Source organism: Salvelinus alpinus, chromosome 26 (assembly GCF_045679555.1).
Source record: "Salvelinus alpinus chromosome 26, SLU_Salpinus.1, whole genome shotgun sequence".
In the NCBI taxonomy this organism is placed as follows: domain Eukaryota; kingdom Metazoa; phylum Chordata; class Actinopteri; order Salmoniformes; family Salmonidae; genus Salvelinus; species Salvelinus alpinus.
Window position 1 is genome coordinate 32,859,494 of NC_092111.1, and position 50,589 is coordinate 32,910,082.

At 42.8% G+C, this 50,589-nt stretch overlaps 1 protein-coding gene across 3 annotated transcripts; it reads left to right on the forward strand.

Moving 5' to 3' along the window:
- The first annotated feature begins 13,858 nt into the window (after positions 1-13,858).
- LOC139555209 (polypeptide N-acetylgalactosaminyltransferase 4-like) lies at positions 13,859-48,922 on the forward strand. 3 transcript variants are annotated; one of them, XM_071368818.1, is made up of 11 exons: positions 13,859-13,947; positions 25,886-26,333; positions 31,050-31,219; positions 32,407-32,596; positions 32,879-33,064; positions 33,536-33,653; positions 41,113-41,289; positions 43,581-43,712; positions 44,618-44,728; positions 46,768-46,920; positions 47,143-48,922. In XM_071368818.1, the coding sequence occupies exons 2-11, from the start codon at positions 25,945-25,947 to the stop codon at positions 47,281-47,283; spliced, it is 1,767 nt and encodes a 588-aa protein (XP_071224919.1). In that variant the 5' UTR covers positions 13,859-13,947; positions 25,886-25,944; the 3' UTR covers positions 47,284-48,922. The 3 variants fall into 3 exon arrangements, with proteins under 3 accessions (XP_071224919.1, XP_071224918.1, XP_071224920.1); XM_071368817.1 differs by lacking the exon at positions 13,859-13,947 and adding an exon at positions 14,198-14,577; XM_071368819.1 differs by lacking the exon at positions 13,859-13,947 and adding an exon at positions 14,611-14,827.
- Positions 48,923-50,589: the final 1,667 nt, after the last annotated feature.

A 50,589-nucleotide genomic window follows, 5' to 3' on the forward strand; every position in this document is an offset into this window, starting at 1 on the left:
AGTTATTTCCCCTTGCCAATGTGTACATTGTAGCAAATAGACTTGAATAACCTTGAGCAGTTCCACTTTAAGAAAAGTAATCAAGGATAGCTGCTATGACAGATCTGCCAGATTGCTCATCTCCTGACAGACAGTGCTGCCTATCCTGCATGTTTAGGTGTTTAGGAGGACACTTGCCTCCATCTGCAATGTGCACTTACATATTGGAGTGAGCTGCACTACATAAAGCCATTCAGATCTGTGTTCATTTCAGGTCTTTAAAGGGGCAATCTGCGATTGGTAGGTCACTTTTTGGATATTTAAATGGATGATATATACCCATTGATTCTTGAACTGCACATTGTCCCATTAAATGCCTCAGACAAAATGGTAATGTTGGATAAAATTCATTAGCCAGGGCATGTATTTTTCTCAGCTCAAGACAGAATGTCCCTAGATTGGCCAGACAATAGTTTCCCAGATGAAACATTGCCAAGCAGTTCCATTAACTACCTATCGTATTATTCGTTTTACTATACAAACACCCAGTCTCATAGAATTACACTCAAACATGCCAAATTCATATTTAATAGAGACACCAATCTGTTTGAAGCTTAATTACGAGTTGGTTTATAATCAATCCGCCCGTCTGCAGCGCACTTTGTATTAATTTACACACACAAGGTCAGAAGAGAGAGAGAGAGAGCGAGAGAGAAGGAGGGAGGGAGGGAGGTAGGGAGAGAGAGAGAGGGGCATACGAAGAGAGAAAGAAAAAAAGAAAAAGGGGGAAGAAGAGAGAGAGAAAAAGAGAGAGATGGAGAGATAGAAAGCAACGGAGAGAGAGTTTCTCTTCCCATAGTAGCTTAGTTCATTATACCCTCGGCTGTGTTCACTTTACAGAGCAAGGAGGACCCTGTAGGACCAGAGAGTGGCACCATCCAAGGACTCTCAGGCTTTAAATTCAGGCTCCATACACCTCAGCTCTCTCCGGAGAGGAACAATGGCTCTTTATGAGAAACTCTGAGAGATGAGAGAGAGGAGGCAGAGAGAGAAAGAGGAGACAGAGAGAGATGATTCATTAAAATGGAGCCCAAGCCGGCATGCGCTCCAGCGACAGCTGTGACTTGTCACAGTGTTTAAGACCAACCGTGTGGGTTGGACAGATTATTCAGAAAGGGGGAAAAATGCCTACAAATATTAAGTGAAAAAGTATTGAATAAAATGTATGAGGGACCTGCTAGGATGTGACTGCCCTTGAAGAAAGACTCCAAGAGTACATCCCAAATGGCACCCTATTCCCTATATAGTGTATTACTTGCACTGTATAGAAAATAATGCACTGTATAGAAAATAATGCACTATATAGAAAATAATGCACTGTATAGAAAATAATGCACTATATAGAAAATAATGCACTATATAGAAAATAATGCACTATATAGAAAATAATGTCCTATATAGAAAATAATGCACTATATAGAAAATAATGTCCTATATAGAAAATAATGCACTATATAGAAAATAATGCACTATATAGAAAATAATGCACTATATAGAAAATAATGCACTGTATAGAAAATAATGTCCTATATAGAAAATAATGCACTATATAGAAAATAATGCACTATATAGAAAATAGGGTGCCATTTGGGACGCACCCCTGGTGTTGATGTGAAAGAGTCTCAGAGATCCTGTGATACCGCTCAGCCATGTCCGAAAACAAGGACATACAGACGTTTCTCAGACGCCCCCTGGAAGCAGTCCGTCTTCGTGGAGTCGGGGAATGTGACTTTGATCATGTAAACGTCTACATATGCTATGCTCCATGAAGCTGGCGTCTACAGTTTGGGGAAAGGATGCTCCAAGATTTGAATGAAACCTCCTGCCATTATGAGGTTCAGTGATATATATTTAAGATAGACATAAATTCTATTTTACATCATTAAAGATAATGCAAAATGCTTAGAAAAATTTATAAAATGGATTCTCAATAGGGCAAAGAGCAAATCTGTTTTGGTATTTTGGGGGGTACATTTGATATTGCACAAACAAAATGTATGTGCGTAGGAACTTATCTTTTAAATATCATGTTTGAACAACTGTCAGCATCTCTTAACAGAGAGGAAAACCACTACCACTAGAATCCAAATAAATGTCCTTACTCATCTCCCAGCAGATACTGTGGTCCCTCACGCTCTCATACAAGGTTTCACTTCCAATCATCGCCACTTTTCTGGTGGAGCGGCCCAGGGGAGAGAGGGTATGGCAGGGGATGACAGTGGCCCCTCAGCCTCCCTCCACCGGAGGAGTTGAGCTGAGTGCTGAGTTATGAGGGCAAGTCACTAAGACACAAGGTGACCCTTTGTAACGGTTGCTACTGCTACACTGCAGACTTTACTGCTGACAGTGACAGGTTTTCACATTCAGACTCCGGGGCCAGATTGGGCCCCTGACCCCACTGTCACTAGCATGGTTTATCCATATTCATCTGCATCCCAAAAGGCACGCTATTCCTTATCATAGTGCACTACGTTTGACCAGAGCCCTGTGGTCAAAAGTAGTACACTATATTGCAAATAGGGTGCCATTTTGGACGCAGGCAACACTGACATGTCGACTGACAGTGCTGAGAGGAGAAGAAGATGCTGAAATACTAATGCTGCCAAATGCCCGGGGTAATGTAGGATATTTTCTGTAAGGCTTCTTCTACGATGACATGGAAGAGACAGTAGAATGGTGTCACATTAATAGATCAGTGATTGTGAAATGAATGGGTTGTTTTTCTTGTCAAAGAGAGGGAATGTTGAGAGAAGATAAGATAATAATTTGACACGTTGTCAAATGTGGCACTTTGGTGTTGCATACTTTCTTCAATGAAGCCACATGCCCATCTGTCAGGAACCAAATGAGAGGCTCATAATATATTCAGCAGTAGGGATTTGGATCGTCATCTTCCAACTATACCCAAATGCTGGCACAGCCTGCCTCACAAATGAGGGGGAAATAGTAAGAAAAACTGGAAAGATTTAGAGACACTGTAAAATTGTAATTTGTTGTGCCGTTTCAGTGTTCTGGGTTTCAGTCATGCACTGGAAGACAGATCAGTTGCCTGGTCGAGGGAGTGAAAATCGCAGTGAACACAGATATTTGCCAGTGGGCCGAGGATGTAGACCTATTTAGGAGGCCAGCGACTATGAAAGCACTTCAGTGAGCGATTTCTCTGAACTATCTTATTGTCCCCGCGTTTTGAGAAATGCGACGAGGGAGGGTAGCGGTAGCAACAATTCCAGCAGTGTTATCAGGTGCAAACAGATGGAGCCAGGAGGCTCCGGCTCCACAGGGTCAGAGATCAGAGCACATGGGCTTCAGGCCATGACTCATCCAGCTGGCTTTTTGACTGTGCTCCCCGGTGTGCGAGGACGAGAGAGAGAAACGGCACTTGATTTCAGATAGAATGTTCCTCTAGTCTAGTACTATACGTTTATATTTCAAATGGAATGTTCCTCTAGTCTAGTACTATACGTTTATATTTCAGATGGAATGTTCCTCTAGTCTAGTACTATACGTTTATATTTCAGATGGAATGTTCCTCTAGTCTAGTACTATACGTTTATATTTCAGACGGAATGTTCCTCTAGTCTAGTACTATACGTTTATATTTCAGATGGAATGTTCCTCTAGTCTAGTACTATACGTTTATATTTCAGATGGAATGTTCCTCTAGTCTAGTACTATACGTTTATATTTCAGATGGAATGTTCCTCTAGTCTAGTACTATACGTTTATATTTCAGATAGAATGTTCCTCTAGTCTAGTACTATACGTTTATATTTCAGATAGAATGTTCCTCTAGTCTAGTACTATACGTTTATATTTCAGATGGAATGTTCCTCTAGTCTAGTACTATACGTTTATATTTCAGATAGAATGTTCCTCTAGTCTAGTACTATACGTTTATATTTCAGATAGAATGTTCCTCTAGTCTAGTACTATACGTTTATATTTCAGATGGAATGTTCCTCTAGTCTAGTACTATACGTTTATATTTCAGATAGAATGTTCCTCTAGTCTAGTACTATACGTTTATATTTCAGATAGAATGTTCCTCTAGTCTAGTACTATACGTTTATATTTCAGATGGAATGTTCCTCTAGTCTAGTACTATACGTTTATATTTCAGATAGAATGTTCCTCTAGTCTAGTACTATACGTTTATATTTCAGATAGAATGTTCCTCTAGTCTAGTACTATACGTTTATATTTCAGATGGAATGTTCCTCTAGTCTAGTACTATACGTTTATATTTCAGATGGAATGTTCCTCTAGTCTAGTACTATACGTTTATATTTCAGATGGAATGTTCCTCTAGTCTAGTACTATACGCTTATATTTCAGATAGAATGTTCCTCTAGTCTAGTACTATACGTTTATATTTCAGATAGAATGTTCCTCTAGTCTAGTACTATACGTTTATATTTCAGATGGAATGTTCCTCTAGTCTAGTACTATACGTTTATATTTCAGATAGAATGTTCCTCTAGTCTAGTACTATACGTTTATATTTCAGATAGAATGTTCCTCTAGTCTAGTACTATACGTTTATATTTCAGATGGAATGTTCCTCTAGTCTAGTACTATACGTTTATATTTCAGATAGAATGTTCCTCTAGTCTAGTACTATACGCTTATATTTCCAACACAATCTCACATTCAATTCGTGCAATGTACAAAAAGTATTTGAGCAGATTTTGTGCGTTTTTGTGTGGCTTCATTTATTTTTTATTTATTTTAATTTTATGAAATACGTATTCATTATCTTTAACTGGTTAAATGTTTGTAGTTTGCATGTTTCAGTAATGATTAAAATGGTTGTACATCTCTGCTTGATTTAGCATTTTGTATAATTTGGCATTTTTACACATTCTTTTACACATTCTACACATAATTAATCAACACACTACTGTAAATAAAGCTACAGTACCTGTTATAAAATGGAAATTGCTCTCCGTAAATAAATGGTGAGAAATGCTCAGTCTGAAGCCATTCGGCTCTGGGTTTCACAGCCCTGAAATAACGATACAAGTTGTATCACCTTAAAAAAGGGTTTGTTTACAACCTCTGGGGTATAACATGTTGGGAAAAGTGGTATAGGAGAGTCTGACATATAAAACCTAACTTGAGTTCAGTCTTCGCCAATGAGAAGCAAGAGCTTCGTCCTTCATGACTGGGAAAGGCCTTGATTCTAGGCTGTAGAAAATCCTCCATCCATCTCGTTAGATCAGAACAGGAAAGGCCTTGATTCTAGACCGTAGTAAATCCTCCATCCATCTCGTTAGATCAGAACAGGAAAGGTCTTGATTCTAGGCTGTAGAAAATCCTCCCTCCATCTCATGAGATCAGAACAGGAAAGGCCTTGATTCTAGGCTGTAGAAAATCCTCCCTCCATCTCATGAGATCAGAACAGGAAAGGCCTTGATTCTAGACCGTAGTAAATCCTCCATCCATCTCGTTAGATCAGAACAGGAAAGGTCTTGATTCTAGGCTGTAGAAAATCCTCCCTCCATCTCATGAGATCAGAACAGGAAAGGTCTTGATTCTAGGCTGTAGAAAATCCTCCCTCCATCTCATGAGATCAGAACAGGAAAGGCCTTGATTCTAGGCTGTAGAAAATCCTCCCTCCATCTCATTAGATCAGAACAGGAAAGGCCTTGATTCTAGGCTGTAGAAAATCCTCCCTCCATCTCATTAGATCAGAACAGGAAAGGCCTTGATTCTAGGCTGTAGAAAATCCTCCCTCCATCTCATTAGATCAGAACAGGAAAGGCCTTGATTCTAGACCGTAGTAAATCCTCCATCCATCTCGTTAGATCAGAACAGGAAAGGTCTTGATTCTAGGCTGTAGAAAATCCTCCCTCCATCTCATGAGATCAGAACAGGAAAGGCCTTGATTCTAGACCGTAGTAAATCCTCCATCCATCTCGTTAGATCAGAACAGGAAAGGTCTTGATTCTAGGCTGTAGAAAATCCTCCCTCCATCTCATGAGATCAGAACAGGAAAGGCCTTGATTCTAGACCGTAGTAAATCCTCCATCCATCTCATTAGATCAGAACAGGAAAGGCCTTGATCCTAGGCTATAGAAAATCCTCCCTCCATCTCATGAGATCAGAACAGGAAAGGCCTTGATTCTAGACCGTAGAAAATTCTCCCTCCATCTCGTTAGATCAGAACAGGAAAGGCCTTGATTCTAGGCCGTAGAAAATTCTCCCTCCATCTCATGAGATCAGAACAGGAAAGGCTTTGATTCTAGGCCGTAGAAAATTCTCCCTCCATCTCATGAGATCAGAACAGGAAAGGCCTTGATTCTAGGCCGTAGAAAATCCTCCCTCCATCTCGTTAGATCAGAACAGGATGGATCAACAGTGATTCGTATGACTGGTTTACATCCTAAAAAAAAGGATAGTTGTGTTTTGCTGCATAACACACATTATTTGTCTACCCATATGATGTGGATCATTATCAGATTATTAGACGTATAAGCTTCCTTAACAACAAAACACCATGCTTTTAATAACACTTTAAACAGATTGTTTGTAAATGTGTAGAATGTTTGTTTTGGGTCCACACTGATAAGTTAACTTATGTAAATTAGACAGTCAGAGGATTTTATTCTGAATAACTGGTCAGAGCATAACACTTTCCATTCAGCTTCAGGCAACTTTGATGTAAGGCTTGATCACACCTGTAGTGACTACTTCTATCCGTCACGCCTAGTGTTGCTTATCCATTGTTCACTAGATATATCAATGTAATTACACCCAACACAATGTTGAAAAACAGACTGCTTCCCACCACTAAGTCACGTAACTAGACGTGAGCTGGATGTTATCTCAACGCTGCCATCAATGTGATACTTTTTGTACATATTTGCACCAATTGAGTGTGAGTTATATCTGATTGGCTTGATCCTTCCAACCTCCATAATTCCCTCAGAAGCTTTTCTGTTTCTACAGAAGCTGTAACTATAAAAGAGAAACTGCATTCCATGAATACAGTTAGTGAATAAGTCCATCCTACTGCCTCACCAATGCCTTAATGCGTACAGATCTACAACAAGCAAACAGATAAATAGTTCTCTATATATCTCAATTTGTATTCAGAATCATTTTGAAGGATGACCAAACACATGTAGGCCTACAGTATCATCATTATGTAATTATTTTTCAAGCCGTGTCTAACTGATGGACAATAAATGACACATTTTTATCTGCAGCATCTGTGCAATTCCCAATTGGATATCCTTTGTGATGAGACCTCACTGTGATATGATAGGAGTGTAGTTTAACCAAAATGCACTAATGCCTCTTTACCTTATGTGTGCCAGTTCTAAGATCCATAAATAGTCAAACAAATACCACTTCAAAAGCTCTCAAGTCCGCCAGCAGAATCTGTCAAATTCAAATGAGAAAGAGCCAGTTGTGGGCAGCAATACAACTGGCTCTCACATATCTGCATAGATCCTACCAGATCCCACCTCAAAAGAAGTAAGCCTGCCTGCTTTTCTTCCATAGGATTCTTACTTAGAACTTTCTATGAGGTACAGTCTGCTTTAGCAGCATACCCAAAACAAGCTTCACACCTCCCTCTCTCCTCCTACCTCCTTTTTGTCTCATGAGCGACACAAACAGCTCCCAGACTGTTGCCTCTCACAGACCGATGTGTTGCCGGGACAACGGGAGGAGAGCCTTGGGGAGTTTGATGCAGCAGAAGGGAGGGAGATTTTGGAGAGAGTATGTGTGTGTGGTACCGTATAAGGACATGGAGTGGTGTGTGTGTGTCATGGAGGAGGCTTGTTTTACAGAGGCTCCTAGTGGGCCCTGTGGCTGGAATGAAATGGAGTCGAGCGGAGAGGATGCTGAGTGGGCTATTTAGGATGAAGCCATTCTCTCTCACACAGTATCACTTAAAGCAGCGGTTCCCAAACTTTTTATAGTCCCGTACCCCTTCAAACATTCAACCTCCAGCTGCGTACCCCCTTTAGCACCAGGGTCAACGCACTCTCAAATTATGTTTTTTTGCCATCATTGTAAGCCTGCCACACACACACTATTAAACATAAGAATGAGTATGAGTTTTTGTCACAACCCGGCTCGTGGGAAGTGACAAAGATCTCTCATAGGACCAGGGCACAAATAACAATATAATAATAATCAATAATTTGCCTCTTTATTTAGCTAACCTCATTTGTTCATCAAAAATGGTGAATAACTCACCACAAGTTAATGAGAAGGGTGTGCTTGAAAGGATGCACATAACTCTGCAATGTTGGGTTGTAATGGAGAGAGTATCAGTCATAAATAATTTTCAACACACAGTCTGTGCCTGTATTTAGTTTTCATGCTAGTGAGGGCCGAGAATCCACTCTCACATAGGTACGTGGTTGCAAACGGCATCAGCTCGATTTGCCAAGGCAAGAATCTCTGAGCGCAGCTCTATCCAGAGATCTGGCAGTGGCTTCTGATTAAATAAAATTTTCACAGAACCGCTTGTTGCAATTTTGATGAGGCTCTCTAGTTCAGATATCGGTAAGTGGACTGGAGGCAGGGCATGAATGGGATAACGAATCCAGTTGTTTGTGTCGTCCGTTTCGGGAAAGTACCTGTGTAATTGCGTAGCCAGCTCACTCAGGTGTAACGTTCGTCGTCTGAAGATGAGGAATCATCGGACCAAAGCGCAGCGTGGTAAGTGTTCATGTTAATTTATTAAAACAGAACACTAAACAAAATAACAAAGAGAATGAACGAAACGAAACACTCCTGTCTGGTACAGACACAAAGACAGAAAACAACTACCCACAAAACACAGGTGGGAAAAGGCTACCTAAGTATGGTTCACAATCAGAGACAACGATAGACAGCTGCCTCTGATTGAGAACCACACCCGGCCAAACACACAGAAATAGAAAACATAGAACACAAAACATAGAATGCCCACCCCAACTCACGCCCTGACCAAACCAAAATAGAGACATAAAAAGGATCTCTAAGGTCATGACATCAGGTGACATCAGGTGCTTCGCTATATCACATTTATTTTATTTTAACATTTTTATTTAACCTTTATTTAACCAGGAAGGGCTCATTTAGATTTGAAATATATTTTTCAAGAGCGTCCTGGCCAAGATAGGCAGCACCAAGTCATTACACAAATACAGACAGACAACATGAAAAACTACAAGTAATCTAGTAAAAACCATAGAAATCACAAGAGTATAACAAAATCATAAAACAGCAAATTAAAAACATTGACAGGTCAGGGAATCAGTCTCAAAATCCTTCATCAGTGATTTAAAAACACCAATCGGGACAAGTTCTTCCAGTTTACAAGTATTTTGTAAGGCGTTCCTAGCCGATGGCGCAGAGTACATAAAAGCCATTTTACCAAATTCAGTTCGGACATTTGGAACAGTTAGCAGGAAAAAGTCCTGCGAACGAAGAGAATACCCACCACATTTCTGAACAATAAAAATGCCCAAATAAAATGGTAATAAACTCAAAATGGCTTTGTAAATAAAAGTATACCAGTGTCCGAGCCTACGAGTGACTAGAGAAGGCCAGCCAACCCTGGTATATAAAGTGCAGTGGTGCGTAAGTTCATTTGCACATAAAAAAATCATACAATGATGGAAAGACCTGTGTGTTGTCCTTGTTAATGCAGACAGAAAAGAGCTCCAACTTCTCAATTTTGTACCGCACATTGAATATAGTTGCGGAGAGTCCCTGTAATCCTAGATTCAGATCATTCAGGCAAGAAGAAACATCAGCCAGATAGGCTAGTCGTGTGGGAAACTAGTCATCATGCAAGCGGTCAGACAAGTGAAAATTATGGTCAGTAAAGAAAACTTTAAGCTTGTCTCTCAATAAAAAAAAACATGTCAATACTTTGCCCCTTGATAACCAGCGCACTACTGTATGTTGTAAAAGCGTTACATGGTCGCTGCCCATATCATTGCAAAATGCAGAAAATACACGAGAGTTCAGGGGCCTTGCTTTAACAAAGTTAACTATTTTCACTGTTGTGTCCAAAGCCTCTCAGTTGATGCTGCAGTGTACCCAAGTGGCGTCGGGACAAACTGCTTGCACGCGTGTTACCACTCCACTATGTCTCCCTGTCATGGCTTTTGCGCCATCAGTACAGATACCAACACATCTTGACCACCAACATCCATATGATGTCACAAAGATGTCCAGTACTTAAAAAATATCCTCTCATGTTGTCCTGGTTTCCAGTGGTTTGCAGAAGAGGATGTCTTCCTTAATTGACCCCCCATAAATGTAACGGACATATACCAGAAGCTGTGCCAGGCCCGCCACGTCTGTTGACTCATCCAGCTGTAACGCATAGAATTCACTGGCTTGTATGCAAAACAGTAATTGTTTCAAAACATCTCCTGCCATGTCACTGATGCGTCGTGAAACAGTGTTGTTTGATGAAGGCATTGTCTGTATAGTTTTTTTGGCCTTGTCCCCCAGCATTATCACAGCCATATCTGCGGCAGCAGGAAGAATTAAGTCATCCACAATAGTATGGGGCTTGCACTCCTACTCTGAGCCGCTTTGTGGATACGTTGCCAGGACTGGTAAGGTTTGTCAATGAGTGAACACACTAATTGGGTTTTTGACCAATCTTTTGACCTTGGTTGGCCCAGTGAGTGACTCATTACCTGAGTACCCTCAGACCCTCACTCTCCCAAATGAACGTGTCAGAGTATATTTTCATCAATTACAGATGATGCACTACTGTACTACAACTATGACACCGGTTCATATTTCAAATGTTCCACAGACCTCACCCTTACTATTCCTTTCTAATGGCTGAACCTCATAAGGAGAGGAGTCTGAATATGTCAGACCTGGGTTAAAATACTAATTGAAATCATTTAAAATACTTAATCATGGCTTGATTGAGCTTCCCTGGCTTCATGGAAACAATAGAATTGGCCTCCATGCAGGCTAAAGCAAACGCTCAAAGTATTTGAAAGACCTTCCCATAGACCGCTATTCACTGTGATTTATTGCATGGCCGAACCAACTGAACAGAGTTAAGTGTTCAGGACACTGTAGTAATTACATCACCATGCCAGTTGAGTGAGGTCCATTTGAAAATGTAGTTATTGGGGATACATGTACACTGGATAGGTGCAGTGAAGTGTGTTGTTTTACAGAGCAAAAATGTGGGTTAAATGCCTTGCTCAATGGTACAGACAGATTTTTCACCTTCTCAGCTCGGATAATATAACCAGTGACCTTTCGGACACTGGCCCAATGCTCTAACTGCTAAGCTACCTGCAGCCCTTGATGTTGTTGAAATGCAACAGTGACACTCCATGGTTTTGGGGTGTACTTTCAGTTTTCTGCCAATTCAGTTCTCTCTCCTTTACATAAATGGCATATCCTTGAACAATGCTCTACATACCAGTGGTGGATGGTGGGCAGAGATATAGAAGGGAGGGCTTATGGTAATGGCTGGCATAGAATTAATGGAACGGTATCAAACACATCAAACACATGGAAACGATGTGTTCGATACGGTTCCATTCATTCCAGCCATTACAACGAGCATGTCCTCCTATATTATCCGCCCACCAGCCACCACTGAGACATATACATTGCAGATAGAAGAAGTTCACATTCTTATGGATGGGATTTGAGGAGATGTCCTTGGCTTGCTCTGGTAAAGTTTGTGGAATCTACGGCACGTCTGCTGAGGTGCATGAAGGTGGTGTAAGAGTGAAAAGAAGGAAGCACACTCTGGGTCGATAAAAATGTCAGATGAGTCTTCTACTTTGTGACTTGAACTCCCAGATCTGACAATTGTCCCACCAGAGAAAGTGTAATATAATGTACATTATAAGATAGCCACTAGATGGCATTGTACACTTTGCTAAATGATTTACCACCAAGCAGTAAATACCAACTGGTCTAATATAGAGCGTTTCATATTGAATACTTGAAAATCCATTTGAAGGTCCCAAGATGAGAGAGGTGTTGGTTGATTTTGAACTGTGTTTGACCTGAACCGACCTTCCAGATTACAATAAAATGTTAGAGTCAGACAGCTAATTAAGCTGACAGGCTTAATCAGGCCAACCAGAAAAATAGCCCTTCTGGCCTGTCTATTTTATGCATTTATTGCTGGAATATATTATTTATAGATTAGGATCTGAATCAACTTAATTTGACCTTCATCACGGCCCTTCATGGAATGAGCACAAATTGTTGGTCTTTGTATGTAGGCATACCACTGTCGTATCATGGATCTCACAGTGATACCATAGTTGTCAACACATTGTAATACATTTTTTTAAAGAATGTTTAATTCTAATCAATGAATTGAATGAACATTTGTATTTATTTAGGAACACATGAATAAGCAAACTTGTACAATTCAATTAAATTTTAATTCAGGAATGGTTGAAACATAAGTCTGTACAATAATCACTTTTCTTCAGTCGCTTGAGATTTCGGATCGTATCAGGGAAACGGGACCCCTCTAGTTCCGGCTGGGGGTTCCTGGGTGAGAAAGAAGTGTCAATTGTTTTCAATGGGTAAAGAGAGAAGACGAAAGAGAGGGAAGGGTAGAAAGAGAAAAAGAGAAGGAAAAAGAGAAGGGAGGGGAATGAAAAGTTCCCTGGCAGGCTTCCAATAGCCACAGGTGTCATGGTGGTTGGCAGCCTGGCACACTGCTGTCCATCCGGGCCTGGTCCGGTATGAACAGGACCCCTAGAGGAAAAGACAACAAACCAATCCCTATAAAGTCAAATATGCTGAGAGGGAAGGGAGAATTGTGTGCAACTGTGCATAGCATATGCAGACAGGCCCAGAAGTTAAACAGTTAATGAATAATTTTCTTTGGCAATATGTAGCTGTCATTTGTTTCAAATAGGGAGATTATGGTCCACATCTGTTATCTATTATTGAAATTATAATTATGTTATTACACTGTGACACACGATTCTCTGTTTTGTGAATTATTTAACTTATTTAACTTTAACTTATTTACAAAAATCATAACTGACTTCATTGAATATCTTCAGCATTTAGGTCACATATTGCAAAATTCCAGTATCACATTTCTTATTTTATCAGTGCTAGTCCCTGCACTAAACTAATAACTTCAGCCCATAACTTATTCCACAGCCTGTCATTTCAGATTCAAACCTTAAACCTGTTTTAAGTTATGAAACCATAAACCATGTGTTGGTATTGATCCAACATAAGAAACATTCTCTTGACACTGTGAACTGAGACGGCACTTAAATATTTCACACAGATCACTTTTGCTAATAGCCGGCTGACATATCATGAATTTTATCTATTGGAATGTAATTCCTTCCATATTTTCAGCGTTTAGGGTTTCAGTGATCTAACTTCGGTCTTCCTCAATAGCTATAGATGTGAACTGGGATGTGGCCACAAATGTTCTCAAGTCAAATTCATATGATAATTCCTCTTCTTTTACTGTGAGTCAGATTTCCAATGTATTTATTTGGCAAATAAACTTCAACTTAAACTGACTGAGAGCTCTGCATAAAATAAATCAGTAAACATGTAAACACTTTTCCACTTGTTCTCATGCCATACCTTTGTTATTAGCATTGCAATGCCTATGGAGTCTGTGTACACAGAGTATTCTATAGTTTACTGTTGATATCCGCCACACATGGGCTGCCCTCGGCAACAAACCCGGTGGGGTTGAAGTCCAGTTATATCCGCCACACCTGGGCTGCCCTCGGCAACAAACCCGGTGGGGTTGAAGTCCAGTTATATCCGCCAGAACTGGGCTGTCCTCTAAGAGTTTAGACTGAGACTCATGAAAATCTCATTGAACAATGCATGCTATCTAACCTGTAAACCACACCTCATCCATGGATAGAATATATCTAATCTTAAAGAGGCAGGGATTAACAGGTAAAGTGTCACGTAAGGTCAAACACACACACACACACACACACATGCACGCTCGCAAGCACATGCACACACACGCACATACAAAATATAAGATGCATTACTTTGTTATTATTTTATTATTTGTGACATTGGAAAAAGTGTTACAAGTGAAACACCCTTGTTCATTTTGGAACATTGTATAAAATTCTGTGCTGTCTTTAATATAATCTTTTCACAATGCTTTGGTCACGTGGTTTATTCAGATCAAATCGCCACATTTACAAACTTCCTAGTGAGTGATCAACAAAGTACATTTACTTGCTCAGTCAGCAAACCAGCATTTCGTGAACAACAAGAGGTTTTAAGGTCAGAAATATTTCCAGCACAAGTACGCATACATGTAGTCTCATTTATTACAATGCTTCAAGAATTCCTTTGAAATCGAGTGAAAACAAGAGCTGGCAAGATAAATTCCGGAACGGAAAAGTGACAGCCCGAGCTAGCCAGCGCTCGAGACAATCATCAACGTGAAGAGGATGTGGTTGTGTTGAAAGCTGCAGTCTGAGATCGAGCTAGACAGATGCAAGCCAGAGGTTGAGTCGGAGACAAAACGCCGAGCAGCTTCCAGGAACACGGAATGTAGTGGACTAGGTAATAAAGCAAGAATGAAGTTAATTTGTACACGTGGCTAATCAGGTGTAATCTGATTAGCGAACGAATACATAGATCAGCTCTGGTCGCCCTGGGATAGAGTTAGCTAACTATCAAGTAGGTTAGCTAGCTATAGTAGCTAGCTAGGATTGCTTGGTCTTTTGCTACTGGAACTTTGTGTTTAGTAAATTTACGTTGGATGTAAGTGTCTTGTTCCTGAAGGTTTCGAACCATGGTCATCCAGCTCCCGGTCAGTAACAAGCTAACCGCAACTAGCTAGCTAACTAGTTGGTAATCTAATCAAAGAGCCTCCATATCTGAGATTTAGTAACCAGCTAATTTAGTTGTCTATCTTGATACCTGAGTTAGGCGAACCTAATAATAACTAACCCATGTCAGTCCATGCAAATAACTTTTATACTACTGTTATTTTGTAACAAACAGTTGGTAACAACAACATGCATTGGTTTTAGCTAGAGTTTATATTCCCTGATTTAACATGGTTATATGTTCATTCTAAAGGTGCAATGCTTTTAAACCCTTCGCAGCCCGAGTTGAGTTATTATAGCTCACACTCACAGTAAGCCTCATCTTCTTTAAACTGAAGGTGACCTCTAGACTCTGCAGTTTCACCATTCTCAGCATATTTGCATTACTGTGATACGTGTTTCTGTATTGTCTATAATTAAAGCCTGTCAAGTTTCATGAACTAGATATGATTTATTTGCACTCTGTTGGAACAAAATGTAGGCCTTATGCTGAAGATGTAGAAATGTAGCTGGACCTTTAGCCATCTACTGACACACCCACTTCGGCTCACTTCTGCTCGCTCCGCTGCATCCAGACCACAACCTAAACATCAGGGAAAACAAGCACTTTGCCAAAGTTTTCCCCAAAGTCTTTGAAACTAAATCTGTCAACATACAAGGAGACATCGGCTATTTTCATTTGACAGTTTGGGCTAACATCAGACAAGATGCATCAAGTCCATTAAAGAGAAAGTAAAGCTGAAAGACAAGCTTTCACTGTAGGCTTTAGACAATTTTCGTCAGTGTAACGGAGGTATGTGGAAGACATGTTATAGCCTAACTTCATTTATCAACCTCCTGATCCAGTTTCATATGGTCGGCCGGTCGGACTTACTATAGTGTTTACGCTTAGTGTAATCACTGAAGAGTTGTTATTGTCGTCGAGAGAGCTTTTTCTGTGCCAAATGTTTACAGGGAGTATAGGCCTGTTGGCTCTTGTAGTTCGAGCTGGCCAGCTGGTTCCTGTCTGGTGTACCGTCCAGTGAAATGCCAGGGGAAATTTCCCGTAGGTACAGATCAAGGATCAGCATCCTCATTTCCAACCTTAACCATTAGTGATGGAAATGCAAAACTGACCCAAGATCAGCGTCTGCTAGAGAAACTTCAAACTACACTATTCAGTGAGACAGATGACATCATAGTAGAATACAGAATGTACTAGCACCTATTTTGAGGATTTTCAGTGCTGAATGTTTAACAGCGAGTAACCGCTCACATATTGGCCCTCATATTTCATGTTGGCCCGCTGTTCACCTGCGGTGTACCATTCAGCGACACAGATAAAATGTACTCACACAAATGTTCTGAGTTACAGTGAGTGTTGTCAGTGCAACTTGTTTGACTGCTTTCTGAGATGGATGTCACAGTGAAAGCAGCAGCCCTGTTCTGTGTTTGTACTTTAATACGACTGTTGTTGATTGACTCTAGCTCTTTGTCAGTGTCAGGGGTGTTTTTCTTCCTCTTCGGTTGCAGATGAACACATTGGCGATGTTCCCATGTCCATACTAACGTAACCACTTTTAGAATGCCTGCCAAATACATTCCAGTGACAATGTGTTTCCCCTAGGATTTTTTTCAGCAGTGGTGGCAAGGGTAAGGGGGGGAGAGAGCATTGCTACTAGTGTTAGGGCAATGACGTGCTGGCTGTTCCCATAGACTTCCAGTCATTTAGCCAATGACTATCCATTTAAAAGCTTGTCTCTACATACATACATACATACAGTACCAGTCAAGTTTGGACACGCCTATTCATTCAAGGATTTCTCTTTATTTTTACTATTTTCTACATTGTAGAATAATAGTGAAGACATCAACACTATGAAATAACACATGGGATCATGTAACCAAAAAAGTGTTAAATAGATCCAAATATATTGTATATTTGAGTTTCTTCAAAGTATAACCCTTTGCCTTGATGACAGCTTTGCACACTATTGGCATTCTCTTAACCAGCTTCGTGAGGAATGCTTTTCCAACAGTCTTAAAGGAGTTCCCACATATGCTGAGCACTTGTTGGCTGCTTTTCCTTCACTCTGCGGTCAAACTCATCAGATTTCCACCGGTCTAATGGCCATTGCTCATGTTTCCTGGCCCAAGCAAGTCTCTTCTTCTTATTGGTGTCCTTTAGTAGTGGTTTCTTTTCAGCAATTCGACCATGAAGGCCTGATTCACGCAGTCTCCTCTGAACAGTTGATGTGTCTGTTACTTGAACTCTGAAGCATTTATTTGCCAGTAGAAAGGTGCAGCAAGCTCATTGATGGCTACAATAATCAGTTGTCTGCAGTTATCTTAAGGTGTGGAGACCAAAGTTGTTTTTAAGTTTCAACTTATTTTAGAAGAAATAAGGATTTTTTAAAAGAAAAGTGCAAGGGTGACAAAATATTTGTCCGCAACAGTATACAGCGAGAGGGATGCTGCCGTGACATGTACACAGTGCTGTGAAAAAGTATTTGCCCCCTTTCTGATATTCTCTACTTTTGTATATTTTTGATACTGAATGTTATCAGATTTTCAACCAAAACCTAATATTAGATAAAGGTAACCTGAGTTTACAAATAACAAAAAAATATATACTTATTTATTTAATATACAAAGTTATGCAACATCCAATTTCCCTGTGTGAATAAGTATTTGACCCGTTACACTCAATAACTGGTTGTACCACCTTTAGCTGCAATGACTGCAACCAAACGCTTCCTGTAGTTGTTGGTCAGTCTCTCACGTCGCTGTGGAGAAATGTTGTCCCCAAACCATCACACTACCACCACCATGCATCACCGTTGATTAAGGTTCTTACTGTGGAATGCATGGTGGTGGTAGTGTGATGGTTTGGAGATGCTTTGCTGCCTCAGGACCTGGACGACGTGCCTTAATAGAAGGAACCATTAATTTTGCTCAGTATCAGAGAATCCTACAGGAGAATGTCAGGCCATCTGTCTGAGCTGAAGCACAGCTGGGTCATCCAGCAAGACAATGATCCAAAACACACAATCAAGTCTACTTGAAAATGTCTAAAAAGCAACATTTTAAGTTTTGGAATGGCCTAGTCAAAGTCAGGACCTAATCCCAATTGAGATGTTGTGTCAGGACTTTAAACAAGTAGTTCATGCTTGAAAGCCCACAAATGTAGCTGAGTGAAAGCAGTTCTGCAAGGAAGGGTGGGCCAAAATTCCTCCACAGTGAGAGACTGATCAACAACTACAGGAAGCGTGTGGAGTCAATGCAGCTGAAGGTGGTACAACCAGTGGGGGCAATTACTTTTTCACACAGGGGCATAGGGTGTTGTATAACATTGTTTATGAAGCAAATTAAATAAGTATGTCATTGTTGTGTTATTTGTTCACTTTATCTAATATTAGGTTTTGGTTGAAGATCTTTATTTAACATTCAGTATAAAAAATATGCTAAATTAGAAAGGGAGCAAATACTTTCACAGCACTGTGTATAGGCCTGCAGTCCACATCCAGTGTTCTGCGGAGGTGTAGCCTACATAGTGCAAATGCAGTATAGTGCAGTTAGTATTGCAGGTCATTGACGGCAAGGTGCAGTGTTCGGCTCATATGCAAATTCTCTCTATTCCAGCACACAAAGTGAAATAGGATCATGGCTGGATGTAAATCCTTCAGATGGCTACAGCTAGTCTCTCTAGTCTCTCTAGCCTACTGTACAGCTAAACTCTCTAGCCTCTCTAGCCTACTGTACAGCTAAACACTAGTCTCTCTAGTCTACTGTACAGCTAAACTCTCTAGTCTCGCTAGCCTACTGTACAGCTAAACTCTCTAGTCTTTCTAGCCTACTGTACAGCTAGTCTCTCTAGCCAACTGTACAGCTAGTCTCTCTAGCCTACTGTACAGCTAAACTCTCTAGTCTCTCTAGCCTACTGTACAGCAAAACACTAGTCTCTCTAGCCTACTGTACAGCTAAACTCTCTAGTCTCTCTAGCCTACTGTACAGCTAAACACTAGTCTCTCTAGCCTACTGTACAGCTAAACTCTCTAGTCTCTCTAGCCTACTGTACAGCTAGTCTCTCTAGCCTACTGTACAGCTAGTCTCTATAGCCTACTGTACAGCTAGTCTCTCTAGCCTCTCTAGCCTACTGTACAGCTAAACACTCTAGTCTCTATAGGCTACTGTACAGCTAAACTCTCTAGTCTCGCTAGCCTACTGTACGGCTAAACACTAGTCTCTCTAGCCTACTGTACAGCTAGTCTCTCTAGCCTACTGTACAGCTAGTCTCTCTAGCCTACTGTACAGCTAGTCTCTCTAGCCTACTGTACAGCTAAACTCTCTAGTCTCTCTAGCCTACTGTACAGCTAGTCTCTCTAGCCTCTCTAGCCTACTGTACAGCTAGTCTCTCTAGCCTACTGTACAGCTAGTCTCTCTAGCCTACTGTACAGCTAAACTCTCTAGTCTCTCTAGCCTACTGTACAGCTAGTCTCTCTAGCCTCTCTAGCCTACTGTACAGCTAAACACTCTAGTCTCTCTAGCCTACTGTACAGCTAAACTCTAGTCTCTATAGCCTACTGTACAGCTAGTCTCTCTAGTAGAGGTCGACCGATTTAATCAGAATGGCCGATTTAATTAGGGCCAATTTCAAGTTTTCATAACAATCGGTAATCTGCATTTTTGGACACCGATCATGGCTGATTACATTGCACTCCACGAGGAGACTGCGTGGCAGGCTGACTACCTGTTATGCGAGTGCAGCAAGGAGCCAAGGTAAGGGGCTAGCTAGCATTAAACGTATCTTATAAAAAACAATCAATCTTAACATAATCACTAGTTAACTACACATAGTTGATGATATTATTAGTTTATCTAGCTTGTTGGTGCCTGTTAATTTATCATTGAATCATAGCCTACTTCGCCAAACGGGTGATTTAACAAGCGCATTCGCGAAAAAAGCACTATCGTTGCACCAATGTGTACCTAACCATAAACATCAACGCCTTTCTTAAAATCAATACACAAGTATATCATTTTAAACCTGCATATTTAGTTAATATTGCCTGCTAACATGTTTTCTTTTAACTAGGGAAATTGTGTCACTTCTCTTGCATTCTGTGCAACAGAGTCAGGGTATATGCAGCAGTTTGGGCCGCCTGGCTCGTTGCGAACTGTGAAGACTATTTCTTCCTAACAAAGACAGCCAACTTCGCCAAACGGGGGATGATTTAACAAAAGCGCATTTGCGAAAAATGCATAATCGTTGCACGAATGTACCTAACCATAAACATCAATGCCTTTCTTAAAATCAATACACAGAAGTATATATTTTTAAACCTGCATATTTAGTTAAAAGAAATTAATGTTAGCAGGCAATATTAAAGTAGGGAAATTGTGTCACTTCTCTTGCGTTCATTGCAAGAACGCAAGAGAAGTGTGCAACACCTTGTTTTTGCATTATTTAAACCAAATTGAACATGTTTCATTATTTATTTGAGGCTAAATTGATTTTATTGATGTATTATATTAAGTTAAAATAAGTGTTCATTCAGTATTGTTGTAATTGTCATTATTACAAATATATATATATATATATATACACTGCTCAAAAAAATAAAGGGAACACTTAAACAACACAATGTAACTCCAAGTCAATCACACTTCTGTGAAATCAAACTGTCCACTTAGGAAGCAACACTGATTGACAATACATTTCACATGCTGTTGTGCAAATGGAATAGACAAAAGGTGGAAATTATAGGCAATTAGCAAGACACCCCCAAAAAAGGAGTGATTCTGCAGGTGGTGACCACAGACCACTTCTCAGTTCCTATGCTTCCTGGCTGATGTTTTGGTCACTTTTGAATGCTGGCGGTGCTCTCACTCTAGTGGTAGCATGAGACGGAGTCTAGAACCCACACAAGTGGCTCAGGTAGTGCAGTTCATCCAGGATGGCACATCAATGCGAGCTGTGGCAAAAAGGTTTGCTGTGTCTGTCAGCGTAGTGTCCAGAGCATGGAGGCGCTACCAGGAGACAGGCCAGTACATCAGGAGACGTGGAGGAGGCCGTAGGAGGGCAACAACCCAGCAGCAGGACCGCTACCTCCGCCTTTGTGCAAGGAGGTGCACTGCCAGAGCCCTGCAAAATGACCTCCAGCAGGCCACAAATGTGCATGTGTCTGCTCAAACGGTCAGAAACAGACTCCATGAGGGTGGTATGAGGGCCCGACGTCCACAGGTGGGGGTTGTGCTTACAGCCCAGCACCGTGCAGGACGTTTGGCATTTGCCAGAGTGGCAAATTCGCCACTGGCGCCCTGTGCTCTTCACAGATGAAAGCAGGTTCACACTGAGCACATGAGCACATGTGACAGACGTGACAGAGTCTGGAGACGCCGTGGAGAATGTTCTGCTGCCTGCAACATCCTCCAGCATGACCGGTTTGGCGGTGGGTCAGTCATGGTGTGGGGTGGCATTTCTTTGTGGGGCCGCACAGCCCTCCATGTGCTCGCCAGAGGTAGCCTGACTGCCATTAGGTACCGAGATGAGATCCTCAGACCCCTTGTGAGACCATATGCTGACACATGCACATTTGTGGCCTGCTGGAGGTCATTTTGCAGCGCTCTGGCAGTGCTCCTCCTTGCACAAAGGCGGAGGTAGCGGTCCTGCTGCTGGGTTGTTGCCCTCCTACGGCCTCCTCCACGTCTCCTGATGTACTGGCCTGTCTCCTGGTAGCGCCTCCATGCTCTGGACACTACGCTGACAGACACAGCAAACCTTTTTGCCACAGCTCGCATTGATGTGCCATCCTGGATGAACTGCACTACCTGAGCCACTTGTGTGGGTTCTAGACTCCGTCTCATGCTACCACTAGAGTGAGAGCACTACCAGCATTCAAAAGTGACCAAAACATCAGCCAGGAAGCATAGGAACTGAGAAGTGGTCTGTGGTCACCACCTGCAGAATCACTCCTTTTTTGGGGGTGTCTTGCTAATTGCCTATAATTTCCACCTTTTGTCTATTCCATTTGCACAACAGCATGTGAAATTTATTGTCAATCAGTGTTGCTTCCTAAGTGGACAGTTTGATTTCATAGAAGTGTGATTGACTTGGAGTTACATTGTGTTGTTTAAGTGTTCCCTTTATTTTTTTGAGCAGTGTATATATATATATATATATATTTTTTTTTTTATCTTCCGATTTTAATCGGTATCGTCTTTTTTTGGTCCTCCAATAATCGGTATCGGCGTTGAAAAATCATAATCGGTCGACCTCTACTCTCTAGCCTACTGTACAGCTAGTCTCTAGCCTCTCTTGCCTACTGTACAACTAAACTCTCGTCTCTCTTGCCTACTGTACAGCTAGTCTCTAGCCTCTCTTGCCTACTGTACAGCTAGTCTCTAGCCTCTCTAGCCTACTGTACAGCTAGTCTCTAGCCTCTCTTGCCTACTGTACAACTAAACTCTCTCGTCTCTCTTGCCTACTGTACAGCTAGTCTCTAGCCTCTCTTGCCTACTGTACAGCTAGTCTCTAGCCTCTCTAGCCTACTGTACAGCTAGTCTCTAGCCTCTCTTGCCTACTGTACAGCTAAACTCTCGTCTCTCTAGCCTACTGTACAGCTAGCCTCTCTAGCCTACTGTACAGCTAAACTCTCGTACAGCTAGTCTCTAGTCTCTCTAGCCTACTGTACAGCTAAACTCTCGTCTCTCTAGCCTACTGTACAGCTAGTCTCTAGCCTCTCTAGCCTACTGTACAGCTAAACTCTAGCCTCTCTAGCCTACTGTACAGCTAGTCTCTCTAGCCTACTGTACAGCTAGTCTCTCTAGTCTACTGTAACAACAGTAAAGCAGCCATCTGCTCTGTCGTCAGTCAGACCTTTAAGATTAAACACTGCTTTCCAGTCTCCCATGAAAACCCCCTCTGACAGAAGATGCTAGATCAGGTGGCATCTAGATTAGTGACGGCGTAGCAATGGGGCAGTGTAGCCGGCCTTGGATCTAAAGCCTCCTGTAGCTGGTGGCTTAGGCCTACTTGTTTTGGATTCTGCAGAGCTCACACAGTCTTACCTCAAAGAGGAGGCAGAAATTCTCCCTAAGCCTTCTGTCAGACTCTGCTGGTGCAAATCCCTCCCTACCCAGCCCCACCAAGGGCTATCAGATTTAGTGGGAGGAAGGTGTGATGGACGTCTAATATAAAGGAGGTTTTGTTTAGTGGCGTTCTCCATTTTGTAACCCCAGGCCTCGGGAGTCCCTTGGCCAGTGACCAGAGCATTGAGTGTGAAAGAGCCATGGCCTGCTAACATCTTGAAGGACTGAAATGGAGACTCATGCTTAGTGACTCAACAATGGTGAAGCACACACCATTCAAAGAGTCTCCTCAGACCTGAATCTGACAATGTTTTATGGTGCATTGTGTATATATAAATCTATATAGGGTGCATAAATAAATAATTTTAGGGTGACATCCTCACTGGCCCCCTCAGTTTCCCTGTCGTGATCATTGATTAAAAAAAATTCTCCCAGAGTTAAATTGATATTTTAGCAGTAAAGCCGTGTAGTCTGGATTACGGAAGAATCTCAATTGTACAGTAGCAAGCTGGAGTGTGTGTGGACAGATCACCTCATCGGGTGTATCTTCAGAGTGGAAAGACACAGAGTGGATCAAAGTTACTTTCTGAAGCCTCAGTCTGTCAGTCACTGTTGTAGTGCGTATCGCTCCCTGCTGAATTATTAATGCTGCGATTACACTCAATGTCAGCAGTGATGATGGAGACAGGTTTAGCAGTGGTTGTCCTCTTTGATTTGCCTCTGGTCTGCCTGTCTGACTCTAAGCCTGTGTGTCAACACCAGAAGAAGTCTGACTCTAAGCCTGTGTGTCAACACCAGAAGAAGTCTGACTCTAAGCCTGTGTCAACACCAGAAGAAGTCTGTCTCTAAGCCTGTGTCAACACCAGAAGAAGTCTGTCTCTAAGCCTGTGTGTCAACACCAGAAGAAGTCTGTCTCTAAGCCTGTGTGTCAACACCAGAAGAAGTCTGTCTCTAAGCCTGTGTGTCAACACCAGAAGAAGTCTGTCTCTAAGCCTGTGTGTCAACACCAGAAGAAGTCTGTCTCTAAGCCTGTGTGTCAACACCAGAAGAAGTCTGTCTCTAAGCCTGTGTGTCAACACCAGAAGACGTCTGTCTCTAAGCCTGTGTGTCAACACCAGAAGAACAGTAGAACAACCTTAGGCTTAGACTGTTGCCTAAACGTATCGTCTCAAAGAACCTTGGCTATTTAGTACACTCTTAGAGAAAGAAAAAGGCTTCTGAAAGGTTTCTCCGGCTGTCCCTATGGGATAATTATTTGAAGAACCATTTTAGGTTCTATGTTAGAAACCTTTTTCGATTCCACATAGAACCCTCTGTGAAAATAGTCATTCAATGGTTTTCCCTTGGGGACAGAAGAATAACCCTTTAGGTTCTGAATAGAACTTTCTAGAGTGTGCCATGTGCAATGCCTCCTGTATAAAATGTTGGATTTGATTAAGTTCAAGTATCTCTGGGGCCTCCCGAGTGGCGCAGTGGTCTAAGGCATTGCAGTGATAGCGGCATCACTACAGATCCAGGTTCATTACCATGCTGTGCCACAACCGGGAGACCCATGAGGAGGCGCAGTGTCATCCGGGTTAGGGGAGGGTTTAGGCGGCCAGGTTGTCCTTGTCCCATCACGCTCTAGTGACTCCTGTGGCGTGCTAGGCGCATGCACGCTGACACGGTTGCCAGGTGTACAGTGTTTCCTCCGACACATTGGTGCGGCTGGCTTCCGGGTTAAGCGAGCAGTGTGTCAAGAAGTAGTGCGGCTTGGCGGGTCGTGTTTCGGAGGACGCATGGCTCTTGACCGTCGCCTCTCCTGAGCCTGTACGGGAGTTGCAGCGATGGGACAAGACTGGAACTACCCATTTGAATATCACGAAAAAGGGGTAAAAAGAACAACAAAAAATTATAATAAGTTCAACTATCTCACCACAGAGTAGCCTATATAATTAAATCAGCGGTACAGTGATCTATCTTTGCTATTTGTATTTAATTTCAGCTCACATCCAGCCCTGAGTTTGTCATTATTGATCTTGGATGATGATGATTGTCATCAGTTTAGTCAATTTGAACGACATCATTAGCAGTGTTTTCTCATTTAGCCGCAAACAGACGTCTCAGTCGAGCATTAGCGCTGCCACGGAGTGGAATGAAATTAGCATCAAATCTTATTTAATTTAGCCTTTAAGCGTTTTGTGCTTAATTAAATCTCCCTGTCACGTGGAACACTCTTGAGTGAGAATTTTAATCTGTCAATATGAAACTTGTTATGAACACTACTATTCAACCGTTGTAATGGAAATATTTAATATGGCAACGTTTTAATATTTAATTTAGCCTGATCAACACTAAGTTTAGCATATTTGGAGTTTCTGTAACACACATCGTTTCCAGTGTTCTATTTGCGACTCTCAAGGTGCAAATTGAAGGTCACGAGACTTGTTATGGATTATTCTCATATCTGGAGATAGTGATTGACGCCAGACTGGAGATACAAGGACAGAGGACACACTGATTATTCACTGTTGTATTGATGACGTTCTATGACCACTGTGTGATTCTGTAGCAGCTGACAGTCACAGCGTTTTTTTTGGACTTTCTACAAGCCTCTCGGCTGGTGTTTAGAGAACATTTGGTGCTTTTATTAGGATATAAAGTGCCTGTTTCCATGAGGCCAGTTAGACATTTTCACTGCTTCTGTGCTGTAGGTGTCACCCTGTTGCAACTTGTAATAAACCAGATTGATTTTTGATTGACTATCTGTGGCTGCTCTCACTTTCGTTTACCTGGGAATTCCTTTCCCACCTGTTATAAGTGGTATAGCCCTATCTGCTCACTGTAATGGTTCAAGTCTTATAAGTCACTCCATGACAGACTTGATAACTCAGCTCAAGGTGTCTTACTACTTTTATCATAGGCCATACTTTAAACTGGACCTAAACATTTTCTCAGCCCTCCCTGTTGTGTGTTTGTGTTTTCCACAGAGCTGGGGACTTTTTGAGTGGCAGCTGGTGAGTTTCCTCTCTAGTGGTTGCCGGGGGCGATGAGGGTGCGTTGCTCCCGGAAGCTGGGCCTCCTAGCTAAGTCCTTCTTCCTGCTGTGGGTGCTGTGGCTGGGCTACCTGCTCCTGGTCCGTTCCGCCTCCTCCTCCACAGGGAACGATGGAGGGGAGGACGGAGGGGGCCGCAGCCTGCTGGTTAGGCACTTAGCCCCCGTGGAGGAACAGGGGAGCGAGCAGCTGGCCAGGCCGGTGTACGTGAAAGCGCCGGCGGATGCCAACGCTCCCGGGGAATGGGGCAAGGCCACCAGGCTAAACCTCAGCCCGGAGGAGAAGAAGCAAGAGGAGGACAGCGTGGAGAGATACGCTATTAATATCTTTGTCAGCGATAAGATCTCTCTGCACCGACACATCCAGGACAACAGGATGAAGGAGTGAGTAGGCAAATTATCTTCATCTTCACACAGTGGGAACATCTCAATTGCGTTCTCGTCGTGTCTTCTCTCCTCGTCTTCTTCTCAAAATTGAGAGGTCCCGCCCCTCTGACCTTGTCCTCCAATGGGTTTTGAGAAGGAGGCAAGGAGAGGGGATGTGAGGAGTATGCTATTGGGATTCAGAGACCCCCCCCCCGCCTGGCATTTCAATCCATCTGGGCAAGTAGTTTAGACCAGTAACCACCTCTTATTGTACAGGTCCAGTGAGGCTGATTTCAGAAACGTACATGGCTACTTAAATCTGTGTTATGAAGCTGAATTAGATTTGGCTAATCTGGTGTCATGTAAGACAGTGATATTTTCTGTACAGCTGTAAGGGATGAATGAGTAACTTCCCTAACTGGCCTTACTCAGTTTATAAGGTACTCATTGCACTAGAGGACTGAACTTTGATTGATTGCCTCAATAAAAAGTCTCCATCTGTGTTTCATCTTCCCAGCTGTTCACAGCAGAAGTGATGCTCAGTGACGCTGGCAGCCCAACACCTGTGTGATAATGTCTTATATTATTACCCCTCACATAAAATCATGTTTGTTTTTAGGAACAAATAATTAAGAGTATAATATACAAAAGTTTGTGAGCAAAATAATTAAAAAAATACAATTTTATTGAGTAAATGTTGGTTTCTTTTCATTTTGATAAGAGATAAATGTACTGATTTTAAGGTTGTGTCATTAGATTTGTAGGGTCGTGAGAAATTCGTGCCAAAAAAAGAAAGGGTCCCTGAATGCTCAAATAAACGTTTAAAGCTAAATCCTGACTTCAAATACAATCACCCAACTCCAACTTTTGTGCAAGGCAAGCATGACGTCAATTAGTGAGTGTAAGTTGAGATCAGGCCAATCACATAACAGGAGACTTAAATCTTGTTAGGCACGTAAATTGCTTGGAATGTAGCAGATTTGTTACCTACTACTGTGTTTACCTATATTGTGAAGCATACCGTTGCTTGCATGAAGATCGGCAACAAAACAGGTTACTACTTGTCTATAATCAAGCTACTACTACACACACACACCATTATTACTGTGGTTGAATTCAAGCTTGTGTTTTTGTTACTTTTCATCTGTTTTCCATAAGACGCTGTTCTGCTTGAGTTTCAATGACTTCCAATAAACAGTGAATCTGTCTGGGCTCATGGTCAGCTTCCAATAAACAGTGAATCTGTCTGTGCTCATGGTCAGCTTCCAATAAACAGTGAATCTGTCTGGGCTCATGGTCAGCTTCCAATAAACAGTGAATCTGTCTGGGCTCATGGTCAGCTTCCAATAAACAGTGAATCTGTCTGGGCTCATGGTCAGCTTCCAATAAACAGTGAATCTGTCTGGGCTCATGGTCAGCTTCCAATAAACAGTGAATCTGTCTGGGCTCATGGTCAGCTTCCAATAAACAGTGAATCTGTCTGGGCTCATGGTCAGCTTCCAATAAACAGTGAATCTGTCTGGGCTCATGGTCAGCTTCCAATAAACAGTGAATCTGTCTGGGCTCATGGTCAGCTTCCAATAAACAGTGAATCTGTCTGGGCTCATGGTCAGCTTCCAATAAACAGTGAATCTGTCTGGGCTCATGGTCAGCTTCCAATAAACAGTGAATCTGTCTGGGCTCATGGTCAGCTTCCAATAAACAGTGAATCTGTCTGGGCTCATGGTCAGCTTCCAATAAACAGTGAATCTGTCTGTGCTCATGGTCAGCTTCCAATAAACAGTGAATCTGTCTGGGCTCATGGTCAGCTTCCAATAAACACTGAATCTGTCTGGGCTCATGGTCAGCTTCCAATAAACACTGAATCTGTCTGGGCTCATGGTCAGCTTCCAATAAACACTGAATCTGTCTGGGCTCATGGTCAGCTTCCAATAAACAGTGAGGTGAGGATCCTTTTTTAAAGGCACATGAGCTGTCTCTCCAGTTCTTTACAGAGTAGCACTCCGTCCCTGACTGAAGAGTGTCGCACTCCGTCCCTGACTGAAGAGTGTCGCACTCCGCCCCTGGCTGAAGAGTGTCGCACTCCGCCCCTGGCTGAAGAGTGTCGCACTCCGTCCCTGGCTGAAGAGTGTCGCACTCCGCCCCTGGCTGAAGAGTGTCGCACTCCGTCCCTGGCTGAAGAGTGTCGCACTCCGCCCCTGGCTGAAGAGTGTCGCACTCCGTCCCTGGCTGAAGCTCTCAAATGCCATTCTTTCTCTAATTTCCCCTTTAGTGCAGAAACCTGAGTTCTGTTTCTCTATTTCTTTACCTCCCTGCCTCTCCTTCTCCTTGCCCCCTTTCTCTCTCGCTCTGTCTAACTTTTTCTCTCTCTTCTCGCTGTTCTCTCTCTCTCCTCACTTTCTCGTTCTCTCTTTCTCACTCTTCTCGCTGTTCTCTCTCTCCTCACTTTCTCTTTCTCGTTCTCTATCTCCCCCTCTCATCACTCTCCTTTTTCTCCATTTGTTGTCCTCTGGTCTCTCTATGAGAACGGCTCAGGCATGTTGTCCTCTGGTCTCTCTATGAGAACGGCTCAGGCACGTTGTCCTCTGGTCTCTCTATGAGAACGGCTCAGGCACGTTGTCCTCTGGTCTCTCTATGAGAATGGCTCAGGCACGTTGTCCTCTGGCTCAGGCACGTTGTCCTCTGGTCTCTCTATGAGAATGGCTCAGGCACGTTGTCCTCTGGTCTCTCTATGAGAATGGCTCAGGCACGTTGTCCTCTGGTCTCTCTATGAGAACGGCTCAGGCACGTTGTCCTCTGGTCTCTCTATGAGAATGGCTCAGGCACGTTGTCCTCTGGTCTCTCTATGAGAATGGCTCAGGCACGTTGTCCTCTGGTCTCTCTATGAGAACGGCTCAGGCATGTGGGACGTCGGTGTGATTTCTTTCCCCTCATATTTCTGTTTCTTGTCGTTTCCACAACTCCCCCACAGGAATGAGACCAAATGCTCCTCTCCTGCACTGACCAAAGCAACTCTCTAGCAAACTGTCACTTGTACACTGTGCCAAAGAGTGACTGATTGTGTGGTCTGTCTTGCAGTCAGCTCCAATCATTATGTATAATACTTATGTGTGTGTGTGTATGTATGTACAGTTGAAGTTGGAAGTTTACATACACTTAGGTTGGAGTCATTAAAACTCGTTTTTCAACCACTCCACAAATTTCTTGTTAACAAACTATAGTTTTGGCAAGTTGGTTAGGACATCTACTTTGTGCATGACACAAGTAATTTTTCCAACAATTGTTTACAGACAGATTATTTCACTTATAATTCACTGTATCAAAATTCCAGTGGGTCAGAAGTTTACATGCACTAAGTTGACTGTGCCTTTAAACAGCTTGGAAAATTCCAGAAAATTATGTCATGGCTTTAGAAGCTTCTGAAAGGGGAATTGACATCATTTGAGTCAATTGGAGGTGTACCTGTGGATGTATTTCAAGGCCTACCTTCAAACTCAGTGTCTCTTTGCTTGACTTCATGGGAAAATCTAAAGAAATTTCACATGCTGTTGTGCAAATGGAATAGACAAAAGGTGGAAATTTATAGGCAATTAGCAAGACACCCCCAATAAAAGAGTGGTTCTACAGGTGGTGACCACAGACCACTTCTCAGTTCCTATGCTTCCTGGCTGATATTTTGGTCACTTTTGAATGCTGGCGGTGCTTTCACTCTAGTGGTAGCATGAGACGGAGTCTACAACCCACACAAGTGGCTCAGGTAGTGCAGCTCATCCAGGATGGCACATCAATGCGAGCTGTGGCAAGAAGGTTTGCTGTGTCTGTCAGCGTAGTGTCCAGAGCATGGAGGCGCTACCAAGAGACAGGCCAGTACATCAGGAGACGTATATATATTCTATATTCATTATCTATATACACTACCTTTCAAAAGTTTGGGGTCACTTAGAAAGTTGGGTCCATTTTTAAAGTAACATTAAATTGATCAGAAATACAGTGTAGACGTTAATGTTGTAAATGACTATTGTAGCTGGAAACAGCTGATTTTTAATGGAATATCTACATAGGCGTACAGAAGCTCATTATCAGCAACCATCACTCCTGTGTTCCAATGGCACGCTGTGTTAGCTAATCCAAGTTAATCATTTTAAAAGGCTAATTGATCATTAGAAAACCCTTTTTGCAATTATGTTAGCACAATTGAAAGCTGTTGTTCTGATTAAAGAAGCAATAAAACTGGCCTTCTTTAGACTAGTTGAGTATCTGGAGCATCAGCATTTTTGGGTTCGATTACAGGCTCAAAATGGCCAGAAACAAAGAACTTTCTTCTGAAACTCGTCAGTCCATTCTTGTTCTGAGAAATTAAGTCTATTCCTTGCGAGAAATTGCCAAGAAACTGAAGATCTCGTACAACGCTGTGTACTACTCCCTTCAGAACAGCGCAAAGTGGCCCTAACCAGAATAGAAAGAGGAGTGGGAGGCCCCGGTGCACAACTGAGCCAGAGGACAAGTACATCAGAGTGTCTAGTTTGGGAAACAGATGCTTCACAAGTCCTCAACAGGCAGCTTCATTAAATTGTATCCATCTATAGGAGGGGTTATTTTATGTTTTTCTTTTTTGCTTAAATTGTTACCTATCCCTTAATCTTTACATTTTATTTAGGGACTTTGAAAAGATTAGCCTTTTGATAGGCTGAAAGCAATCCTAATAAACAACATCTCTCTTTCATTTGAGTACAGATGCAGAGCTAAGAAGTTTGACTACCGCCGTCTGCCGACCACGTCCGTGATCATAGCGTTCTACAACGAGGCCTGGTCCACCCTGCTCAGGACCATCCACAGTGTTCTGGAGAGCACTCCTGCTGTCCTCCTGAAGGAGATCATTCTCATAGACGACTTTAGTGACCGAGGTGAGATGGAGCTTTGTTGTCGTTGTCTTTTTTGGGGTATAGTTAATAGTCATTTTAGTTTACTGAACAGTTTACTGTTCTGTTAGCCTAGTCGGCACCTCTACAAACATTATGGGGTTTGCGTTAGTTCGTGCTTTGTCGTTGTCTATTTAGTGGGAAAAAATTATAGAACATATTTTAATTTGTGAACATCTGGTTAATAAACTTAGTTTTTATATGAACAATCCTTTATGTCAAGAAAACACAAGTTAGAGAGTAAAAGAAAAAGTTAAAGGTTAAAAAATACCTTAGAATACCTAGCTATTATTTGTCAGGCATTGCGTTTCTCCCCCAAAGTTGACGGTAATACAGAACAGGATCCTTACTTAGAACAGTAACGCTGTAGGCCGAACAATGGAGCTTATCTGTACATATCTGACATGAGATGAGCCAGAGAGTTCTGTGAGAGAGAAAGGACATATTCTTCCTTGGAGACAACAGTCACTGCTGAGTGTCAGTACAAGTGGAGTTTCTAGTGTTTATGTGTGGCGCTGGTCAGGAAAAACAAATTATATAATAGGTCTCAATTCAGTGAATAGGCTGTCTCAGACACACACATAAATAGATTGAGCCAAATGATTCAAAATTGCCACCAGTCCACTCATTATGGCATAATTGACCTGAATGGGGGATGTCTGTTCTATTCATTCGATTCTATGCTCAGACATGATAGCTGCTCTCTCTGAGTATCAAATGACCACATATTACAATTTACTCTCCCCCGCCCTCTGAGACCAACTGTAATATACAAGAGACTGATGATAAGGAGAGAGGAAAGCACTGTCATCAACACTACTGACGGTGTCTTCCCCTTCAGGGAGACTGGGACTATCATTTTCATTGCAGTTGAATAATAATTTAGCTGAGCCTGTTGGTCTGTCAATGTGCAAAGATAAGATCGGTTTATTTGTTGTTCTATTTTCTATTATTGTCTACATTATTATCATTGCACTGTTGGGAAATAGCTCTCAAGGTAAGAATTTCACTGTACTGATTTACACTGGTTGTATCCTGTGCACATGGCAAATAAACTTTTTGAAAACAGTTGGGAAGTAAGGATCTATGCCCTTCCGATACTATCAATTATGAGTTTTTAGAAGTGTGTGTGTGAGAAGCCTTGACCATCTATCTCTCTGTGTGAAACCCAGTCTATCTGCAGTCTCAGCTGGAGCAGTACATCAGTAACTGGGAGCGTGTCCGCCTCATCCGCACCAACAAGAGGGAGGGGCTGGTCAGGGCGAGGCTCATCGGTGCCACCTATGCCACAGGGGACGTATTGACCTTCCTGGACTGTCACTGCGAGTGTGTCCCCGGCTGGATCGAGCCGCTCTTGGAGAGGTGTGTTTCACTTAGCCAGCATATTGACAATTTGATTACAATTACAGATTCAATACTCAATGAATGGGATGGGGACTGGTCATTTGGGTTGCATAGCAACAAGACATTCTGGAGACAATAAAAACAGACTAGTGTTGATTGGCCTATTGGCATTCCTGGTCAAGTATAGTGGCACGTGAATTTCATCACATGTAAATGAGGGAATGTCTCATGAAAACCTTCCAGGGACTTTCAGTGAGTGTCCTTTCTTACACCATGCTGTGTATCTTATCCTCCCTCCAGGATTGGAGAGAATGAGAGCACCATCGTGTGTCCGGTGATCGACACCATCGACTGGAACTCGTTTGAGTTCTACATGCAGACAGATGAGCCCATGATCGGAGGCTTTGACTGGAGGCTGACCTTCCAGTGGCACTCCCTCCCTGAGGTCGACCGCAAGAAACGCAAATCCCGCACCGAACCCATCAGGTCAGTAATTCTATGGTCATCAGTTTCTTTCCATATGGGATTTGTGGGCCCATCTCAAACGGCACCCCTTTGGTGCACTGCTTTTGATGGGAGCCCTCTGGGAGGGAGCCCTCTGGGAGCCCTCTGGCCCTGGTAAACAGTATTGCTCTATAGATAAGTAATAGGGTGCCTTTTGGGAAACAACCTCTGGCTCTCCTCTTAGGAGAAGAGAAGTTGTTTTGTAAAAGTTATAGTTAGTTCCCAAATACTCTCCTTTCTGACCTAGTTTAAAATGTTTTGAAATGCATCTCACCTTCTCTCCTTCATTCCTTGAAGAAGGTCTAATCACTTAAGTTTGGTCTAATCACATACAAATAAGTGATTACCTCAGGAAAGGGAGAAATAGATTTAATTTAACTTCTAATATGGCCTCTGACTGTTAACTGCACACTGTACTGACCTCCATGTTCCACTATGCTTTCTCTCTCTCAGGTCTCCTACCATGGCCGGTGGACTGTTTGCTGTGAGCAAGGCCTACTTTGAGTACCTGGGCACATATGACATGGGCATGGAGGTGTGGGGAGGAGAGAACTTGGAACTGTCCTTCAGGGTGAGTACTAAATACTCATTGACTGTGTCCCAAATTGCACCTATTCCCTTTAAAGTGCACTACTTTGGACCAGACTCCTATGGGCCCTAAGGGAATAGGGAATATGATGCCAATTTGGAAGCAACCACTCTTTCAATATGGCATCAACTTCTCAGTGCCAGTAGCATTTGCAGTTGGCACAATTAAGCTATTTCTCAGGTACTTGGTAAAAAAGAGACTAATCTAATGCAGAAAGGATATTCTAATCTTTGTACCAAAATGTTTTTCAAATGTCAATGATCCATGTTCCAAAAAGGTTTACAAAGTATATGTTCTATGCCTCAAAAAGGTTTACAAAGTATTTGTTCTATACCTCAAAAAGGTTACAATAATAAGTTTAATTGGAGCAAAATGGATATAGGCAGACTGCTATCCCCAGTTCAAATCCAGTTAATGAGCTTGATTCATCAGTGTCGCCTAGAAGAGTCTGGTTGTGTCCCAAATGGCACCCTTTTCCCTATGTAGTGCACTGTTTTTGACCAGCACCTGGTCATAAGTTATGCACTACATAGGGAATAGGGTGCCATTTGGGACGTAACCTAGTTCTCAGCAGGCCCTGATGGCGAAGTGATGTCTCACAGTGTCTGATCTGCTGAATGTGAGTGATGGATGGATGGCGTCGGACACTGCATCCCCATTTAGATAATGAAGGCTACCTTGTTGTTGGTGTCCCTTTCAGCTGTTCACATCAATCATTACTGGCACAGATTTCCTGTTTTTGATCCAAGTGTGTGTTTGTGCGTGCGGGTGTTTTGTGACTTTGTGTGTGTGTGTGAAAAACTAAAGACGGATGGGGTATCACCCTATATGATGTTTTATGTATGTGGAAATAAAATGCCTCTCTGGGACTCTCCATCCATAATTAATGACTTGTGAATTGGTTTACAACTGTGTTTTGGGAACACAAAGGAGTAAGTATGGCACAGAATGAAATGTTTTGATGAGAATGAATAGGGTTCTAGCTAAGTATCCATTACAATGAGAGAATGTGTTGTGTAATTGAGGCATAACTCAAGGAAGTCGCTAAAGGTAGTTAGCGAATAGTGAGGTAGCACCCTGTCGCTCTCCAAAGCTGTTTTATTGGCTGTAGTGGAAAACAAACAATTATAAGATGCAAATTGATACCATAAATCAAATGTCCTGCAGGAAATGTATTCAAATGGGAAAAAGATCCCCCAACAAACTGGTTTTCATGATTCTCTTGTCATTTGCATAGTAGCCGTGAGAGAAGAAGAGCGGCAGTGTTGATTATTCATAGACAACGCCCATCTTGGTTTCTGCCTGCATTATCACACCACATACATCCTAGTTTGGATCCTATTTCATAGTCTGGAAAACATTTAGGCACTAGTTTAATTATTAGGAAGTAGGGCTGGGAATCACCTGGGACCGATGCAATATGTATTACAATTCTATACTGTGATTTTTGTTGCGATTTGATATTCCAAGCATATTGCTCACTGTATGTCTGCTGCAGAGAGATAGGAGAGAGCATGAGAAAATACCTTTTGATCAGTCTTGGAATAAAAGTTCTGAAAACATGTTGGCTCACTCTTTAAACAAAAGTAGTTACAAGATAAAAAAAAATACCCGAATTATGGAACATGTACAGCTGACTAGCGCTAGCTAGATTTATAATATTGTCAAAAAATAATATTGCGATATGTAACTGTCATGGATTTTTTTTGTCACATGCAAAGTACAGTGAAATGCTTAATTTGCAAGCTCGATCCACCAGTGCAGTGAATCGTATCAAAATAGTATAACTATATACAACAACAAAAAATATATATATATTTAAGATTCTTCAAAGTGGCCACCCTTTGCCTTGATGACAGCTTTGCACACGCTTGGCATTCTCTCAACCGGCTTCACCTGGAATGCTTTTCCAACAGTCTTGAAGGAGTTCCCACATATGCTGAGCACTTGTTGCCTGCTTTTCCTCCAACTCATCCCAAACCATCACAATTGGTTTGAGGTCGGGTGATTGTGGAGGCCAGGTCATCTGATGCAGCACTCCATCACTCTCTTTCTTGGTCAAATAGCCCGTACACAGCCTGGAGGTGTGTTGGGTCATTGTCCTGTTGAAAAACAAATGATTGTCCCACTAAGCGCAAACCAGATGGGATGGCTTATCGCTGCAGAATTCTGTGGTAGCCATGCTGGTTGAGTGTGTCTTAAATTCTAAATAAATCAGACAGTGTCACCAGCAAAGCACCATCACACCTCCTCCTCCATGCTTCACGGTGGGAACCACACATGCGGAGATCATCCGTTCACCTACTATGCGTCTCACAAAGACATAGCAGTTGGAACCAAAAATCTCAAATTTGGACTCATCAGACCAAAGGACAGATTTCCACCGGTCTAATGTCCATTGCTCGTGTTTCTTGTCTCTTCTTATTATTGGTGTCCTTTAGTAGTGGTTTCTTTGCAGCAATTCGACCATGAAGGCCTGATTCACACAGTTTCCTCTGAACAGTTGAGATGTGTCTGTTACTTGAACTCTGAAGCATTTATTTGGGCTGATATTTTTGAGGCTGGTAACTATGATTGCAATAGGTCGTAAACTTTCCGGTAAATTGCTGGAATTTTTCCGAAGATTTTCCATGGGAAGTTAAGCCTGGTAATTTTGCTTAAATTCATCAAAAAGTTATCTTATAACAGTGAACCTTTTTTTGGGATACACACAAGGCAATTCTAGGTCTGGTGGCATATTTAGTTAAACTATCCCCAATTCAATGGAATTGCAATCCTCTGCATGCACAGTGCATTCTTCCATCACCTGTGCAGTGCACTCTTCCATCACATGCACAGCTGATTCTCAAGATCTTTCACACTGAGATGCCACACTACTACACTGTCTGAGCCAAGGACTACAAGCTTTCTGGTAAGTTTTGATTACAATACTGGGTGGGGTGAATATATTTTATGACATACATGATTTTTTGTTAACTAGTAAATAGTAGCCTACAGCAAAGTGTGTTTAAATCATTTCTAACTTGTTAACAATTTCTGCTAGTTAGTTTTTGCTACTGTACCATGTGGGGGTTTAGCTTGCTTGAGCCTGCTAACAGAGGGTTAATTCACCTGTTTCCATACATGTTTCATTTTTAAAACATTTATTGTACAAAGGAGTTGTTTAATCTAACTGCTTAACTTTTTATCTGTACAGGGAATTGTATTTGTTATTTACTCATTTTTTTCTCATCTTTACAGGAAAATGCCACGGGCACTATCCTCTGTGTAGAGACATTTCACTGCAGCTAATGTAGAAGGAAAAGCTGTGTACATTTGCAAATACTGTGCCAAATCATATGTGAAGAATGCAACAAAAATGCAGAATCATCTGGGCAAGTGCATAAAGTTCCCTCAGTGCTCCCAACAAGCAACCTCTGACAAAAGTCCCTCTACTTCTATTCAAGGTGAAAATTATGAATCAGACACCTTATCGATAACAACAGCTCATGGTCCTCCTGGAATCAGAAGTTGTTTTTTTTTAGACTCGATGGAGAAACGTAGTCAGAAATGCTGATGAATGTCTTGCTCAAGCTGTGTATGCAACTGGTTCACGTCTGATGCTCACAGGCAATGTGTTTTGGAAGATTTCTGAATGTTCTTCGCCCAGCATACACCCCTCCAACCAGACATGGTTTATCTACTCATTTGCTGGATGCAGAGTTCAACAGAGTTCAAGTGAAGGTCAAGCAAATCATAGAGAAAGCAGACTGTATTGCAATCATCTCTGATGGGTGATCAAATGTTTGTGGGCAAGGAATAATTGACTACATTATCTCCACCCCTCAACCAGTATTCTACAAGAGCACAGACACAAGGGGCAACAGACACACCGGTCTCTACATTGCAGATGAGCTGAAGGCAGTCATCAATGACCTTGGACCACAGAAGGTATTTACACTGGTGACAGACAATGCTGCAAACATGACGGCTGCTTGGTCTAAAGTGGAGGAGTCCTACCCTCACATCACACCCATTGGCTTTGCTGCTCATGCATTGAATCTGCTCCTCAAGGACATCATGGCACTGAAAACAATAGATACACTCTACAAGAGAGCCAAAGAAATGGTTCGGTATGTGAAGGGTCATCAAGTTATAGCAGCAATCTACCTCTTCAAGCAAAGTGAGAAGAATAAGAGCACCACATTGAAGCTGCCCAGCAAAACCCGTTGGGGTGGTGTTGTCATCATGTTTGACAGTCTCCTGGAGGGGAAGGAGTCTCTAAGAAATGGCCATATCACAGTCTGCCGATATGGACAGCCCCATTTAAGAGGATCCTCCTGGATGATGTATTTTGGGAGAGAGTGGTAAGCAGCCTGAGACTCCTGAAACCTATAGCAGTAGCCATTGCACAGATTGAGGGAGACAATGCCATTCTGTCTGATGTTCAGACTGCAGATGTAAGGGAAGAAATCCGTACTGCCCTGCCCACTTCACTGTTGCTCCAAGCACAGGAAACTGTAGTTCTGAAATGCATAATAAAGCATGAAGACTTCTGCCTGAAGTCCATACATGCCACAGCGTACATGTTGGATCCAAAGTATGCTGACAATAGCATCCTGTCTGGTGCAGAGATCAACAAGGCCTATGGTGTCATCACTACCGTGTCTCGCTACCTTGGCCTGGATGAGGGCAAGGTTGTTGGCAGTCTGGCGAAGTACACTTCCAAGCAAGGGCTTTGGGATGGAGATGCAATATGGCAGTCCTGCCAACATATCTCATCAGCCACCTGGTGGAAGGGACTTTGTGGATCTGAGGCTCTTTCCCCTGTTGCTTCCATCATCCTCCAAATCCCACCAACATCAGCCGCCTCAGAGCACAACTGGTCCTTATTTGGGAACACACACACCAAAGCACACAACAGGATGACCAATGCAAGGGTTGAAAAATTTGTCAATCGGGCAAATTTTAGGCTTTTTGAGCCTGACAACGAGCCATCCTCAACAAGGTTGGAAAGTGACAGTGAAGATGAGGCCTCCGTCTGATGTTCAAGAGGTGGACATTAAGAAGGTCCAGGGAGAAGACAATGAAGCCTGAGAGGAAGACAACCAAAGCTTTAGATTCTAGACTATAATTTTACAGATGTATGTTGAAAACATTTTTGAGAGATGCGATGGATCATTGGGGATCATTCAATATTCCCTTTTGTTCAGTGAAATCATCCCATGTGAAGAGTCAACTCATTTAATTAAAGTTCAATTCATAACTAAATTGTTTTTTTATTTCTATTGGAAGTATTATCATTTGTAATTATGTCTACTTATGATAAGGTAAAATGTTTGTTTCTGTCTCAATATGGTAAATATATCCAATGCAAAAAACATTACATTTAAATGGTATTAATTAATTCCCACGGAAATTTTCCACCTCTGAATATTCCCTAAATGTGCAACCCTACTGGTAACTCTAATAAACTTATCCTCTGCAGCAGAGGTAACTCTGGGTCTTCCTTTCCTGTGGTGATCCTCATGAGCCAGTTTCATCGTAGCGCTTGATGGTTTTTGCGACTGCACTTAAGCAACTTTCAAAGTTCTTGAAATGTTCCAGATTGATTGATCTTCATGTAATGATAGACTGTTGTTTCTCTTTTCTTATTTGAGCTGTTCTTGCCATAATATGGACTTGGTCTATCTTCTGTAAACCACCTCTACCTTGTCACTAAACAACTGACTGGCTCAAACGCATTAAGAAGGAAAGAAATTCCACAACTTCTCTTTTAACAAGGCACACATGTTAATTCAAATGCATTCCAGGTGACTACCTCATGAAGCTGGTTGAGAGAATGCCAAGAGTGTGCAAAGCTGTCATCAAGGCAAATTATGGCTACTTTTAAGAGTCTCAAATATAAAATATATTTTGGTGTATGTATGTGTGTGTGTCTGCCTGCCTGCCTGCCTGCCTGCCTTTGGAAAGTAGTCAGAACCCTTGACTTTTTCCAAATGTCGTTACGTTAGCCTTATTCTAAAATGGATTAAATAAATCCTCTGCAATCTACACACAATACCCAATAATGACAAAGCGAAAACAGGTTTAGATTTTTTTGCAAATGTATTAAAAACAGAAATATTCAGCCCCTTTGCTATGAGAGCAAAATCTAAGCCGTGAGGTCGAAGGAGTTGTCCGTAGAGCTCCAAGACAGGATTGTGTCGAGGCCACTAAGTTTGGAACCACTAAGACTCTTCCTAGAGCTGGCCGCCCGGCCAAACTGAGCAATTGGGGGAGAAAGACCTTGGTCAGGAAGGTAACTAAGAACACGATGGTCACTCTGACAGAGCTCTAGAGTTCCTCTTTGGAGAAATGAGAATCTTGCAGACGGACAACCTTCTCTGCAGCACTCCACCAATCAGGCCTTTATGGTAGAGTGGCCAGACGGAAGCCACTCCTCAGTAAAAGGCACATGACAGCCCGCTTGGAGTTTGCCAAAAGGCACCTAAAGACTCTCAGACCATGAGAAACAAGATTATCTGGTCTGATGAAACCAGGACTGAACTCTTTGGCCTGAATGCCAAGCGTCACGTCTGGAGGAAACCTGGCAACATCCCTATGGTGAAGCATGGAGGTGGCAGCATCATGCTGTGGGGATGATTTTTCAGCAGCAGGGACTGGGAGACTAGTCAGGTTCGAGGCAAAGATGAACAGAGCAAAGTACAGAGAGATCCTTGATGAAAACATGCTCCAGAGCGCTCAGGACCTCAGACTGGGGCGAAGGTTCACCTTCCAACAGGACAATGACCCTAAGCACACAGCCAAGACAACGCAGGAGTGGATTCGGACAAGTCTCTGAATGTCCTTTAGTGGCCCAGCCAGAGCCCGGACTTGAACCCCATCAAACATCTCTGGAGAGATCTGAAAATAGCCGTGCAGTGACGCTCCCCATCCAACCTGACAGAGCTTGAGAGGATCTGCAGAGAAGAATGGGAGAAACTCCCCAAAAACGTGGCAAAATTGTAGTGTCATACCCAAGAAGAATTGAGTCTGTAATCGCTGCCAAAGGTGCTTCAACAAAGTACTGAGTAAAGGGTCTGAATACTTATGTAAATGTGATATATTTTTTATAAAGTTGCAAACATTTCTACAAACCTGTTTTTGATTTGTCGTTATGGGGTGTTGTGTGTAGATTGATGAGGAAATTGTTTTATTTATTCCATTTTAGAATAAGGCTGTAACGTAACAAAATGTGGGGGAAAAGTCAAGGGGTCTGAATACATTCCGAAGGCACTGTATATATACATATAAAGAAAACACGAGCAATAGGAACCTCTCCACAAATCTTACATTTGGGATTTATGGGAAGGTTTGAGTCACATGCATACCCATCCTGTATATCTCGTCTGGATTTTTGCCCGAAATATCATAAGATGCAAAAAATGTCAAATGGGCTATATTTCTTCCTGTTCCCCAGGTGTGGCAGTGTGGAGGTTCTCTGGAGATCCACCCCTGCTCCCATGTGGGCCACGTCTTCCCAAAGAAAGCCCCCTACGCCAGGCCCAAGTTCCTCCAGAACACGGTCCGTGCTGCCGAGGTGTGGATGGACACCTACAAACAGCACTTCTACAACAGAAACCCCCCTGCCAGAAAGGTAGAGTACTGTACTACACTTTACAGTAAAATGTTATTTTATCTCGCTCCCCATCGTCATATGATCGATGTGAGGTACAGTATTTTCAGTGAGTTGTAGGGGCTACAACAAAGTTACACCATAATGAGGTAGCTAGTGGTTAGAGCGTTGGACCAGGAAACGAAAGGTTGCTGGATCGAATCGACAAGGTGAAAATATGTTGTTCTGCACCTGGGCAAGGGAGTTAACACACTGTTCCCTGGGTGCCGAAAACGTGGATGGCGATTTAAGGCAGCCCCCCACACCTCTGAGGGGTTAAATGCGGAAGACACATTTCAGTTGAAGGCATTCAGTTGTACAACTGACTAGGTATCTCCCTTTTCCTTAGTAGTGGAGGATGCAGTGATTGTAGATCAGGCTGTAGAAATACCAATAATAAAGTAACTTATTGTAATGTGCATAATCCCAACAGGTGATAAGAAGTAGGTCATGCTTTAGTTAAAGGACCAATCAGGAGATAAAAAAAATAACAAAGCATGCACTCCGACATTTGTTTTGGTAAACCGCTGAGGGATGGGGCTTGAGAACTATAACCACTCTTAAATTCTTAGACAGAGCTTTGGACTGACCGTCCATGATATCAAAATTATAGTTTTAACCATGTTTTGAAGCTATACAGTGTTTGTTTACATTGACTTGGTTAACAAACATGGGAGTAAAACCAGCTGATATTTTGGGTTCTGATGGGGTATGACAGTTGAACTAAGCTCACGAGGCATTTTTAAGATCTGTTCTTCAGGAATCAATGTCTATATACTGTATCAAGGATCATCAACTAGATTGAGCCGCGGGATGATTTTTGTCTTGAGAGGTCGGGGGCTGGAACATAATAAATAAATAAACATTGAGCCGGCAAATTGACCGCAAGAAGCACAAACAGAGGTTTAAAATGATTATGTTTTAGTCAAACATTTCTTGCATTTCTATATGATCATGTGTCTCTCTATGCGTGGGAATATTTGGGAACAGATTTCTTCAAATTAAAATCACTTGGTGCTGATTTCCTGGTGTTTTTAGTCTTTTATGGCCAAATTTGGCCCGCGATGGTCGCCAGTTGGAGAACCCTGCTGTATCATCCACAGTCAAAGGGAATGTAGCAACTCTTGATTGGCCCTTTAGAGCTGTGATAGTTCTACCAAGGATGGAACACCCTAGACTTGATTAATATTGTATCGTAATGGAGTAACTTGGATGGAGATGTTGCTTCACCTGTCTGGGTGTCAGCAGTGGTTGAGGAGGTTGTGTGTGTGTCCCTCTCGGCTTTCTTTGTGTTGCCTGATATCAAAGTCTCATGTTCATCTTGGTTTCACCTCTGAAATAAATTACATTATTAATGCCAGGCATCTTTGATCAAACAATAAATTACCCAACCAAAGGTAGCTGGAGACTGGGTGCCAGAGGGAATTGGTAGGTTTAAATTCACTTGGACCTAAACCACTAGTCTTTTGTCTAAACGTACCAGGTGTGTTTTCACGAGGAACCAAGCAGAAGCTAACGGGATGAAACAGAAAACAAAAAACATACCTGAATTTTATTCAGTAAGAAATGGTTGTTTTCATTTTGCCATTGCTAAATGTTTTGCTACGGTGTGCCCTAATGAATACACCCCTGGTTCATCAGTTGCCACAAACGTGTTTGAATTCCCATCCCTTTTGGTTTAAGGTGGGGAGAACCACTGCTGTCAGTACTACACAGGTGTCACGCTCACACCTGTCATCCAGGAAAACCTTCTCAATTACTTTCATTAAGGACACAACAGCAGTGCACCACCCAGGATTCAAGTTATCAGACCAGGATGTAGCTACTTCATGTTGTCACCCAGTACCATCATGGTTAGTGTGGCATATCAAACCACTCCTAGGATTGGCATATTTGGCCAGAGCTGCATTGAGGATTGCAGTGAAATTCAGCTTAATTACATTTACATTACATTTTTGTCATTCAGCAGACGCTCTTATACAGAGCAGCTTACGGGAGCAATTAGGGTTAAGTTCCTTGCTCAAGGTCACATTGGCAGATTTTTCACAGTCTGCTCTTTGGTTACTAGCCCAACGCTCTAAACCGCTAGGCTACCTGCTGCCCCGGTTATTATTCTGGTGTGTCTTTTAGAGTTGTGTGTGGGCCTAATTTGTGAAATGCTGGAAATTGGTGCAAGCTAAAGTGTTATGTTGTTTACTCAATGTGTCAATGTTTTTAAGTGTATCCATCCCTACTCAAATAAACATGTTAGATGAAGTGTTATTTTTCCACAGGAGACATATGGGGACATCTCAGAGAGGGTTGTCCTCAGAGAGAGACTGAAATGTAACAGCTTTGACTGGTACCTGAAGAACATCTACCCTGACCTGCATGTACCAGAGGACAGGGAGGGCTGGCACGGGGCGGTGAGTCTGTCTCTCTCTCTGCCCATCAACACGATTCCATATCTTAAGCACTAAGGCACTCCAACAAACTAAACATAAAACATGGGTCTGTAATAAGTTGAAGCCAAAATGAACTCCTATGTCCTACCTCGTTGGCCTCCATGTAAATGTGAAATGAGCATGGTAATAGCATTCAAATATACTAGCATCTCCTACCCATCTTCCTCTGCCATATTGCCTGCATACTTTTAGTTCTTCTATATGTAAAAATGTATGCATTTTTTGCCCTCAGAACAGACTCAATTTGTTGGGGCATGGACTCGACAAGGTGTTGAAAGCATCCCACAGGGATGCTGGCCCATGTTCACTCCAACGCTTCCCGCAGTTGTGTCCAGTTGGCTGGAAGTCCTTTGGGTAGTGGACCAGTCTTGACACACATGGGAAACTGTAAAAAACCCAGCAGCATTGCAGTTCTTGACACAAACCAGTGTTCCTGGGAACTACTACTATACCCCATTCAAAGGCACTTAAATCTTTGTCTTGCCCATTCACCCTCTGAATGGCACACATATACAATCCATGTCTCAATTGGCACAAGGCTTAAAAATCTTAACCAGGCTCAAAAATCTTAACCTGTCTCCTCCCCTTAAATCCACTTTTCTTCAGTGTAGATGAAGGGGAGGAGACTGGTTAAAGAAGGATTTTTAAGCCTCGAGACAATTGAGAAATAGGTTGTGTATGTGTGTCAGTCTCAGTGTATGAAGCCTTCTTTACATCAGCAGTTGTCACTATACAGAAACCCAGTCCAAACCCCCAAAGAGCAAGCAATGCAGAGGCAGAAGCACAATTGTTTGTCTCCTTTAATCTGACCCTCTTTGCAGTGATGGCAGATCTCATGATGCTAATCCGGATCATTCTCATCACAGGTGCGTAGCTCTGGGATCCATTCAGAGTGCCTGGACTACAACGCTCCGGAACACAGTCCCACGGGGGCGCACATCTCCCTCTTCGGTTGCCATGGGCAGGGCGGCAACCAGGTGATTTAATAATGTCTTGTCAGTTTATTTTCTCTCTCTCTCAACCCCCCTGATCCCACGTCTGTCTCTCTGATGGACAGACGGAGTGGTTACTCTGAATGTCAACCATATCCGGTGACTGTGGGAGAATATCCACCTCATCTCAGCTATCTAGAATTTAGTGTTAAGCGAGATGCTGAGACATCTACAACTTTGGCTTAGTATTTCTAGACAAAGTATCCTAAAGCATATTTTAGGCCTAAATCTACATAAAACTAATTTTTTATACTTTTATATCTATGTTTGTAGTTAGTTTGCAGATACTTGCTGACTGTATGGATGTATATTTGATGTCAGACAACAGGGAGTAGTGGAGGCCTCTGTCTGCATGCCCATCTCCACCGGCTATATTTCCATCTCTGATTACTCATTGATGCATCAGGTGTCCAACGCTACTAAAAGCACCATGTGTGTGACTGAAAATCAATGTTTCCACAGCCTGCACTGAAACGGAAACCTCTACCTTCTCTTTAGAGAGTTCACTCCTCGTTCCTTTTAAAAGATACATGAGAGGGGGGAGGGGTGCGAGGTGAGGGGTGCGATGGGAGGGGAAGGAGTGCGAGGGAAGGGGCACAAGGGAAGGGGGAGGGGCGTGCACGGAGAGAGGCGCGCAGGGAAGGGCGTGCGCGGAGAGAGGCGTGAGCGGAGAGAGGGGCGCGTGCGGAGAGAGGTGCGCAGGGAGAGAGAGAGGGGCAATCGGGGAGAGGGGCGCGCGCGCGGGGGGGAGGGAGAGATGTGTGGAGAGAGAGGTGCCAGGGGGAGAGAAAGAGGCGTGTGGGGGGAGGAGGAGAGAGGTGCGCGGAAAGGGAGAGAGGCGCAGGGAGAAAGGCACGCCCGGAGAGAGGCAGAGAGGCACGCCCGGAGAGAGGCGTGCAGGGAAAGAGACGTGTGCACGGGGAGGGAGAAAGAGGTGTGCGGGGGAGGGAGAGAGAGGTGCAGGGAGAGAGGCGCACGCTGCGAGAGGGGGGGAGGGAGAGAAAGAGGCGTGCGCGCAGGTGAGAAAGAGGCGCGGGAGGAGGGAAAGAGAGGCGCGTGGGGGGAGAAAGAGGTGCGCGGGGGGAGGGAGGGAGAAAGAGGTGCGCGGGGGGAGGGAGGGAGAAAGAGGCGCGGGGGGGGGGGGGGGGAGGGAGAAAGAGGTGCGCGGGGGGAGGGAGGGAGAAAGAGGTGCGCGGGGGGAGGGAGGGAGAAAGAGGCGCGCGGGGGGAGGGAAAGAGGCGCGTGGGGGGAGGGAGAAAGAGGCGCGCAGGGGGAGGGAAAGAGAGGCGCGCGAGGGAAAGAGAGGCGCGCGAGGAGAGGGAGAGAGAGGCACGCGGAGAGAGGCTCTCTGTGTGTCTCTCTCCCTGATCGCCTGCCTGCGAAAGAGGCGCGCGGGGGGAAAGAGAGAGAGAGAGAGAGAGAGAGAGAGAGAGAGGTGCGTGTGGAGAGGGAGAGAGGCACGCGCGGACAAGGGCGTGCAGGGGGAGGGAAAGAGAGGCGCTCAAGGGGGAGGGAAAGAGAGGCGTGCGGGGGGAGGGGGAGGGAAAGAGGCGTGCGGGGGGAGGGAAAGGGAGAGAGAGGCGTGCGGAGGGAGGGAGGGAGAGAGGCGCGCGGGGGGGGGGGGGGTAAAGAGAGGCGCGTGGGGGGAGGGAAAGAGAGAGGTGCACGGGGAGGGAAAGAGGCGCGCGAGGAGAGGGAGAGAGGCGCGTGGCTAGAGGTAGAGAGAGGCGCACGGGGGGAGGGAGAGGCACGCGGAGAGAGCCAGACTCTGTGTGTCTCTCTCCCTGATCGCCTGCCTGCGCCTCTCTCTCTGCGGGCACCTCTCTTCCTCTGCGGGCACCGCTCTCCCTCTCTCCGGGAGAGAGGCACCCCCGGAGAGAGAGGGAGAGAGGCACCGAGGGAGAGAGGCACCGAGGGAGAGAGAGGCGCAGGCAGGTGCTCAGGGAGAGAGAGAGATATGAGTACGGTGGTTACTATAATTCAGATAAGCAGAGTTTAACCATGCATCTCTCTCTTTCCCCTAGTACTTTGAGTACACGACTCATAAGGAGATCCGCTATAACTCTGTGACGGAGCTGTGTGCCGAGGTCCCCGAGGGACAGACTTACATTGGGATGAAACACTGCCCCCATGACAGAACCCCTACACCCCCCACCATCATCTGGGAGTTCAGAGAGGTGAGTGATGCAGACGCAAGCAAAAACATGCATGTAAGCAGAGAAATTATCTTACACACATACTCACTCACAGAAAAACACTACAGATTTCATAGTATGCACCACTGGGCTGATTGAATTGGTAAACACACGACAAGTTGTCTTGTCAGTTAGAAATGGACTATATTCAACTCTTCCATAGCTGTAGTGTCTTACCTGGATGTCTCTGTATTACCACTTCAGGACGGGACCATATACCACCCTCACTCAGACATGTGTGTCACCTCCTACCGCACAGCCGAGGGGCGAGCGGACGTCCAGATGAGGACGTGCACTCCCGGGGACAAGCACCAGCGCTGGAAGTTTGAGAATGGGAGGAACTAGCCTCACCCTAACCCTAATTGACCTTTGACCTAAGTGCAATTACAGTTCCACGGTGGACGATTGAGAGGCAGGATTTTTAAAGAGGGACCCAGCAAAGCCCCTCAGCAAACGACCTACTTGTTCCCTGTGGGAAGACTTCCTCATTTAAAGTGCCTTTGCAAACCAAGTGGGGTCCACACCTGAGGTGACAGTATTTATGTCCGTCTGTCAGAATGACCTAGTTTTGTTGATCTTTCCTTCCTGTCAGTATGTGGGCTGAAAAACAATAAGAAAGCTTGAAGGAACAGTCCAGGATTGTCTAGTGGTGTCAGATCTAAAAGACTGGTTTCAAAGAGGATCAATGGCAGGCATCATGGGAGTTTGGTTTTTTAATTCAGTGGGATCGGCATTGATTCGAACAAGTACTGTTGCACAACAGAATGATTTTATAGAATATTTTGGTGGTGTTTTTTTACAGGTAGACCACAACAAATAACTGAATGGTGTTGTCCTTAAAATAAGATAAAAAAGTTTAGTACATTAAAACGATTCATTTACAGGTCTAAATGATTACTCTTTTCTATGTGTGGTTAATCTGAGGTTTGCAATTCAAAGATAACCCTTTGAGATAGCTGAATAAGTCCCAAAGCTTTGTATCATATGAGACTTAACTATACAAGCCCCATCTTGTTGTTTATGTGAAGTTAAGAGGACCCTGTCGTGCTAGTAGGCTGTATGTGTTCTACTCACCAGCGTCCGTCTCTCTGTTTGGAGACTGTTCAAACTAGGTTGAAATCGGGCTATTCGAACAAGACTTGAAACACTTAAGCTTGTGCTAAGTGCAATTTTCCATTGCCCGAGGGTGGTGGGATGTCTGACATTGTTGTCTGGGAGTCTTCACTGTGCTGTGGATTCAAAAACTGAGGCACAGTTAAAAAATTTGGGCAGAATTCTTTTACACATATTTTAATCTATAAAAAATAAAAAATAAAATAAATAATTGAATGTGCCTAACATACAATTATAAAGATGTTCATTTGACTTTCATAGTGGCAATATTCTCATATAAGTCTTGGTCTACAGCAATGTTGTCTGCTCTCTTCCAAGGCCTCACCATTGCAACTAACACAAGCATGTCACAGCATTGCTTACTTGTAGCATTTATACTGTAACATGCATCAATTGCTGATCTCTCAAGGGATTGATTCTCTTAAACCTGCCACACAACAGATTCCCTTGTCTTTGACAGACTTACATCAACACCTGCACTCTGCTCTTACTCTCTCTCCTAACCTGAACCTTTGCTATAATATCATGTTCCCTTGATTGGGATTCCAGAACCACATTATGGCCTTAATAACAATGATTCTGTGTTTGTTGCTATTGAAGTGCTTATTGAAATCAGTTGTACCGCCGCAGATTGTTTTTCCTAATGGTCTTTTTGTGGTCCTTTGCACGAGGGCATTTTTTTTTTTCATATCAAATATTTGTAATGATTGTTTGATCATTCAAAATGACTCCAGCTTAATAGGATATTTCTTGGTATAAAGGGACCTGAATGGGATGTGGCGTATTTAAACTACTGAACTGATTTAATAAGCACAAGAGGTGGTGGGGATTATTGTTTGTACCAGTGAAGAATAAAAGGGTCAAAATAAAATTGGTGTTGACATTTTTTTTATTTAACCTTTATTTAACTAGGCACGTCAGTTAAGATTTACAGTGGCGGCCTACCCCGGCCAGACCCTCCCCTAACCCAGAGCCCAACAGAGCTACCGAGAGTTTTGGAGGATTGCTAGATCAATGCATTTTTAACTCACTGAACAATGAATCCAAAGGAGTTGGTTTTATTTATTTTAGTACTGACACAAGACTCCAGTGAACTTTGACAAGCAAGTAAGACTTTTCTTCACTATAGGTATTTCCAAATGTACTGATTTAGCACCATCTAGTGGCAATGGAAGGAACCACTCAATGTCAAATGGGGAAGTGATGCCGTTTTAATCCTTAAGAGTCTATTATAATCTAAGTAACCTAATCCCCATCAAAATCTGTCAATTTAAACTGGAGATATGTTGTTGTTTTGCATAGACTGTCCCAATCCACCTCATCCGCCTATGTCGGCCTTCCGCATCAGTGGTGAAAGGTGGCATAGCTACAGCGGTGTTTGTCAGACCACCAGACATCCCGAACATGTGGTCCTTTACGAAACCGTCTGTAGCGTCCGAACGGTTTGGCTATTATGACCACTATGGAAAGGGGAGAATCTTACGAACACGATGGTGTTCTCTATTTTACTCTGACCCCTACCAGTGTCACGGGACTCCTCTGAAGGTAACCCATACAAACGAATGGAAGTATGGAGGCCGTTTTGTGCCAACAAAAATAAGCGTTTAAATCCAAAAATATATATATTTTCTGAGCTTTCTTATATCTCCTAGATATAGGACAGACACTTCAAAACCTTATTCTTATGATGAATATTTGAAGTCTTTTTTAAATTTTTATTTATGAATGTGTTACTCAATGCGTTTCTATAGTAGTGAAGACCAAATTCAATATTTGAACAACAACAAAAAAGTATATGTAATTTTTTTAATACCTAAAGGGGTCCTAAAATTCTAACTCAAATAGTTAAATGATCCATGGTATGACCTTCTTAAAACAATTCCATATGTTAACTTAGTACCCCCCTAACTGCTTTTTAAACCTTACCATGAGCAATTAAACAATCAGGATTTCCAACATTCTTTAGTACATTACATGACCAGAGCCTCTGGTGTTTACTACTTATCCAATCAAATTACTCCATGGCTTTGTGTGAAATGGTAGAATAATCTTCAGGCTCAGCGAAGTGTAATCCTAAATACATTTTGCTTGCCAGAAATTATGTAAATGACACTTGTGAAATGCTGTAGCATGTGCATTACTCTGGATAGCACCTTGAGATATTGCGTCATAAGCACCATGGAAATTAAGCCAATTAACTGGAGGTTAATGTAGTACCATATTAGTTGGCTTCTTGACACTAATGCCACTACCACTACTGTCTGAGGAGAGTGTATGGACCATTGAATTTGCATTTAAAGTATCTCCCTTTTACATATTATTGTATGTTTAATAGGTTAAGAGAAATAATAACCTGTTGGCCTACAAAAAATAATAAACCTGTTGGCCTACAAAATGAGTGTTGACTGTTTATTTTTTATGAAAACTTCCTCATCCAGGCTAATATATGTTTTCCTCCAGAGATAGTAAGACAGACAGGTCAGTGTACCATGGTATATTACAACACTCTGGTTAGCTTTTCTCTTTGTTGTTTTGACA

What these genes read in the sequence shown, in the direction of transcription:
- LOC139555209 (XM_071368818.1), top strand. Translation starts at nt 25,945, where the DNA reads ATGAGGGTGCGTTGCTCCCGGAAGCTGGGCCTCCTAGCTAAGTCCTTC. An exon ending in AGACGACTTTAGTGACCGAG is followed by an intron (nt 31,220 to 32,406) that starts GTGAGATGGAGC and finishes TGTGAAACCCAG; the next exon opens with TCTATCTGCAGTCTCAGCTG. An exon ending in TCATCTGGGAGTTCAGAGAG is followed by an intron (nt 46,921 to 47,142) that starts GTGAGTGATGCA and finishes TTACCACTTCAG; the next exon opens with GACGGGACCATATACCACCC.